Source organism: Mercenaria mercenaria, chromosome 7, assembly GCF_021730395.1.
Source record: "Mercenaria mercenaria strain notata chromosome 7, MADL_Memer_1, whole genome shotgun sequence".
Taxonomy (NCBI): Eukaryota; Metazoa; Mollusca; class Bivalvia; order Venerida; family Veneridae; genus Mercenaria; species Mercenaria mercenaria.
The window spans coordinates 1,596,310-1,657,257 of record NC_069367.1 but is presented as its reverse complement, the minus strand read 5'-3'; the positions used below and the strand labels follow the sequence as shown (position 1 = coordinate 1,657,257).

General features: G+C 35.8%; 2 protein-coding genes and 1 pseudogene across 2 annotated transcripts; all 3 read left to right on the top strand.

Annotated features, from left to right (window-relative positions):
- Positions 1-215: 215 nt before the first annotated feature.
- LOC123556141 (uncharacterized) lies at positions 216-6,231 on the top strand (annotated as a pseudogene).
- Positions 6,232-12,901: 6,670 nt separating this feature from the next.
- Positions 12,902-19,613, top strand: LOC123555182 (uncharacterized). Its single transcript, XM_053547358.1, has 3 exons — positions 12,902-13,513; positions 15,002-15,046; positions 17,278-19,613. Exons 1-3 carry the CDS (start codon positions 12,958-12,960, stop codon positions 18,909-18,911), a joined length of 2,235 nt encoding a protein of 744 aa, XP_053403333.1. The 5' UTR covers positions 12,902-12,957; the 3' UTR covers positions 18,912-19,613.
- An 11,245-nt stretch (positions 19,614-30,858) lies between these two features.
- Positions 30,859-40,857, top strand: LOC128558736 (A disintegrin and metalloproteinase with thrombospondin motifs adt-1-like). The gene is made up of 10 exons (XM_053548907.1): positions 30,859-31,245; positions 32,042-32,121; positions 32,264-32,332; positions 33,280-33,412; positions 33,685-33,813; positions 34,300-34,470; positions 38,856-39,026; positions 39,258-39,425; positions 39,604-39,777; positions 40,251-40,857. Exons 1-10 carry the CDS (start codon positions 31,173-31,175, stop codon positions 40,673-40,675), a joined length of 1,593 nt encoding a protein of 530 aa, XP_053404882.1. The 5' UTR covers positions 30,859-31,172; the 3' UTR covers positions 40,676-40,857.
- The last annotated feature ends 20,091 nt before the right edge of the window (positions 40,858-60,948 follow it).

Here is a 60,948-nt window from a genome sequence, read left to right as displayed (position 1 = left end):
CCGCGCCATGAGAAAACCAACATAGTGCGTTTGCGACCAGCATGGATCCAGACCAGCCTGTGCATCCGCGCAGTCTGGTCAGGATCCATGCTGTTCGCTAACGGTTTCTCTAACTGCAATAGGCTTTGAAAGCGAACAGCATGGATCCTGACTAGACTGCGCGGATGCGCAGACAGGTCTGGATCCATGCTGGTCGCAAATGCACTTTGTTGGTTTTCTCATAGCACGGCTCATTTGTTTTTGAGAATGCCACATCAGATTGTTTTTATAACGGATGACTTCTAGTTGATGCAGCATCGAGTTTACGTATGGTTTTGAGAATCGACAGATCAGATCGTATTTTTGTCTGGAGACTTCTAGTTCATGCAGTCACGAATTTACGTACGGTTTTTGCAAGTTGGCCAATCAACTCTTATTAGAATGAAGACTAAAAACGTAAGAGTTTTAGTTTGTTGGTTAACTGTTTGCCTAGTGCTGATTTATTTGCGGGCTCAGTCAAGAATGCTCCATAGAGAAGTCGCGTGTAAAACAGTTGACCAGCGTGTTTCTGGATGTTTATATGATTTGAGAATTATTGCTATTACATATAACAGGTCCTCTTCTCTTCCTTTAAATGATGCAGAATACATTCTCGATAAAATAAAACTTGAAGTATGGATCGATAGATCTGTAGATCTATCTACGTTACAGATTGCAAACAATTTCAGCTTTATGCACGGTCATTACAGTGTTGAAGTACACCCAAAACATGTAGGAATTCTTAGTCAGTGGATATCAACTTGGAAACCGAACAAGAAAAGCTCGGAAATAGCAGTGATTCTTGAAGACGATTTAACTGTTTCTCCATACTTCTACAAATATCTTAAACGTGTGCATAAAAAGTATGACAATAACCCAAAAATAAATGGCTACGCTTTGCAGGGATATAAACGTAAACATACTGTAGACAACCGCACGTTTCTTTAAGGACCAAAGGGCAGCTTAGTGTTTCTTTACCCAATCGTTGGATTCTGGGGATTTTCACCGAGTCGTACAAATTGGATAAACTTTGTCAAATGGTGTTCTACAGCCGTTCATAACAAAAGCATTCAACCTTATGTACCAGATATTATAGCAACAAAAAATTTCAAAGTGCTTCAGAAACACGGCAAGGGTGACAGTATGTGGTCAATTTGGCATATGTATTATGCATGGAAACACAATGAGTTTACACTGTACACTAATTTCAAAGGTATGAACTGATTCTCCTTTTTTTTCTATTACGTTAATAGACCCGCAGTGACCATCGGCATTTTCCGTGCGGCTTCGTATCCGCCGTAAGGGATTTCGGCAACTTTCGACCGTAACAAAAACAACATTTGTCATAGCAGCCACGGAAAACGCCGAAATCATATATGGGAAATACGTAAACGGACGGAATTTGCCGATCATTATGGGGCCACTACTTTAATTATATATTGCTGATCGGGTGTAATCTACGGTGTCCCATTAGGGCCATCGCCTCACATAAAAAGATCGAAACATAGTACGATGTTAAAAGCCATCGTAATTTCGACTTTTCAGCACCTTTGTTTCATTTTTTCTCCACTTTTTTATCAACTTATTGAAATATGACCACGTTACCATAACGCAGGCAGGCGTTGGCCCTTTCTTCGAGCCTGCTAGAACTATAACAATTGAAAAAAATCATTTTTGCGTCTTCAAATGGTGAGGGTGTTATCAGAATGTTAAATCCACCAGCACAGAACTGCACTCGAATGCCAAAACAAAAACAAAAACAGAATGGAATGTCAATATATATTTTTAAATAGTTGGTAATTTTTATCCAAAAAAAAAAAAAAAAAAGATTTACCGTCGATAAAGACAATGTCAAAGATCTGTGTGCATACAGAAAATTCACGACCAGCATTTTAAACTGTAAAAGAAGTCTATTACTCTTTGAAAACAATTGAAGTTTTATCAATGTTAGTGTCGTGAAGTCAAGTTGTGGTGCGTTACAGGTTTGTCAGACCGTATGTTGTTACAACCTTACTGCCAGTATAAATATAAGAAACAAGTGAATGAAGTCTTGTTATACATTTTTATATGCTTTTCTCTGTTAAAGCACTCTTACGTTAGAATAACGTCACGTTAACGTGCGATGACGTCAATGTTTTTATTGCGACCAAGAAAGAGCGCTTCTATATTTTATCTACTGTTTTAGGTTAAGGGCGTATTAGAATCGAAATAATTTATAACAAAAACGTATTTCAACAATATTTATACACTTGGGCGGTCACTCGGGCTACGCCTTCATGAAATTATTACGCCTGACGTATAACTGCCCATCGTGCATAAATAAATGTTAAATCACTCTTTTGCTATAAATTATTTCTTAAATACAGTGTCCCCAACAGGAAGGTGACTGACTATCTCAACTGCAGAATAACCTAATGATTTGACATCTGTAAATGGTTTATTAGTCCCCTACTGGTTGAAAAACAGTTTCGGGGACTATAGGAATGCGCTTTTCCGTCCGTCTGTCATTTCGTCCGTCCGTCCGCCCGTCCGTCCTTTCGCCCGTCCGCAATTTCATGTCCGGTCCATAACTCTGTCATCCATGAAGGGATTTTAACATTACTTGGCTCAAATGTTTCCCATGATGAGACGACGTGTCATGGCCAAAACCCGGCCCCCTAGCTTAAAGGTCAAGGTCACAATTTGAGGTCAAAGGTCAACAGGGCTTTTTTCCTGTCCGGTCCATAAATCTGCCATCCATGAAGCGATTTTAATATTACTTGGCACAAATGTACCTAATAAGACGAGGTGTCATGCACAACTTTCAGACCCCTAGCTCAAAGGTCAAGGTCACACTTGGCAGTTAACATGGCATGAACAGGGTGAGATGACGTGTCATGCGCAAAACCTTGACCCCTAGCTCAAAGGTCAAGGTCACAATTAGAGGTCAAAGGTCAATAAGTATTTTTTTCTTGTCCGGTCCAGAACTCTAATATTACTTGGCATAAATGTTCCTCATGATGAAATGACATGTCATGCGCAACACCCAGAACCCTAGCTTCAAGGTCAAGGTCACACTTGGAGATCAAATGTTAATGGGACATTTTTCCTGTCCGGTGTATAACTTTGTCAGGCAAAACAGGATTTGAATATTACTTGGCACAAATGTTCACCACTATGAGAGGGAGTGTCATGTAAAAGTACCTGGTCCCTAGGTCGAAGGTCAAGGTCACACGCAGATGCCAAAAGTCAGATACAAGAATGAATTTGTCTGGAAGAATTCTTGTTCATGCATGGAGGGATTTTGATGTAACTTGGCATAAATGTTCACTATCATAAGACAGATTGTTATGCGCAAGAACCAGGTCCCTAGGTCTAAGGTCAAGGTCACGCTTAGAGGTCAAATGCCAAATTCAAGAATGACTTTGTCCGTAGCATTTCTTCTTTATGCATGGAGGGATTTTGATGTAACTTGGCACAAATGTTCACCACCATGAGGCACTCTTGTTTTTTTTAGAATTATTTTCCTTTGTTTTACTATAAATAGCTTATAATGTAACTTACTTATTACAGGCCGTAGGGAAAAATCGAGACCAGTTTTCTGTGGTACAACATGCATGTTACATCCAATTTTTAGGTGTATTTTGACCTATCTCTACCTGGTAAAGAGTTTTGTGTGGACTTATATGGATTTTTTTTTTTACTATAAATAACGTTACCTTTTTGATAATCGGCCAAAAATGCTATATGAAAACAATTACAGGGTTTTATACATACAAATTTTAATCCAAGTCTTTTGTTTATAACATATTGTATATATAGTACAATATTTTTTATACATCATTGACAGATATCAATTCATTATGCTATACTGCAGTAGAGAAAACTAGGTGCCATCCAGTAGCCTAAGGGGAGTTTGTATTGCATGGCAATACTTCATTCACTTGTTAACATTATTATACGTGAGGAGAAGGCGTATTTTAAGTAACCACAGCCCTAGACCGAAGCAGATGACTGGCATCTGTTTTCTATAGAAATTTGTTGATCGATATGTTTAGTTAGTATTTATATTTCGAACTATTTAGGTAAGATATATGCCGCTGTTGTTTTGATTTCACGCAACCTTTGAAGAAGACTTTTCAAAAAGCCGAAAGCGCCCGATTTTTTTTTTTTTTTTTTTTTTTTTACTATTAACCTTTTGAAAACGTTATACGTAGACTGGACAAGAGAAATGACAAAAAAGTCTTTGACTGGGAAATTGTTGTGCCAAGTAATATTTAATTCCTTGATGGATGATTGAGTTACAGACCAGAAAGGAAAATGACCTTTGACTTCCTTGTGTGACCCTAACCTCTGAGTTAGTCGCATGACACGTATTAAGCATGTCAGTTCGTTTTATTATGGAGATTATTTTTGCCAACTTATATAATTGTTCCTTGACGCATGGCAGCATTATGGACCGCTCGAACGGAATGGGGCATAGAAAAGCACATTGCTATATTCACCGAAACTGGTTTTTAACCATTAACCATTTTACGTGTAAGAGCAAAATGTCTTTCACTCGTACATTTCTGATGTGGATAGATCAATAAATGTAGCGTTCATTCAGTGAAAGTTTTTTCGATTTTGCATGAAAAACAAATGTCCTCTGTTTCTATGTCTTGCAAAATCATGACAATTTTACATGAAACTAAAGACAGTAAATGTTCCTATTCACCAGGCTATAACAGAGTATGAATCTAAACGTATTCACCATATACATTGAACACTTCGTGAATTGAACAAAAAGATATCAAAAATGATAATTTCTGGCTAATGACGATTTTGCAAGATCAGGATTTCCACAGAAAACCGAATAATCCGAGGTCCTGTTATAATTTAACGAATTATACATAGAGAGCTTTTAGTCAAAATTCTAGCATAAAACTGCTGTTCTTGTTATTTTCGGGGATGTTTTACAAGGGAGAAAACGTGTGTTAACATAGAGATTATCGCGCTCACGTGCTGTTATAACACCTTTTTCTGTATGCGCGTTCCGTGGCAAAGCGTAAACGTATTACGGCCCCAAAACGGATAATTCAAATGGAAATGACGTCAACGTGAAAAAAAAAAAAAAAAAAGAAAAAAAAAACTCAGATATTCCTGCGCATGTCATGTAAATTTAATTGCCATGTTGGGTTTTTTCATGCTTTATGCTAGAATAGCGGTAGCGCATGTTCATTTCATGTTATTACATCTTCAGAATCCCTTGGGATACGTTGGTTCCCTCGCCATACGGGCTCGGGATTCTGCAGAGTCTGACGTTATAACACGGAAAAACATGCGTTATCATGAATTATGTACACAAAGTCTATTGCAATTAGTGAAACCATTAGCGAACAGCATGGATCCCGACCAGACTGCGTGGATGCTGGTCGCAAAGCCACTATGTTGGTTTTCTCATGGCGCGGCTCATATATATAGAATACTTTTTTGTGGGTAAAGACGGCTATATACCAAATATGGACTTCTTGCAAACCATCCAATAATACGTTGGTGACTGCCATTTCATCATTGTAAACATTTCGAAATAAAACTTTGATTTTTGCATTAAATTCTAAACAATATATCTATCTAATTTTATGTTCAGTAAGTTATCACTCAAGTTTGTTTCAAGACATTCTCTGGCTAACAATATATTGGGCGTTTCTGTAATCGCTCGGGCACTTTCGGATCGGACCGTAGATCTTTAATGAAGCCTTATTTTTCGAGAGTTCACTCTCGCCTTGGTACACACATTTAATAATGTGGTTTTCATTTAATACTGTATTTTCTAGGTATACACACATTATAAAACTAGCTCGGTATGTAAAACAATTTAATCGTAACATTTTCATACTTTTTTTCAGATCAAATGGGCTTAACTGTAAACTGGCAAGAAAAAGGACTTCATTTTAGTAAAACTCTTGGTGCAACAAATAAATTACTGACAGAGTGGAAACCTGAATACGACCGTGAACTTCCACGCAGTCCTGCATATCTTGATATCAAAGGCAGAATCATTCAAAATGAGCATTAAGTGTTCAGTATACTTGAAGAAAGACTTTAATTTGTGACGCATTTAAAATTGACAAAGTATTTACTTACATAGTCGTATTTACACATCTAGATGATACATACGAACGTTATTAGATAAAGAGACTCTCCAACAAGATAAAAAAAAATATTTCATATCTTTATCATTTGTGCATTTGATCTGGTATATCGAGGGTTCAACGCAATAAGGGCGTATCTACAAATAATAATCATATGTAGATACGCCCTTATTGCGTTGAACCCTCGATATAAATCCGGTGTAATCATTATAAGTCCGGTATGATATATATAAAGCTGGTATAATATGAAGCTGGTATGATATAAAGGTGGTGCAATATAAATCTGCTATAATATAAGTCTGGGGCTTCCGTGACCGAATAGTAAATGTCTTTGACTTCAAATCATTTTCCCCTCGCCGACATGGGTGCGAGCCTCACTTTGTGTAGGTCAAGTTCGAATCTGGGTCATGTGGGGTCAAAAACTAGGTCACCCAGTCAAATAAAAGAAAAAGCTTGTAGAATCTCTAGAGGCCACAGTTGTATCCCAGTCTTAATGAAATTTAATCAGAATGTTTGTCTTGATGACATTTAGGTCACATTAAACTCTTGGTCATGTGAGGTCAAAACATAGGTCAGTAGGCCATATCAATATGTAGGGCCATCATGGCCGTCTTGTTTTATTAACTCGTCTTTTCTTTAAACAACATCTCGTCCTAAACAACCAGGCTAATTTCGATACTTGGGCGAGGTGTTTGTTCTCCTTGATCATTTGATAGCAGAAATTGTTTCTGAAATCATCCATCCCCTACCTCTATTTCTTGTGGGGAAGTTGGCAATTACATGCGGAGAACAGGTTTGTACTGGTAGATAATTCAGGAACACTGCATGGTTAGGTTAACTGCCCGCCGTTAAATGAATGAAATACTGATGAAAAATGGCGTTAAACCCAAAGCAAACAAACAAACAAACTTTGGCCAAATAGAAGAAGTCGCCGACTTTGAATCACTTGCCCCTCATCAATGTGGGTTTGAGCATCACTCGGGGCATTGAATTCTTCATGTGAGGAAGCCATCCAGCTGCCTTACGGAAGGTTGGTGGTTCCACCAAGGTGCCCGACTATGATGAAATAATGCACGAAGGGGCACCTGGGTTCTTTCTCCACCATCAAAGCTGGAACGTTCCCATATGATCAATGATTGCGTCAATGCGATGTTAATTCCAACACAGAACAAACAAAAAACAAAAACAGTAACATTTGTGAATAAACAGTGTTTAAGAAATATTATCCATCTTGCTAGATGAATGATTTATTTGTTGATTGATTGTCATTTTCATTGATATCGAACAAAATTAATATTGAAAAGCAGGCTTTCAAGTAGTCCTACTTTTTCCTACTTTTCCCGCTTTTTAGGTCTGTTCCTACTTTTTTCCTACTTTTTTTGAAAAAACTACTATTCATACTTTTTTTTATCTAAGAAGAAAAAATATGTTAACAAATGTTGTTAGTCTATTTGTATAATGGATTTTGTTACATGATGTAAGGACTGATGGTGTACTGGTGAGGCTCTAGAGATATTTTTGATATGCTGCTGATGACCTCTCCATTATATGAGTTGAATATTGACCTTGATATTGGAGCACAAGAGGTTCATGTGAGGAAGCCATCCAGCTGGCTTACGGAAGGTCGGTGGTTCTACCCAGGTGACCGCTTGTGATGAAAAAATGCACGAAGGGGCACCTGTGGTCTTCCTCCACCATTAAAAAGCTGGAAAGTCGCCATATGACCTATCATGTGTCGGTGCGACGTTAAATCCAAAACAAACAATAAACAAACAAGAAAGAAAATAAAAAGACCTGATATATTATGTTGCTGGGTAATTGTGAGTAAATGTACAAATTCAGGCTCAGATCCAGAGTTTGCTGAGAAGTGACTTATACTCATCAAAGTTGCACCCAAACATTTTGGCAAAGGATTAATATTTTCTCAAAATTTGAACTCAAAAGAGCACTAGAGGCTTCCATTCTATTCCTATATTTCAGTATTTTCCAGGGGGAGAACCCACTGGCCTTCTGAAAAATAGGAAAATGTCTGGGATACCTCTTCACATACCTAGAAATTAAGGCCTAAAATACACCCAGAGCCCACCATTTCATGCCTGAATTTCAAAATTTTTCAGGGGGAGAGCCTCCTGACCCCTTAAAAGTATTGGGATACCTCTTCTCTTATCTCAAAATTAAGACCAAAAAATGCACCAGAGGCCTCAATTTCATACCTATATTTCAATATTTTCCAGGGGAGAACACACTGGCCCCCTGAAAAATAGGAAAGTACCCCTCTCTGTATCTCAAAAAATGCACCAGAATCCAACATTTCATACTTTTATTTCAAATTTTTTTCAAGGGAAGTGCACCCTGACACTCATTAAAATGACTGGCATACCTCCTTCTATACTTCAAAATTTAGACCAAATGAATGCACCAGAACCCACCATTTTGTACCTGTATTTCAAAATTTCCAAGGGTAGAGCCCTCTGACAATTCTAAAATGACTGGGATACCTCCTCTCATATCTCAGATTTAGACCCAAAAATGCACCCAGAACCCATGATTTCATACCTGTGTTTCAAAATTTTCCAGGAGGACAGCCCCCTGACCCCATGAAATGTCTGGGATACCTCTTCCCACACCTAGAAATTAAGACCTGAAAATGCACCAGAGCTCAACATTTCATACCTATATTTCAAAATTTTCTAGGGGGAGAGCCCCCTGACCCCCTAAAATGACTGGTATACCTCTTCCCATCCCACAAATTTCAGACCAAAAATGCACCCAGAGTCCACCATTTTATACATGTGTTTCAAAATTTTCCAGTGGGAGAGCCCTGACCTCCCCCAACTAAAATGACTGGGACACGTTTTTTCCAAACTAAAACATTTAGACAAAATAATCCAGTACTTCAGAAATTAGACATTATATCAAAAACATTTAAGGGGAAACCCCCTACATCACTCCCCAGCTTGGACAGAGGCCCTCCCTCCCATACCTAAGCCCTCTTGGTGCTATGCACTTTGCGGGTGAGGCGCGCCGGTGATGCTTTTCTAAATATGGCAAGTTTGTTCTCATAAGTTCTTACTATTTATCATCAGATTCCTACTTTTTCCTTCTTTTCTCCTACTTTTTTATATCGGAGGCTCCTACTTTTCTCCTACTTTTTCATCAAATGTCACTTGAAAGCCTGGAAAAGACATTCTCATCTACATTGCAGTCAATGGAAAATTATGAACTAAATTACTTAAATGTAAAATGCATTGTGTGTGTGCTGCGACTGACATTAATTTTGAATTAAAACGACTCCCTCTCATGAACTGTTTTATCATTACAGGCTTCTTTACATGGGTCTGGAATTCCAAAGTTTTTTCAAGTAAGTCAACTTGACAGCACATAGGGTCAGCCAACCATCTGACTGCATTTTGGGTCAACCACCAATTTGACTGCGCTTAGGTTCAGCAATGCATTTGACTGCACTTAGGGTGAGGCAACCACTTGACTGCACTTAAGGTCAGATACCGACTTTACTATACTTAGGATCAACCATCAATTTAAATGCACAAAGGTCAGCCATCCACTTGACAGCACTTAGGGTCAGCAACCCACTTGACTGCTCATAGGTCAGCCATACACCTCAATGTACTCATGGTCAGCCACATACTTGACTGCACTTAGGGTCAGCCTACCTCTTGACTGCATTTAGGGTCAGCCATCCAATTGACTGAACTTAGGGTCAGTCGTCTTCTTGACTGCACTAAGGGTCAGTCACCCATTTGACTGCACTAAGGTCAGCCATCCACTTGACTACACGAAGGGTAAGTAACACACTTGACTCCACTTTGGGTCAGCCATGCTCTTGATTGCATGTAGAGTCAGCCAACCATTTGACTCCAAGTAAGGTCAGCCATCCACTTGACTGCACTAAGGGTCAGCCATCTACTTGACTGCACTTAAGTTCAGCCACTCACTTGACAGTACTTTGGGTCAGTCATGCATATAACTGCATTCTGAGTAAGCAATCCACTTGACTGCACTTAGGATCAGCCACCAACATGACCGCACTAAGGGTCATCCATTCTCTTGACTGCATGTAGGGTCAGCCACTTACTTGACTGCACTTAATGTCAGCCACTCACTGGACTGCACTTTTGGGTCAGTCATGCATTTAACTGCACTCTGAGTCAACCATCCACTTGACTTTACTCAGGGTTCAGCCACCCACTTGACTACACTAAGGTTAGCCATCAACTTGACAGCACTAAGGGTCAGCTACTAAAATGACTGCACTTAGGGTCAGCCATCCACTTGACTGCACTTAGGGTCAGCCATCCACTGGACTGCACTAAGGGTCAGCCACCCACTTGACTGCACTTAGGATCAGCCACTCACTTGACTGCACTTAGGGTCAGACATGCACTTGATTGCACTGAGGGTCAGCCTATCACTTGACTGCAATTAGGGTCAGCCATCCACTTGACTGCACTTAGGGTCAGCCATCCACTTGACTGCTCTTATGGTCAACCATCCACTTGCTACACTTATGGTGAGCCAACCACTTGACTGCATAAAGGTCAGCCATCCACTTGACTGCACATAAGGTCAGTCATCTACTTGACTGCACAAAGGGTCAGACATCTACTTGACTGCACTAAGGGTCAGCCATGCACTTGACTGTACTTAGAAAAACTCAAATAAAATGATTGAATTTTGGGTCAGCCTGTCACTTGACTGCACTAGAGGTCAGTAATCCACTTGACCGCACTAAGGGTCTGACATCCACTTGACTACACTTAGGGTAAGCCATCCACTTGGACTGCATAGAAGTCAGCCATCCACTTGACTGCTATTATGGTCAGCCATCAACTTGTCTGCACTTAGGGTCAGCCACCGACTTGACTGCATTTAGGGTCAGCCTATCACTTCACTGCACTTAAGGTCGGCCGTCCACTTGACTGCTCTTAAGCTCATACATCCACCTGACTGCACTTTGGGTCAGCCACCCACTTGACTACACTAAAGTCAGTCATCCACTTGACAGCACTAAGGGTCAGCCACCCACTTGACAGCATATATGTCAGCCATCGACTCGAATGTACTTACGGTCAGCCAGCAACTTGACTGCATTAAGGGTCAGCCTATCATTTTACTACATTTAAGGTCAGACGTTCACTTGACTTCACTTAGAGCCAGACATCCACTTTACCGCACTTAGGGTCAGCCATCCACGTGACTGCACTTAGGGTGAGACATCCACTTGGCTGCATTTAACGTCAGCCACGCACTTGCCTGCACTTTACTTTAGCCATCCACTTGACTGCACTTTGGAAAACTCAAATAAAATGACTGAATTTTGGGTCACCCTGTAACTTGACTGCACTAGAGGTCAATAATCCACTTGACTGCACTAAGGGTCTGGCATCCACTTGACTACACTTAGGGTCAGACATACTCTTTACTTCACTAAGGGTCAGCCACCGACTTGGCTACACTAACGTCAGCCATCAACTTGACAGAACTTAGGGTCAGCCACCGACTTGACTGCGTTTAGGGTCAGCCTATCACTTGACTGCACTTAAGGTCAGCCATCCACTTTACTGCACTTAGGGTCAGCCATCCACTTGACTGCAGTAAAGGTAAGCCAGCCATTTAACTGCTTTAATGGGTCAGCCACCCACTTGACTGCACTCTTATAGGGTCAGCCAACCATTTGACGGTACTTTGGGTCAACCAACCATTAGACTGCACTAGTGATTAGCCACCCATTTGAACATGCACTTAGGATCTGCCATTACAGTCAGCCACCCGCTGCACGTAGGATCAGCGAACCATTTGACTGCAATAGGGTCAGCCATCAATTTAACTGCACATAGAGTCAGCAGACTGCACCTAAGGACAGCTTAAGCGTTAGCTATCGATTTACTGCACTTAGGATAGGCCTACCACTTGACTGCCTTTAGAGTTAACCAATAACTTGACTGCACTTAGGGTCAGCCAGCCATTTGACTGCACTTTGGGTCAGCCTACCCTTAAACTTCACTAAGGTTCAGTCACCCATTGGAATATACCTTTCGGGTCAGCCTCCCGTTTGACTAGACTTACGGTCAGCTAACCCTTTTACTGCACTTAAGGTTAGCCACTCACTTGACTGCTTAGAATCAGCCATCCATTTGACTGCACTTAGGGTCAGCCAGCCAATAGATTATACTTTTGCTCAGCCAAGCATTTGACTGACTGTGTGTAGTGTCAGTAACCCGCTTAGGGTCTGCCAGATTTAACGCTTGCAATATTTTAGGCAATTTCTTCAAATCAGCTGCTTGATGGATTTTTACTAAACTGACCAGAAACATCGTTGTATCACCCTTTTTCAAGCTTATTCAAACTGATCGACTTGTGTTCACTTTATATCAGAAATAAAAACAAGTTTCAAATTTCAAAGAATTGCTCATAAACTGCTGGATGTTGGTTCAGAATGGTTCTGTTTGATTGCATTAATTAAGGGACAGTCACAGCTACATATTCTCTTTTACTTGGACAAAGGTGAGGTCAGAAGGTCATGTCTTGACGCAAGATTCACGAGCGTATTAGAATAGTCCCTTATGTCCTTTTGTTTAAGTTTGTCCTGATCCAAACACATCACTTTGCTAAGGCCAGATAGTATATATATATATATATGTTTCTTCATCTATATAAATGAGGAGTATGAGGAGATATCACACCGTAGACATATGACATGAAACCCAACTGTTGAAGATTAACATTAATAAATTTATCATTTCAGAAGATGAATGTGCAAACGGAATATTACATACGGCTTCTGCTGACCCTCGTTCAAGGAGGCATGCTGGTTTGTAAAGGTATCATTGATAGAGAACTTACAGGTATTACACTTGATGTCATCCTGAAAGCTCACGAACCAAAACTGAAGAAGAAGCTTATAAAGTCCCAGTATCTCGTACTGTTTCCTAAGAATGGAACCCCGGATGTTGAAGACCTTGACCTTTCTGTGCTGACAGTTGTTCTACAAGATGTGATAAATCTTTCTACCACTGACAAGCAGCACATTAAAATTATAAAGGAAACAAGAAATAGATTAGCGCATAATTCCACGGCTTCGGTTGAACTCGCTGATTACAACACCTTGAAAACAGATCTGGAAGACGCATTGACCAAATTGTGCCTAGGCCTTGATGTGACTCTACAGACTAAATGCTCAAAATTAATACAGAAGTTTGCAAGCGAACCTCTTGATGCGGCAACTGCTTTAAAATACGTAAAAGAGCTGAGAAATGAAGACGAGCTGTTACAAGATTTTGAAGGAATGTTGGAGAAACAATCGGAAGATATTGTGCAAGAAGTCAAAGCATCAGAAAACCGCATGCAAGAATTCCTATCAGGTACAAATTATTTATTTTGTTTAGTTTAACGTCGCACCGGCACAAATATATGTCATATGGCAACTTTCCAGCTTTGATAGCGGAGGAAATCCCCGGGTGCCCTTCCGTGCATTATTTCATCACGAGCGGGCACTTTAGTAGAACCACCGACCTTCCGTAAGCCAGCTGGCTTCCTTACATTAAGAATGCAACGCCCCGAGTGAGGCTCGAACCCACATCGATGAGGGGCAAGTGATTTAAGTAAACGGCCATAACCTTTCGGCCAGGGATGCCCCCACCCCCATGAGGTACAAAGATGGTTTGTTATATACATTCGAAATAGTGAACGTAATATTAAAAGGTTGCAGATTTGCTGTTGTATGTGCTTTATTAAAAAGAAGAGATATTTCTTTGGTATAATATTACTAAAGCTAACTAGACTTAGATTTCATGCAAAAAATGTAAAACACTTACTTTTTGTAAGATAAAGAGAATTTACATCAGGTTTTAAAATGGCATAAGTTGTGAATCTTTTTAGCATTATTACACATTTTATGACGCATAATTGTTTAATATTAAAACATCAGCAGAGTCCCTCATGTCACATATCCTACCAGACTCGGGGCACCAGCCAATTCATCGGGATTCTGCACGAATAATATGCGTTATCCTTACATTCAAACATGATTCTGCTATTCCTATACGATTTTCATGCCCCAGACATAAGAGCGATTAACTGTTCGCCTGTCCGTACAAACCAGTTCGCCTACAGCCCGCATTAATGAGCCGATTTAGTTCATATTCACACTCAATCATGTTTGTGATAAGACATACACATTGACTTGCACATAGGTGACCTTGAACCTCATATGACCTTCATCTTCAAAACTTAAAAGCACAACATTTTATAGTCCTACAGCCAGCGTAAATGACCCAATTTAGTCAATATTCAGACTCATTAAACCTTGTGGCAAGACCCATACAATAGCCTATACATAGGTGATCTTGACCGCACCTCAAATATAAAACCTCAAAAAACAACAGATTAGTTTACCAGACTTTACCCTTTCGCCTTTAGCCCACATTGATTATCCGATTTAGTTCGTAGTCACACTCAGCAATCCTACAAACTGAACTTTTAAATGACCTTGACCCTCATTTGACCTTCAGCTTTAAACTTTTAACCTAAATATGCAAAATTTCAGGACCTACTACCCACGTAAATGATAAAATTTAGTTCATACTCACACTCAACAAACCTTGTGGTAATATCCACAAACTGACCTATAAATAGATGACCTTGGCCATCATATGGTAACAATCTTTGGTAATACACTCCTGACATGATTTTGCGTTTTGAAAATGCAGCTCCTTGTTGTTGTTTTTTTACATTATAAAAGTGGATGAACAAAGAATCATTTCTTGCACCTGTACTGCGCCAAAAACATGTCGACGTAACATCAATATTGCCGTGTTTTAATCACAATAAACAGAATATTTCTTTTACAGATGTTGAGCAGAGATTAATGGGGGAATTACAGAAACTGCAAGCTGGTAAAAATATTTTTTCAAAGAAAAAGTTATTTAAAGTGGCATTATGCGCATCTTACTGCACAAAGTGTTTTTGGTGAATGTTTTATAAAAGCAATTTTCGGTTGCTGTGCACTTAAATGTGTTAATTTTACGATAATGCCACATACGTATTTGAAGTTTATGCTTTAGAAATAAAGAAACTGGACTAATAAAATAATAGTTCTTTTCTTCAATCTTATACGCAGTGACCTCTCTTAGGTAGAGATTTCTAAAGTTGAAGGGAAGCATCTCCTGCGTATAGTTTGACTTTTCTGAAAAAGACTGCCCCAGTCTAAATAAAAAAGACATGTTTGGAAAGTTAATAGTTCGTACTGGTTACAGGAATAGTTTGGTATATTGGGTTAAAAGCTTTAATTTCCTCCACCTTTTTTACACAAACTCTATTTTAGCTGGATGTTTACTTGAAAATGCGCATAATTCCGCTTTATTGAATGAAATGTCTCTACTGATTGATGTTTAATATAGTATATTGTATATATTATTTTCATGATATTTTTAAAATAATCTGGCGATGGTTTTATAGCTCACATGTCACTTTTGCGATCGTCTTTCGTCCGTCTGTCCGCAATACACGATAGAGACAGCATTTTGCAATCAATTTTAATCAAACTTCGAAACAACTTTTGTTGGTGTAATATCTCGGTTCTTTTCGAAAACTGGCCAGATCCCATCATGGATTCCAGAGCGATGGACCCTTGAAGGGCCAAAATTTGCTATTTTTCAGTGGTCATATTTAACAATAGTTTTTACTAGCTGAAATTAGCAAGTGCCCTTTTTTGTCACTAGCTAAAATGAAAAGCTACCGGCTAACGTTAATAATATTTACTCTATTATTATTTTACTGGCCAAAACTTACTGATTGATCTCTGTTACTATTAAACTTTGATAATGTGGCAGTTGAGTCCAATAAGTCCAGGGGTGTTCAAAGATAATCCGTCATAGATCTATTGTAAAGCAAATATTGGATTTACCTATATTGGAAAATAAACAGTGTCAATTGGATTTAGGTCAACTGCCACATTATCAAAGTTTATTAGTAGTAGCCAGTCACAAACAAAACCATTTTCTATTAGCATAAAATAGCTTGGGCCATTTTTTTGTTGAACAATAAAATATCATAAACATAAATGATAATATTTCTTTCATGAAGAAAATATGTGCATTCAAAACAATTAAACTTTATTAAAGCTCTGAAGACATTTGCTTGTTATATTATTGACTAGCTGAAATTAGCTAGTACATTTCAAACCCACTAGCTATTTTAAAATTTCACTAGCATTTAGCTAGTATGCTTGTCTAAATTTGAACCCTGTTTTGGCTTGTGAACACGATAGAGACCACATTTTGTAATTGATTGCAAGCAACTTTTATTGGCATAATATCTGGATTCCTTTTAAAAAATGGCCAGATCCCATCATCCTCTTAAAGAGCCAAAATTTGCCATTTTTCCATGATGAGTCCGGCAGATCAAATCATAGGTTTCGGAGTTACAGCCCCTGATTGACTCCCGAAAAAAGCCAAAATTTGTTAGTTTTTACCATGTTAACACGATAGAAGTGACATTTCACATTCGATTTTAAACACACTTATATACAAATTAAGTCTCAATAATATCTCGGTTTCTTTCGAACTCCCGCTTTATTCCATCATGGGTTCTAGAGTTACTGCTCCTAAAAGAGGCAAAATTTTCTATTTTGGACCTTTCAGCCATATAGAGGTTTCATTTATGCTTTGATATGATTCCTATACCAAGTTAAAATCTGGGTCATATGGGGTCAAAAAATTAGGTCTCCTGGTGAAATGAAAGGAAAAGTTTGTTGACACTCTTGAGGCCACATGTATGAACTTATCTTCATGAGTTCTTCATGAGTTCTTCTTGATGATTCCTATGCCAAGTTCGAAACTGGGTCATGTGGGGTCAAAATCTATGTCAGTACCCAAATCAAAGAAAAACTTGTTAACACTGTAGAGGCCACATTTATGACCCTAACTTCATGAAGCTTGGTCAAAATGTTTATCTTGATGATTCCAAGGCCAAGTTTTAACAGGTGAGCGATACAGAGTCATCATGACCCGCTTGTTTATTGCAGTGTTTGCTTAATCAATCATTACAGATAAAATATATATCTTAATTTTCTAAACATGTTTTTAAAATGAAAGAAACTAAAACACATAGGTTTGTTTCCTCTTAGGATACACAGATGATTTCACACATTCTACATTTCCCGATACATTGCCTGATTGTGAGGTTTGTTCCCACGTCAGCAACACTACAACAGCAACAATTTATTGTGAAGTCTGTTGTCAGTTTATGTGCACTGAATGCAGCCAACGCATCCACACTGTTGAGAAGACGCACAATCGGCAAAGAATAGAAAAAGGTATGCCATTTAAGCTAGACATGAAGGGTTATGATAAGTGTGATGATCATAAAAAAAGCATAACACATATCTGCAAATCTGACAATAAACTTTGCTGTGAGATGTGCGTAAAGGAGAAACATGAACACTGCAGTACAATTGATTCCATTTCTGAAGAAACATGCGAGTCTAAACACAATCCAACAATGGAAATACCTCGACTACAATACGAAGCACACCTGCTTCTTACATGGTTGTCTTCCATTGAAAGAGATGTAAACAGGAATGTAGAAAGTATTCCTGCAAGGTTAGATGAATATAGAAATGAGTTATTGAAGCTATTTGATTCTGAAGCACAAAAAATAAAAGAAAAAGCTAATGAAATGAAAAGTAATACATTGAAAGAAATAAAGAAAAATCGAAAATACTGCGAGCATGTCATTGAGAAATCTGAACAAGCCAAACTTCCACTGATTAATATGACTAAATGTGGCACAACCCCACAAAAAGTTATTTCTCAATATCGGATAGAGGCATTTAGAAACAAATTGCAGTCTCTGACAGATATCAATATTGTGTCTTTACATCTTGAACATTTAAACTTACCAGAACAAATTGCAATACTATCGGTACATGTGGAGACTCCAGACACCAGGCCAGTACAGTTGTTCATGGATAATGTACTGGAACTGAAGCAGATTAAAAACGGGAAACGACCGTTTCTAACAGGTATGGATTTTTTGCCGGATGGTAGACTGGTTGCAGTTGATAATTATAACGAGAAGTGCTTGATTTACAATGAGAAGCTTGAGGAAGTAGGATCATATCAGTTATCGTATATACCACTGCGTGTTGTTGCTATATCTGAGGAGGAAGTAGTGATAACAAGTAGCGGTGGATACAAGATAGACTTTCTGCGTGTCAGTAAATCTAACAAAATAACTTCAAATAGGATATGTAAAGTAACGTCGCACTATGAATCTATATGTATGAAAGATGAGGGGCACTTTGTTGTTGGAACTGTCGATGATCATAGGCCAGTTCGTATTGTATCTCTGTCAGGAGATGAGAAATATTTCAGTATCGACTTTCAGGACAAAAACTACTCTATTGGTACCAGTTCATGTACATATATAAGAAACAGTGACAAAGTTGCTCTCACTGATAGAGATAATCACACTGTCTTTATATACGATACCACAAACAACACCAGAATCGATGTTAAGGATGATCAAATCAGAGAACCAAAACGTGTAGCAGTAGGACCGTTTGATTGTGTCTTTGTTTGTAGTAAAGGAACACACAGCATTGTACAGATTTCCCCGTTAGGAAAAATTGTAGCATCTCATAAGATAGATATGTTATTTCCTTACAACATTTGTTTCTCAAAGGACAAGACAAGACTTGCCATTTGTAATAGTTCTAGTGAAGGTGCAAAACTGCAATTATTCAAACTAGTGATTTGATTTTAGGTAAATATATAAGCATCTCCAACAGAAAAAAAATGTAAGAAGAGTGTTAGAAACAGTAATATCACAAATAAACATTTTACAAATTACTAAAGTGTTAAGGTTAAAAGAATAAATTTATTATATTCTGTGTTTTATCTATGTTTAATGGTTAGTATATAATAAACTATACAAAAAAAAAACATTGTAAGCATATTACGAAACTAAGTAAAAATTTAAGTAACAGCAGACTGTGGTTGAGTCAATCTGATCGTGAAGGGTAATAAAATGTACAACACAAGCAGATCTCTTATACAGATACATTGAATGAACAACATGATCTCAAAGCACCAGAAAATGTGACCACTTTGTAGGATGTTTGATGCTATTATAGCATAAAACTGCTTTTTTGTCATCGTTCAGAGTGTTTTAACAGGAGAGTAAATGTTAACAGAGAGTTTCTCACGCCAACGTGCTGTTAAAACATCTTTTTTACATATATGCACATTTCTCGGCAGTTCGTAAACATGTTATGACACCAATACACATAATTCAAAAAGAAATGATGTCAGCATGATAACGCATATTTTCCCACCAATTTCATGGAAATATAATAATTTATATGGACAGTATATTCATTTATTGTTTACGTTTAATGCTAGATCAGCATTAGCGCATGTACCATCCTTAAAACCCCTCTGAATATGCTGTTACTCGCGGTAATCTGCAGATGTTATAACACGAAAGATCATGCGTTATCTCTACAGTAGTATTGATTGCGGCACTAATATGCATCAGTGAAGGTCAAGAAATTGCTTAAAACTTTTATTTCCATAGTAAAATAGAGAATTCTTCACATGGACAATAAATTTACATGCAAATAAATTTGAAATGGTCATCTATAATTATAATAACAGATGTAACTTTCAAGCTATCCTTTACAATTAATGATTCCGAACTTTGTCCAAATGTATCTTAAAATGAATTGAAATACATGAAATGTCAGGTTTAATAAGTGAAAATAGAAGCGAATCTGTGTTGCCATTTTGTGAAAACTATTTCAAATATCTGTTACTTTCAAATTCCGAATCAAAATGTGGTCCCATCAGTTTATGCCACAATTTATATCATATCATATTTGCATAAATCACTTAGAGTGTTTCGTTTAAGTTTGATTTAGGAAATTGTTTAAATTATTGAATATAATATTCCTATTTTTGTATATAGTTTTAAGTGTAGAATATCCAGTGCTTTTGTAGAGTAAATTGTTTGAATTCCACTGAAGAGAAAATAAATTACCTCTGTTTTTGTATATAGTGTTTATCTATACCGTAATGTATACTTGTGGACTTTTTCAACTAGACATTTTATATGAAAATATTCTAAGAAATGTATCCAGTCATAAAAGCATTTTGAAATTTGATCACCATCTGCTAAGTAGAAATGCTTTACACACCCATGTTATCGAAAAATTACTGAGCCATGGATTGCACGTGCAAAATAATCCATATCGGATACCCTTAAACACAGCAGTTCGAAGTATCACACAAATGGGATACTTATCTAAACTATGAATTGATTTGAAATTATCAAGCGTTAAGATGATAAAGAAATGCTTGGAATTAAACTGTAGTCCATTCCTATTGATAAAGGTAATAAAGATACGTTCTTGTTCATGTGACTTCATGTTATCACATCACCGTATCAATTTATTCTGCAGTATTTAGACCTTGCCCTTTGAAGTCACCAACATCGACCAAAGAGTAATCAGGAATTAATTAAATGTAACTGGGCAAAAGATATTTTCATTTATTTAGAATTGATTGCAGTAATAGTTCCTACTCAGGGTAAGATGAATAAAATACATTCTTGAACGGGAGTTTCTTGTGAAGGACAGTTATATTTTATCACTGTTAAATTTGTTAAAATTAGATTTTCTACATGTTAAGAAGTCTCTGTCTCATATATTTTGACACATTTATGAAGAGGATAAGGGCCTTGTTGCAAAAGTCCACACATTTGTTTTCCATTTTTGTATATATTGCATACATATATAATGTCTCGTTAAATAAAAACTAATCAGATTACTGAATTATTTAAATGTTTTCCATTCAATGTATCAGACATTTTCCCCATTAATTCGGAAACAAATATTTTCAAAAATAAGCGACTGGTCACCGACTGCAGAATATGACTGCACAGGTTTCTATTTCCAATGCCCGCATAATGTGACCTAGAATCTGCAAACGTCATAGGATGGCGGGGCTTATGGAGTAGACGACCCCTATAGCTTTTGGGGTCACTCCGTCAAGGTCACATGGACCTGTACATGGAAAACAATTTACGATCAATAACTTAAGAACCCATTGACCCAGAATGTTGAAACTTCATACGATGATTAGCCTGGCAAAGTAGATGACACCTATTGATTTTGGGGTCACTGTGGTAAAGGTCAAGGTCACTGGGGCCTTAACAAGGAAAACCATTTCCATTCTGTAACTTGAGAACCACTTGACCCAGAATGTTGAAACTTTCTAGGATAATTGGTCATGCAGAGCAGATGACACCTATTGATTTTGGGGTACTTTGTTAAAGGTCAAAGTCAAAGTGGCCTGGAAATGGAACGTCATTTCCGGTCAGTAAGTTGAGAACTGCTTGACCCAGAATGTTGAAACTTCATAGGATGATTTGTCATGCAGAGTAGATGTACCCTTTCGGTTTTGGGGTCACTTTGTTAAAGGTCAAGGTCACAGGAGCCTGAACATGAAAAACCATTTCCGATCAATAACTTATGAACCACTTGACCCAGAATGTTGGAACTTCATAGGATGATTGGACATGCAGAGTAGATGATCCTATTTATTTTGGGTTCACTCCGTTAAAGGTCAAGATCACAGGAGCCTGAACATGGAAGACCGTTTCATGTTAGTAATTTGAGAACCACCCGACCAAGAATGTTGAAACTTCATAGGATGATTGGTCATGCAGAGATGACCCCTATCGATTTAAGCGTCACTCCATTAAAGGTCAATGTCACAGGGGCCTGAGCATGGAAAACAATTTCCGGTCATTAACTTGAGAACCACTTGACACAGAATGTTGAAGCGTCATAAGATGATTGTACATGCAAAGTAGATGACGCCTGTTGATTTTAGGATCACTTGATCAAAGGTCAAGATCACAGGGGCCTGAACATGGAAAACAATTTCTGGTCAATAACTTGAGAACCACTTGACCCAGATTGTTGAAACTTAATAGGGTGATTGGTCATGCAGAGCAGATGACACCTTTTGATTTTGGGGTTACTCTATTAAAGGTCAAGGTTACAGGGGCCTGAACATAGAACGTCATTTCCGATCAGTAACTTGAGAACTACTTGACCCAGAATGTTGAAACTTCAAAGGATGATTCGTCATGCAGAGTAGATGAACCCTTTTGCTTTCGGGGTCACTTTGTTAAAGGTCAATGTCACAGGGACCTGAACATGAAAAACGATTTCCGATAAATAACTTAAGAACCACTTGACCCAGAAGGCTGAAACTTCATAGGCTGATTGGACATGCAGAGGAGATGATCCTATTGATTTTGGATTCACTCCATCAAAGGTCAAGGTCACAGGGGGCTAAACATAGAAAACTCTTTCCATTCAATAACTTGAGAACCACTTGACCCAGAATGTTCAAACTTTATAGGATGGTTGTACATGCAGAGTAGATGACCCCTAATGATTTTGGGGTCACTCTGTTAAAGGTCAATGTCGCAGGAGCCTGAAAATGGACAACCGTATCCAATTTATAACTTGGGAACCACTAGGCCCAGAATGTTGAAACTAAGTGGGGTGATTGGACAGGCCAAGTAGGTGATCCATATTGCAGCCAACCATCAGTGTCTCTTTGAAGGTCAAACTTGCCCATAGTATTTCGCGCCCGGAGCATAACTTAGTAACTATTGAAGATATTGACTTAGAAGTTAGCATATATGTAGGTGACAATAACACGACAGAGCCCATGAACCAGGTCGATAGGTTAGAAGTCGTGGTCACAAATGGAGCTCAAAAGTCAAATTTGTCAATTGATATCTTGTGTCCAGAGCATAACTCAACAACTGTTTAAGGTATTGTCTTTAATCTTGTTATACAGGTAGGCGGCAATGACAAGATGTGCAGGGTGACTAAACCAAGTCTGTTTGTGACAGCATGGTCAGATTTGTGTCCAGACTATAACTTAATAATCTTCCAGGTATTGAATGTAAACTTGGAATATTTTATCCGAAGTGGGTAAGAATGAGACGGTTTGAGGAGTGCAACAGTTCACAACCTACACCCCCTTCCCCCCCCCCCCACCCCCACCCCCAAACACACACACATTATTCTCCCCGCCAAAACCACCCATTACCCATCTTGATTCCGTCGCCCCCACAACACACACCAAACAAGATTTTAGCAGATGTTGTGGAACTACATACATAATATTGCCTTTCGTACCTTACACTCACATTGGAACTGAAGCCATGTCGGCTGTCCTTCCAGCAAAAAAAAACTGTTACAGCCGTTTGTTAAGAGAATACAAAGGTCCGCTGGTACACTTCTAAAGTTTGATAAGGTATTGTCAAGCAATTCTACCGGTGTTGTTTCAAATCTATCAACCTTTTTCGGGTATTAAATGGAATCATTTATAAAGCTCATATGGCGCATACTAGCTGGAAATAAAGGGAACATCTATATTCCAAAAGCAATTCTTATTTAATTCAGTAACGAAAAATGAAAATGGACTGCACTTAAGCATATTACTTAAAAATTCAGTAAACCGGAACACAATTACGAGAATAATATTTTTACATATGAGTTATTTTGAGTACGAACTTGTATACCTGCTTCAAAGATTTTTATATAAAGTTTGTGAGATATCAAATAAAAACCGTTTGATACTTTCCAAAATCGATCACATGATTCCTATAAATAAACAATCGCACAAGTTACATGCGATTCAAGCAACAAACTTTTCCCTATACACGATTTTACATGCCCCGATCCAGTGTAAAAAGTAGTTTTAGCTCAACTTTTCGAAGAAAAAGTAGAGCTATTGCACATGCTCCGGCTTCGGCGTCCCCATTGCCGTTGCCGTTGGTTAAAGTTTTTGATAAAGTCAAATACCTCTATTAATATCAAAACTATTGACTTGACAGAATTTTGACAGAGTTTTGCACCTTTTTAACTTAGAATGCTTTTGTTTAAAGTTTTTGATAAAGTCAAATATTTCTGTTACTATCAAAGCTTTTGACTTAAAACTTATTATAGTTATTTACTATCAAAGTCTACATTAGGAGAAACAATCCCCATAACTCTGATTTGAATTTTGACGGAGTAATACCTCTATAATTTGGAATTTCTTTGTTAAAGGTTTTGATAAAGTGAAATACCTATGTTACTATCAAAGCTATTGACTTGCAACTTATTATAGTTAATTACTGTCAAAGTCCACATCAATAGAAACAATTCCCATAACTCTGGTTATGTATTTGATTGAGTTAAACCCCTTTTTCTGGCAAACCTCTAATTTAGAGTAAAGCATTGGGAAAAGTCGAGCTTGCTGTCTTACGGACAGCTCTTGTTATACAAGAATATGCATAAATTGCTAAATCTGATATCACAGTGTATCTCATACAGTCACCGGCGATGAAGCAGTTAGTAATAAAGCTATGTATCAACCTTGTGCAATACATACTCCATGTTGTGAATTACAACAGTAACAATCATAGCTGTAGCTGTTTTTTTAATTGTTGATCTGCTATAATTTCCAACGGTAATACATGGAAGTTATATAGCGATAATAGTAATACTGCTCTTTCTATTATAACTTTCCAACGTATAACTTTCAAGCGAAAATAGCGTGTTCGGATTGAGCGTCTTCATGAATAACTTTTCAGTATTCTACTTGTAGCCAATGCCCACCTTCATAGTGCTACCTCGATCACTTGAATACAGATAAATGAGCTTAACATTACTATAGATATTTTCATCGCTGACATGAAGGCTGGTAAATGACTTCTGTGGATTTAATATTGATGTTATAGGCGTAGGAGCAAGAGTTGTGGTGGCAGGGAAGACTACCCCCACACTTTAAACTCATTTTTCCTAGAAATAACAGGAGTTAAAAGGATAAGGCAAATTTGAGAAAGCAATTAAATGTACTGATAAGGTTTTTATGTGATGTCTATTTTAAACAAGGGGGAGAACATTCAGGGACGTATTCAAACATTTACATGAAAAATACGTTTAGCTGGTCGGCTACCCTGTGAGATAAAATAAAAAAGTCGCTCAGTTAAGACATTAGTTGCACACAAGAGGTATTAAAAACATATGAGTATGTTAAGAAAGAAAATTGATAAGCAGTGACAAAAACTGTATCCTGTGCAGATTTATTTCTCACTGGCTTGAATGCAACATGGTACAATGTTTTTTCTTTTTCTCTTTTGAGTAAAAAAGTATCTTAAAATCTTACCTGTACTTCCTTAAAAAGGTTTCACGCATATAATGTACGTATTGTGATATTATTTGAACTGTCAAAACATGTTTCTAGCTTTCATATTAATCTTATAGAGGTGTGAACAGAATATAATGAAAGCTGGGAACAAGCTGTGACAGGTCAAATAAATAGTACAATATGAATGATACAAAAACTGATTTGGTATAGCTAAAATAGTAAAAGTATCAGTAAACCATGTTTCCCAATATAGTTGATTTATTGGAAATTAAAGAATATATATACACAAGACTACTACAACATATAGATTCTACTGATTTTACTTCATCTTCATAATCAAGAAATGAATCAAAACTAAACAAAGAAGTCTTGACTACTTTTATGAAATTCTTAGATTAGAAATGTCTTGATAGTGAAATGACGAAGAGTTTAATTGATTATACAAATGCATTCATCTGATGCATTCTATCTTTTACGTTATGTAATCTAATAGAATGCAAAATGTTTCATCTATATTAAAATGTGTTTTTCTCAAGCAACACCTGACAGATAAAAAAAAATGAGAATGCGAGATAAATTATTTGAAACATTTTGAATGAAATATATTGATATACAGACTAATTGCAATGTTTACAGAAAACTATATTTGTTACTTACGTTACGTTATAACGCGTGAACACAACTGCAGGTATTATTAAAAATCTTTAAAATGACAACATACTCGATATGTGTGATATTATAGAAGAAATATATATGAAGAAGATTTCTAACACTCTCCGCAGCAGTTGCTATATAAACATATAGCAAAGTCGCTTATACATGAATCTACGATAAAATATGATTGGTTGCTACATTTCACCCCCTATGATTGTGACATAAGAGATTCTACTCAGTTCCAATACAGGGTCAAACGGTTGAAAACAGCATTTCAAAAACATAAACATGATAAAAAGTCATACTGACTTATGTGTAGGACCGTAAAACGCGTTTTGATCTCTATGAGCGAATTCAGTTAGCTCAATTATGATTCAGCGGTGACGTCATAAATGTATGACATAAAGTATGACGTCATAATGATGTGACGTCATATAAAAGTTAAGCTGGTAACTTGATGATTCTGTTCATAATTAGTTTGCGAGCTGTTAGATTACTAATTTATAAATACTTCTCAAAATTCTGATAAAAAAGAAACAAATATCTATACGTTCCATTGGCTATGCAACGCTATGCTAACCATAGGGGGTAAATTGTAACAGCATACGACCCGAATGACGTATTTTGCTGAAAATGTAGTACTGTAAAATGCGAATTATTTGCGTTGTTAGAATCGAAATAATGAATATGTTCTAATAATTTTATCAATTATTACGCACTCGTGATTTAATTATTACGCATCCAAACTCCTGCCCATATTTTGTTAACTGATAAAATATAGGAACAGATTTATTATTTCTTAAATGAAACTTTTATATGTATAGCGAGACAAACGTTTGTTACTGAGGTACATCTGTTTTTCTATTGAAACAAATTAAGTAACATAAAACGTTCTTGTTTGTTTTTAGTATTTCCTTATTTTCAAGATGAAGTTTTAACTGCCTCATCTGTATGATATCGTATCGTCTTTATTTATTTTCCTATTTGCAATAAAATCAGCTGTTTTAAAACGTCTGTATTTATTTTCCTATTTTCGATAGAATCAGCTGTTTGAGATCTTTAAGAAGATCCTTTAGAAGCATAAAATGCAACCAAGCAAAATAATTGCAGACCAAGCAAAATAATAGCAGACTCGGTTTTATTGCGTCTGTTCATGAGAGGTAATGGAAAGTGCAACACCTCTCACGCCCCCTAGCATCGGCTTCAGCGGAACTCTATTACATGTGTATTGAATGGACTCCATGATCCCAAAGGACCAGAAAATATAACAATACTGAATCCAAGTAAGCACAGACATTTTACAACTGCCACACGGCTATTTAAAGATTACTGTTGTGATTGTTAATAAAATCTGTATGAAGATACTTTAGAAGCATAGAATGCAATCAAACAAAATAATAGCAGACTCGGTTTTATTAAGTTTGTTCATGAGAGGTAATGGAAAGTGCAACACCGCTCACGCCTCTAGCATCGGCTTAAGCGGAACTCTATTACACATGCATTGAATGGACACCATGATCTTAAAGGACCAGAAAATATAACAACACGTAAACCTGAAGACGGTGTTAGTCTTACGTCATCTTGTTCTTGTTTGCCTCTTTCCATTAACGTTTATTTTGTTTTTGTTACAGGTAAAGGATGTATCTGAAACCATTTTATAAAATGACATCCTTGACATATTGGTAAAATCTATCACGTAAAGGAAATGGTAACAATTTTACCTTAGTGCATTCAACTGTGCATAGGATACATCAATTGGCGTGTACATATCCTGATAGACAATAAAAGTTTCGTTCTTACATATAGTTTGCGGTTACCTCTTGGATCGAACAAAACCCTCAGTTTTAGCTCGACTACTCGAAGACTATGGAGAGCTTTACTACTCACTCCGGCGTCGGCGTTGGTTGAAGTGTTTTTATGATGTCAAATATCTTAAACACTATCAAAGATATTAAATTGAGAGTTGGAATGCTTGCATATAATGACAGTGTGCACATGTATGACAAGGGAAATTACTCTGTCAGCAATATTTTCAGAGTTAATCCCCTCTTTAACTTAAAAATTGTGGTTAAAGTTTTGATAAAGCCAAAGATATTCAAATGAGACTTGGAATACTTGCATATAAGGACAGTGTGCATATATAAGACAAGGGACATTACTCTGTCATCAATATTTTCAGCGTTATGCCCCTTTTTAACTTACAAATTCTGGTTAAAGGTTTTGATAAATTCAAATATCTCAAACAATATCAAGGGTATTCAACTAAAACTTTGAACACATGTGTGTAGTGACAGTGTGAACATGTACGACAAGGGGCATTGCTCTGTCACAATAGTTTGGCATTGCTCTGTCAGCAATAGTTTAAGAGTTATGCCACTTTTTAACTTAGAAATTTGATTAAAATTATTCTGTCTATTAACTATCTGTGCAGTGCATTGATACATTGGATCCAAACTTTCAAATATGTCTTTAGGGTCAGTAAATATAGTCACAGGTCGAGATCATAGAAATGTAACTTGTTTTTTTAACAAAATTAGACGCCGTTTTATATTCAGAAGATTCATGTGTTAATACAGGTACAATTTTCTGCCTTTGTAAGTACTTGGGGGCTATTATATTGTAATTTCACACATGTCTTGGGGTCATTTCATACAGTCACTGGGCGAAGTCCAATAAGTCTCGATTGCATTTTAACAGAATTATACTCATTTGTCTACTTAGTTCATATCGAGGTTTTGCATGCAACTTAAAATCTTTCTAAGTACTAGGACTATTGGATTGAGACTACAAAGCTATGTTAAGGGTCAGTATAAAAGGTCGCATATCTTGGACTTGTATTTAAACAGAACTATGCACCCTTTGCAGTGAATAGTGCATACAAATTTCTGCCATTGTAAGTGCATGTCAATTACAGCAAGTCAGGGCCGTCGCCGGCTTCGAAAAGTGGTCCGGCCATGGGACGCCAAAGGGGGAGGGCACGAGCTAGGGGGATTTCCCGCTTCTATAAAGGGGGTTTCGGTGGATCACATCCAAAAAAAAATTTAAGATTTTGGATGCCAGAAAGTACAGTTTTCTTGCATCTTGAACGCATTTTCGGTTAAGATTTTCAGTCAAATTCATAATATTTTACGAGGATAACTATTCAACATTGAACCAATTTCAGCAGATTGCTATTAATGTTGATATGTTTTGTATATTTGAGACGTATGTCGGAATTTTGTTTGATTTAAAGCAATTATTTAAGATTAGTCCAAATGATCGAAGAAATTAGCTTTCGGTTAGTTTTTATGACGCAGCGAAAATACACAATTGTTTCCAACCTGAGGTTTTATAATTTTGACCCTTAGCCTACTGCGACACAGTTGTAACAGAACTGTTATAAAATCTATTTTATTGACAAGCCTTTCAAAGGTCGAGCGCGCTGTCATCAGACAGCTCTTATTAGAAATCATCTGACGAGTTATTACTTTTTCTCAACGGTTTGCAAATTGAGAACCGGAAATCAAATAATTGCAATTTATCCATATTTTTCTCAGTTGGGTCAAAGAGAGAAATGTTCCGCCACATGTCGTCGTTTTCGAAATAAATTTATAAATTTTCGTTATGCACATGGCATCAGGACGACAGAACACATTTGTCATTCATTTTGATAAAGGACTGTAATCAGACATAAAAGTTGTCTCTATAGCTTGATCAAAATCTCGAGTTCATGAATATAAATTACCAAAGAATGTTATCGTTATGTAAGACCAAAAGGTTTCACGCAAACTAGTGGAACAATTGATAACTTTTTGCAAGCGAACGTACTTGAAAATCGTGAGTTATGCAAACATTTAAAACGATTTTGAACCATTTTTGGCATTTTGTGGAAGAGGTCACTCGTTATCTTTCTTACGTGAGCTAGTTTCCACCAGGCCCGGTTTTCTGCTATTGTAGTGCTGTCGTGGGGAGAGGAAGGCTGTGTCGTCAAATGCGCGGTGCGGCAAATATGAAAATATCGAAAGATAAGTTATATTGTTTATTACGACAACTATGTAATTATATACTTTTATTTAAATTCGTTCATTTTTCTTTTATTCCTGTCATGTATACTATGGTTTGCCTTCATTGGCTTTATTCTCTTGAAAAGCAGCTATTTGCTTGTAGACAAAACAAAAACGAAACGTAGGTCTTCATCTGCACAATTATTGCATAATTTAGTTGAAACAATTCTTACACTAATCAAATCTAGATGCTTAATTGTATTTTCATTAAAGAAACATTACTCTGTACAGTTATTTTAAGATGGTGTGGGTGTATAGTAGATACGTAAGACTTAAACGATATTAATACTAGTCTTGTATTATATAGGTAAAGTATGTAAGTCAGAAGCGTTTTTACTCTTACTTTAATGGTAGGTATGCAAGACATTAACGATGTTTTGCTAGTATGAGTGTAGGTAAGTAAGACATAAAAGTGGGGTTTATTTGTATCATAGTAGGCATATAAGTCATAAACGATGTTATTACGTGTATAATAGTATGAATGTAAGGCATGAACGATGTTATTTCTTATATGATAGTAGGTATATAAGTCATGAACGATGTTATTACGTGTATAATAGTATGAATGTAAGGCATGAACGATGTTATTTCTTATATGATAGTAGGTATATAAGTCATGAACGATGTTATTACGTGTATAATAGTATGAATGTAAGGCATGAACGATGTTATTTCTTATATCATAGTAGGTATATAAGTCATGAACGATGTTATTACGTGTATAATAGTATGAATGTAAGGCATGAACGATGTTATTTCTTATATGACAGTAGGTATGCGAGACATTAACGATGTTTTGCTAGTGTGAGTGTAGGTATGTAAGACATAAAAGTGGGTTTTATTTGTATCATAGTAGGCATATAAGTCATAAACGATGTTATTACGTGTATAATGGTATGAATGTAAGGCATGAACGATGTTATTTCTTATATGATAGTAGGTATATAAGTCATGAACGATGTTATTACGTGTATAATAGTATGAATGTAAGGCATGAACGGTGTTATTTCTTTTATGATAGTAGGTATGCAGGTCATAAATGATGTAAAGTCGCCATATGACCTAAATAGTGTCGTTGGGACTTTTGTTTTATTACTTGCATGATTGTTATAGGATCTTTATCTATTTTAGGGTGTCTTGTGTTTGTCATTTTTATAAGCATCGGTAGAACAGGTGAGTGTTAAATAAACAAATTAAATAACTAAATCATCTTAAACTTTGATCTTTAATGACAATCAGGAATAGTTATGTCCTCGAAGGACGGCAGAGTAACTAGACCATCCGTTTGTCAGTCTGTCCGCCTGTCCGATCAATAACTCAAGAACACCAGCTCAAGAGCCTCAAACTTCCTAGGCATGATGGTTGTAAACGGTAGATAATTTCTTTTCTGAGGTCGGTAGGTCAAAGGTCAAGGTCATGCTGATCAACAGATCTGTGTCTTGTTGATAACTGTGATTAACTGAAGAGTGCGTCCGTTCAGAAACTTCAAAACTTGGTAGGCAAGTCGGACCAGGTGACATCATACATCAATTTATACCTGACAGTCAATACAAATCTCAACTTTTAACAGTTTGGACTAATATAGTCAGACCATTTTACTGCTCTTATTCGATCAAGCTTTTGTTTTGGCATATATTGCTTACAGTGACAGTTTCGTTATATCTTTGAAACATTCCAACACATCAGTTTGTGGTATTTGATTAAATTATCTGTAGAAACATCGTTAAAGAAATATCAGAAGCATATTACTGGCAAAAGAAATCTTTTTGCATCAATAAGATGCATTTAAGGAGTGTATAAAATGACTATTACGAGAAGTGTTAATAATGAGAAACTTATTCTTAAACCAGCTCAGCTGGATTCACCTTTGGGGTAAAATATGACTTAACAAAACCAGATGTGTACTCCAGACTATTGTTTAAGAAACGGTGTTTCGTTTTTACAATGGATTATCGTACAATTATTTCAGATGGGCTTGACTGTTACACTTGTACCAATGCTACCCACATCTCCGAATGCAAGTCTACAACAACATGCAATGCGGGCGAGGTATTAATAAATACAGTATTTCGTTAACTAGAATGTAAATATTTTAAGAATTTCAATCGAAATTAATTGAGTTTTCAATAGTGGTTTTGCTTTCCTTATTTGTCAGATGCATTTTGTTATTTCAGATTTTGTGTTATTTCAGATTTGCTTCTCTGATCATATTCAAACACCAAATGGAATTCTATATTCGTTCGGATGTCGGCTGGATACGGTAACTTCGAATGTTTCTTTTAAAATTACAGCTAGTATTATGGATTAAATGACCAAGTCTCACTCATTAAATAACATCAGGTTTAAATGTACATATGATCATAATAATTCCATATTTTTACAGATAAGAAGTTTGTACTTAAGTGACCCTAAAATGTAATTAGGACATAGTAATGATATGGTTATGATCTCTATATGAGCTGTGCCATGGGAAAACCGACATAGTGGGTTTGCGACCAGCATGGATCCAGACCAGCCTGCGCATCCGCGCAGTCTGGTCAGGATCCATGCTGTTCGCTTTTAAAGCCTACTGCAATTAGAGAAACTGTTAGCGAACAGCATGGATCCTGACCAGACTGCGCGGATGCGCAGGCTGGTCTGGATCCATGCTGGTCGCAAACCCACTATGTTGATTTTCTCATGGCACGGCTCATATATATATTTGACATTGTTCGGTAACTTCATTCGGCTTGCTTCTTCTATTACCGGTATTCAGTTTAATTACTGAATAATTTAGGGTCATGCTTATAATTCTTTTTAAAATGATTGTGTCAAAATTCATTTGTAGATGTTGCTGTTGTAAGTGAATAAATAACTGAATATGGCAAAACAAAAACAAAACAAAAAAGATATTTCGTCAAATAAGCATATCATGACATTTAAATTTATAAAACAACTGTTCTGTGTGAAAGCGTTTCCCGTAGCTAAGTAGTTACGGTCACTTACTGCCTGACCACATTGCGTATGAGCCAAGCTCGGTAACTCAAATTTTGATATAATTATGTAAGACATCTAGCAATTTCACTAGCGGACGATCGATGATTCAACCAAGGTTCATTCTCATGCAAGAAAAAAAAATGCCGGAGGTGGCACCCTATGTATTCCTACACCATAAAAATGTTAATTAGTCTTTCATGACAAATAACCCACAAACTACATGTCTTGCAGTACTGTAAAACTATTGTTGCGAAGGGTAACAACGTTGGGACTGGGTCTGTAGTTGGTAGGTCAACAATGACGGGAACTTGTTTTGAATGTTGTAAGGAACAACATTGTAACAGACAACTTTGTATGCATTCATGTAAGTTGATCGGTTCACATATTTCAAAAGATTGTTTTAACTTAAGATAAATTACTACTCGACTAATCAAATTTTAAATGTTAAGTGAAAATAAAGACGTTTGGGAACATCACTTTGTACGAGCCTTTCATGTTAGAAATCATCAATATTATCATCATGTTGCAAAAGTAACAAGTAACAGCTGAACGTCAGTTTCTACAAGCAAGTTTATGTATTTCGTATTCGATTGTTATTTTCCAATATGTTCGTAAACATTGGACTTTTTTCACCAGTCTCAGAGAAAGAATGTGCGGACAGTACGGAAATTCACTGCTCCACTGTTGGAGCAATGGTAGACATGTGTTCTGATACAGAAAAGGCTAACACAGTGTGTAGAAGATTTTGCGGTTTGTGTAATTATGGTAAGTTGATCTTTCAGTGAATTCTCCTTCATTTCAAGTATCTAATGCAACCAACATCCCAGGTTCGAAATTCCACAAAAGGTCTGTAAACCTGACATTGTGGAAAAATATGCAGCAAAATAGTACCTTAACATACGTGAGTTACATCCTAAACTCAGAGATAAAACGCACTTCGTTTGAATCGTGTTCTCATGACATTTAATAATATGTACATTAACAGATAAATAGTCGCACTTGATGAACAGGGATATCATATAGGGGTCAATCGACTTGGGATTTCGCCAAACAGATCAGGTTATTCTAAAATCCAAAGGTAAAAGTTTGTGGAAACCTAAATTTATTGAAGGAAAAATGTTAATTAAAGATATCTGTACAATCTATTTTGATCAAAGTTTATTTTTTCTTTTGAATTTGCGTGCCTTACATAAATTGAATTATAGCATTTTATCGACATCATCTAGAAACATGTAATCACTTTTTACATAGTGAATGGTCAGTGGTCAAGTTGGGTTTCATGGTCAAATTGTCACGTGACATGCGGGACAGGAACACAAACACGCGCTCGCAATTGTTCGGAGCCAGCGCCTTCTGGCGGAGGTCATTTCTGTGAGGGACAATCACTCGAAACACAGGACTGTACAGAGGGACCTTGTCCGGGTAATTCAGTTTGTAAAACAACTTTAATGAGAGAGATAAAGGTTTGCAATATCTATCTTTGGTCGCAATACCTACAGTATTTGTTTTTATATTGCACATTCTTGAAAAACAATATGTTCATTGTAAATTGCCGACATTTCAACGGCATGCTCTCATGAAATCATATCTTTATTCTGTTTCCACACACTTTTCTAAGAAATGAAATATTTGAACTTTTGGCAAAAGAACATACACTTTAAGAGAAAGTTGTGAAATGTCATTTTACTTCCTTATTACCAGTTACCTTTATATTTACTTTATATTTGCTATTTATTTTGTTCTTTTCTCGTTTTTGAATTAAAGACAATGCGCGTTATTGTGACGTTGACAACTTATTGGGTGAGGTAGTGAATATATTGTAAGATATTTAATCATTTTGTATGTTCCAAACTGATCTGATTAAAACGGTTTCATTCCCACAGACGTTAATATCTCAATTTAAATTAATATCACATTTGGGAAACCAAGAATGCAACGCCATCAAAAACCAACGCAAATAAGCTGACCTCACACAAATTTACTCCGATTCAGGTAAGAAAGGTCTTGTAGCAGCTTTCGTCTCTAGATAGAGAGCACTGTACCCGGCCTGGAGTATACTATTCTACAGTAGTCTTCCATGTTGTACGTATAGCTTGTTTCTTTTTTCCCGAAAACGCGAACAGTTGTCAAAGAGGGCATGAGCTGTACCGCACTTTTGTCTAAGAAAGTAAGTTTTGACCGTATTTTCGTGAAATGAGGGCAGATTAAACGCTCATTTAATATCAGTGACTAGCATAATACTCAACCACTGTTTTATTTTTAATATAATACTTATATTTAATATATATTTATTTTGCCTCTTTCAAGGGTAAACAACGACATTTTATTCAAAACTAATAACATTATTAAAATGAGAACATCCACTGACGACTTTGTTGGAGAACATCCACACTTTTAATTATCATGCACTATTTAAAAATCTAAGACAAAAAGTTTTTGTTTTAAAATTTGACATGTATACAGTAAAAGTTTTGCTGCATTCAATCTATGCGCCATTTGTTATTTTGTTTCGGATGACAGTATTTGTTTATTTTCACGACATACATTTGATAATATCAATTTGAAAATATTGTTGCATTCGTAGGGCGTTTGATCAATATAAATATTTAGTAGAGTAGAATATACATTCATAAATAGGATCGTGTTACCTTTTCGAAAATGATCACATCTTCCCGCTGTATTTTCTGCTTTATATAATTTACAAATACTTGTCATTTGATGGACTTTGCATTTTTCAGAAAAAAACATCTTATTGTATTTTAACTCTTTTATTTGTTTGTTTTGGCTTTAACGCCGTTTTTCAACAGTATTTCAGTCATGTTTAGACGGGCAGTTCACCTAACCAGTGTTCCTGGATTCTGTACCAGTACAAACCTGTTCTCCGCAAATAACTGCCTAAATCCCCACTTGAATCACAGATGGAGTACTAATGTTTTCAGACACAATGTAGTTTATCAAATAGTCACGGAGAACATACGCCCCGCCCAAGGATCGAACTCACGACCCCGCGATCCATAGACCGCCGCTCTACCTACTGAGCTAAGAGGGTGGGCATTGGAACTCTTCTAAAGCCCCATAGTCCGACACCAGTGACGGGCTGACAGACTAAGCGGACACTAATTACATTTGTACTTGTCTAATTATCCCATCCTCTTTATATGTGAATATCTATAAAAGTAAATCAAAACTGGTAATAAGCGGACACTAATTACATTTGTACTTGTCTAATTATCCCATCCTCTTTATATGTGAATATCTATAAAAGTGAATCAAAACTGGTAACACTAATACTTGCAAATGAAACTTAATACATGTAGGTATATTGCCATAAAATATAAATAAAATCAAAAAATATTTTGCGCGGACACCTAACTGGGACGAACACCCACCCCACTTTGTAAACAAAAATAATTTCAAACACGAAACAGGTTAGCCAATTATTAGAAAATAAAACTTCTCATCCCACATAAATTATTTTGGCACCAATTACATATGCGAGTTAACAAAGTATATGTAAATTTCTTTTGACAAACCACAAACCTATACTGAACATTAACTTACCTAGATCCACAGCAAACCATTTAAATGATCATAAGTTCTACCTCCTGAATGACGTCACGCTTAGGGACAAAATATAAGTAAAACGAGAACGTAATTGCGGCAAATGCAATTTAACGGTAACATGATATTTTGTATTACAAATAATCTACAAACAAATTCTCCTATTAAGATTTAATATAATATATTAAAATAATTAATTAAAAAATTAATTTAGAAATATAAACAAGTTAATATAACTAAATGTTTCTGTTTTAAGATGCTTAACCACACGCGCATAATCAATTTTTATGTGGCTTCTATTAAAATGTGCTTCAACTACGGCTCGTGTCTCAAAGATTAATTATCATCATCATTATTATCAATAGTTGTAGTAGTAGCTGCAGTAGTAGTAGTACTTTTATTATTATTTTTATTATTGTTAAACCACATTTATATAGCACTCTTTTCATACATATGTACACGTTCAAAAGTGCTTTACAGAATGAATTGCGAAAAATACAAACAAATACGCATACAAAAATAATGCATTCCACATTAACAAATATATTGTACGTAAAAAGTATAGATTAAACAAGATAAACATACATTCATACTTAAAAGTACCTGAGTGATCCAGGGATAAAATACTGTTCTACGCTGTTTATAAAGAAGAAAAAAAACATCAATGTATCGGTCAGTTAACAAAATATTGAAAAAAGAAGTGAGTTTTTATCAGGCTTTTGAAAGCAGCTAACGCTAGCTGATTTTGACGGAAAGGGAGTTCCAAAGCTTTGGCGCAGTGTACGATAAACTGCATTTGCCATACATCATGGTTTTAGTTTTTGGCATAACCGGTGACAGCGTGTCTTGTGATCTTAGGTTTCTGACTGGTATATACACTTCTACTATATCCCTAATATAGGCAGGGGACTGATTGTGTAAAGCCTTAAAGGTGTGGGTCAGAACATGTACTGCACCCTGTATTTCCGTAGCAAGCAATGGAGCTCCTTCTGAACCGGTGTTACATGATTGCAACGGGGCGTCTAAGTGATGACGCGAGCTGCCGTCTTCTGGACATGTTGCAACTTGTTAAGTGTGCTGTTTGGAATACCACTTAAAAGGGCATTACTGTAGTCTAACTGTGAAGTAACCAGCCTCTTGATTTTTATGGGTCTTTGTGGCATATATATTGAAAATATTAAAGCTAGTTCTCTTCTTAAGTGAAATTCACTATCACTGGTTAAATGGTGATATCACAAATTGAATTTTAGATGGTCCCAACATAACGAAATTCCCACGTTTGTGCGTGTGCCACAAGACATCCCCTACCAATGCCAACATAAACGCCTTAGAAAGCACGAGAGGAAGATTTGATTGAAGTGTGATATTAGTGGCGTAGCTTTAGCCGGAAACCCTATAATATTTGAATAACTATTCCAATCCACTATTTGCTTCTTAACTTTGTGTGTAGGACATTTATTCGAATTTATCTTGTTATCCTAAAATAATGTCTTTCCTAAGAAAGTAGTCAACCTGAGCGTCGTATGTCCTTACGAAACACCATACACAGTGATTAATGTTAGCCTAACCTGTACTCGGCTATTGCTATATGATTTGGCAGATCTATTTCAACTGGTCAACAGAGTCGCGGTAAAAGGTTGTAACTGCTGATTGTATGTATAGACGATACATGTTGTTGAACAACATAGTGACTGCCTAAGAAACATCTTTTACGAAGTATACCTGCATAAATGATTATTGAGAGTGTGGATGTTCTCCAACAAAGTAGTCAGTGCGGATGTTCTCATTTTAATAATGTTGTTTGTTTTGAATAAAATATCATCGATTACCCTTGAAAACAGCAAAATAAAATAACGATCGAGTATTATGCTAGTATACACTGATATTAAATGAGCGTATAATTTGTCCTCATTTCACGAAAATACGGTCAAAACTTACTTTCTGAGACAAAAGTGTGGTACAGCTCATGCCCTCTTTGCCAACTGTTCGCGTGTTCGGGAAAAAAGCTATACGTACAACATGGAAGACTACCGCAGAATAGTATACTCCAGGCCGGGTACGGTGCTCTTTATCTCGAGACGAAAGCTGCAGTAAAAAAAGTTACAAGACTTTCTCTACCTGAATCGGCATAAATTTGTGTAGTCAGCTCATTTGCGTTGGTTTTTGATGTCGTTGCATTCTTAGTTTCCCCACCGTGAATATGTCAATTTAAATGGTTTTAATCAATTTGCAAACTAATCTTTTAGTACATGGATCGTGGGCCGGCTGGACACCCTGGGGAAGTTGTAGTGCTACATGTGGTATAGGTTTACAGAGAAGGGATAGATCGTGCTCGAACCCGTATCCGGCAAGGTTTGGAGACCATTGCTACGGCGACTCAAGAGATGACCAAATTTGTCTTACCAGTGCATGTTCAGGTACATAGTAATATCTATGCATTTTTCGCTGAGTTATCAATGTATGTCATACATATTTTAGTACGAACAAGAGAAACAATCTACCTAAGAAAACAGGTTATAAGAAATCGATTATTTTAAAGTTATTCCGATCATATGTTTTGTACACCACAAGTACTCAAGAGAACCCCTTTTTATCCATATCCCTCGTAAAGAATAATGCCATTTACTTTATATGCTGATATATTTCAGACGGCGGTTGGGCAGACTGGACAGTCTGGGGCACCTGCAGCAGAACCTGCGGCGATGGTATCAAAACACGCTCAAGGACATGTGACAATCCACTGCCGTCAATTCAAGGAAAATATTGCCAAGGCGATCCGTATCAAGTTGTAACTTGCAGTTTGAAAGGCTGTCCAGGTACCTAACTTGTTTCGCTGTACAGTTCATATCGTTGCTAGAAATTAAGATGTCAATGACCGGCAAACATGGGTGTACTGAAATTGTATAAGTGTACGAAGCAGCTTTTAAACGTGGTTATTACATGTTTTTTAAGGAAATAAAGTTATCCCTGTATGTTTTGTTTACATGTATGCAGAGACAAACGGAGGATGGAGTACTTGGACTGAGTGGACACACTGTAGCGCCACCTGTAACACGGGTATGAGATCACGTTTGCGGGACTGTGATAGTCCAGTACCATCTGCCGGTGGGAAGTTTTGTCCTGGTAGCTCATATGACGTACAACAGTGTATCATTAAATCCTGTCCAAGTAAGTTTGACATTAGTCCTTTTACTTCAAACAGTAACTGTCAGTTAATCCTTTTCAAGAATAATAGTATCGAAAGAATCGTGTTAGATCAAAACAGTTCAATTTTTTTAAATACTTCTAAAGGGATCTCTTTAATAAGGTAAACACGAGTGTACCAAAAGAGTGAACCAAAATTGTGTATTTCATTTTGGCAAATAAACATAAAAATTCTAAACTTTGAATATTCATATATGATATCTAATACATTACACATTTATATTAATTTACAAAGAAGGAAATTTTATGTCTAATCATATAGCGTTCGCATCTAAACCTATGTATGTAAAAAGTATGATGTGAATAGTCCTTATAATTAGCGTCAGTATTTCTAAAAATATGTTAGTGATTTTATTCAAAGATATACAACATATATGGTGTCTTTTAGTTCATTAAGTTAAAGATTATTTCCTTTGTTTATTTTTAAACATTTTCAGGAAAACTTTCCGCTTTTACTGCAAAGCAGCCGAGTAATGGATATTGCAGTCACCCTACTTTCTGGGCATCCATACGTCTTTGTTATATATCATTCAAAAACGTTGTGTTGAATGAGGGAAATCACTATAATGATGGTGATTTCACTTGCTTGTATCCAGGTCTGTACTATTTTGAAGCATATCTTACTGCACGCAATAACGGGAGGAACACTATCGAATGCGAGATTCAAAAAAATTCTCTGTCTGTAATTGATCTTAATCAAGTAAATCCCGGAAACTCTAGCAACGGAACTCTCTCTACAACAGGATCTACCACCTTGCATCTTGTAAAGGGAGACGTAGTTCACGTATATTGTACACACGATAGTTCTTATTTGCACTCTACATCTGCGTTCAGCGGATTTCTTGTTAGTCCAGATCCGTAGATGTGTTTCCGTCATAAATTATTGATAGAAGTTATGCTGGCAATGATGTCTCTCCCTGTTGGCAGATACATTTTGCTTCTAAAATTGTGTATGCTTTAGTTGTTTCTTTTTTTAATTTGGTCTCATGTTATTTTCTAAATAATTGTTAAGGCCCATTAGCAAAATAAACTAACAGAAACGTTTAGAGCATCTTATTTATAAATCCTTTTGCAGAGTTACATTTTATTTCCTTTGAAAGTGGAGTTTACGTTTGTTTCAAACATATTCTACGAGACAGAGTTTCCATAGACGCCCTATGCAGATCGACTGAAATGATTGCTTGACTGTGGTAAAAACTTAATTTCCCATGTACAGCCTCGTATAGAGATACTCAATTACATTTTATTTTCCCTCCCATTCTATCATTTTCATTGGTCAAAAGACGGTCACTTTGTGACCCCCTATATTTCTGCGAAGGTTAGTAGATTTTGTCGATGTAGGCTAATATATAAGTGATCTATAAAACAAATCAATTATAGGGTTTGTTAATGACCCTCCACGGAAGGTTTTAACGCATCGCCCCCACCTCCAAATACAGTTATCCCCCTATTTATCATACTGACCCCACATATGTCCGTGGAGGGTCACTGTCAACCTAATGATTAATAATAGAAGCAATAGCTAAAAGAAAATAATACGACTAAGTGCACGACAAAGTAGGGCAAAGGAAATTTTAACCGGTCCGTCCCTTGAGGGGGTTTTGTCATAGAATCCCTCACCTGTCCCGTCATCGCACAATCAAAGATGAAAGGAAAGTGACCAATTGCAACTGTAAAATTTCTGGACACATGAGGATTAAAACGTTTGAAAATTGAAAGAAGTAGTGTTATGACTTCAGGTTCTATTTTAAGCTGTGAAATTTAATATACAAATATTGCACGTGATATATCATTATTAAGATAAATGAAGCTGATACTATCAAAGTTATAACCATTTCTCTTATATATTTTGTAAATGTAGTTCATTCATTAATTATTACGGAAAGCCGCTGTGCAATGTTAATTGCCAGATGCTAAATACCAGATGATTGCCAGATGATAAAGCCGCTGTGCAATGTTAATTGCCAAATACTTAAGAAATGAAATGATTTTTCTCGGTGTTCATGCGAAATGAACGACAGAACAGGATCGGTAGCGATTCATGTTTAATTTGCCGATCCTATTCTGTCGTTTATTTCGCATGAACACCGAAAAATAGTTTTATTTCATATACCTACATTATATTTCCTTTGCATTTGTAAACTATATAATATTATCAATATCATCCCGGCCATTCTGTTCACCAGACGGAACAACTGCGACGTCATCTAAGGAACGTTCTCCCTGACTATACGCGGACGTCGTCAAAACAGCGGTCGGTTATCACTAAGCAGCGATGACGTAACTTTCGCGCCTTTCCTTTTGCTGTTCATACGAAATGAACGTCAAAAGTTTCAATGGAAAAGAATAGGGCGAATGTAAATATGTAATAACAACTGCCTGCTGCTAAATGCAAGATACTTTATACAATACTGAAAAGTGAAAACTGTCTAGAGTGACCAATCTTCGGAGAGTTTTAAAAAAGGTCACTAGGGACAGGGAGTCACTATATACAATCTAGCTGTGAAAGGTCTTAATGTCGGACATGCTCTGGTGGAGAAGTCTAATGGCACATTATTATTTCTGATTTCACTTACATTTACACTGATCCATAGTCTCAAAGGGAGGTTGGGCTATGCATACCCGGGAGAGAAGTACTGGACACTGTGATGATTCGAGTATTGGTGAAAGTAGCATAGAACCAAAACAATCCAAACATTTGTGGGTTACTAACAAATATTTTGATTGGATCATAATACTTCTATATATCCATTTTCTACAGTTGAAAATACAGCTTAAAATTGTAATTATGCGAAAATTAATAACACCTGCTGGTCGATACTCCCAATGCTGTTTGACACCTTCATGTGTAATTATGACATTAATTGCAAATTCTAAAAGGTTGGTTTGCACAAAGACAATATTGTTTGCAACTGAAATGATGACAGTCTGCACAGCAACGGCCACAAAATACAACAAAAGACCAAGTATGGTTGCTGGTTGTCCTTCGGTATAAAGTCATTACACATGTTCAAAATATCGTTTTGGGGGAGAAAATCATGGTCACTGTACACAACAGACAAAGAGTCGCTACAAACAAGCCAATCTTAATGCGAAATTCTTTGGGAGGAAATTAAAACGGTCACTGTAGACAGATGGTCGCTGAAAACAGGGGGTCACTAAGACAGTCTTTATTTTATTAAATCCTTATTCTCATATGTTATGGATCTATATTTATCAAACTAATTTAATGTAACTTTTGATCATTGTTCTACTAGTCTAATTAGAAGCGATGATATGTTCCGTCGGTCCTAACGAACCAGAAACTGAAATCATGGTATACTAAGAAATTATTAGAAAAAAATGCTTATAGAAGAGACAAAGTTATGTAAGGACGGCCCATAGCTTTTTAAAGTACACCTTCATCAACTAGAATATTTAGACCCTAGGTTATAGGTCAAACTAGAACTAAAAAAATTCCCCGAGGATAGTAAAAAAAGTGCTCAAATTCATTCGTTTCAATATCACTCGAATAAATTATTCCACGTAACAAATAAATGTGTCCTGCGCAAGATAAATCCTTTGGAAACACTTATTATATCAACCTTAGTCGTAATATGGACCAAGCAAAAATAGTTTGGTAAATTTTCATCAACATTACTTTCTTTGATATGATGGAGTATCTTATTATATTTTTCTCTCAATATTTCCCCAAGTTATCAAAAATAAAATATATTCAGATTGTTAGTATGTAACAGCAACTTCGGACGCATCCGCGCTGTCTAGTCAGGATCCATGCTAACGGTTTCTCTAATTGAAATAGGCTTTGAAAGCAAACAGCATGGATCCAGACCTGTCTCCGCGAATGCTCTATGCAAATCGACTGAAGGTGTATTGTGTTGGACTGTCAAAAAAACTTAATTTCCCATGTACAGCCTCGTAATAGAGATACTCAATGACATTTTGATTTCCCTCCCATTCTACCATTTTCATTGGTTAAAAGGTGGTCGCATGGTGACCCCCTATATTTCTGCGACGGGCCAGTTGATTTTTGTCGATGTAGGCTAATATAATTTTAAGTAGTCTAAAAAACAAATCAATTTTTGGGTTCGTTAGTGACCCTCCGCGGAAGGTTCTAACGCCTCGCCCCCCCCCCCTCCCTCCACTTCCCAAAACATTTATCCCCCTATTTATTATAATGGCCCCTCATATGTCCGTGGAGGGTCACTGTCAAACCTAATAATTAATGATAGAAGAAGGAGCACAAAGAGATGTATACGACTAAGTGCACGACAAAGTAGGGTAAGGGAAATTTTAACCGCCTTGTCCCTTATGGGGCGTTGTCACGGGATCGCTCACTTGTCCCGTCATCGCACAATCAAAGATGAAAGGAGAGTGACCAACTGTAAAATGTCTGGACACGTGAAGAGTGCGGGCAATACATCTTGAAAACTTTTGATAATTGAAAGAAATAAGTAATAATAACTACAGGTTCTTTTTCCAGCTGTGAAATTTCATATACAACCACCATGGAAAATATTGCACGTGATACATCACCATTAAGGTAAAGGAAGCTAACAATATCAAAGTTATAATCATCTCTCTTATATATTTTGTGAATATAGTTCATGCATTAATTATGGAAGGCCGCTGTGCAATGTTAATTGCCAAATGCTAAATACTTAATGTTAAGTGCCTAATACTTAATGATTAAGGCCTGATGCCAAATGCTAGATACTTTATAAGTCCTTATTTGCATTTGTTACGGATCTGTATTTATTAAACTAATTGAATGTAACTTTTGATAATTATTTTTACCTGTCTAATTTGAAGCAATAACATGTTCTGCCGGTCCTACGAACCACAAACTGAAATTGTATACTCAGAAATTATTAGAAAAAAAATGTTTATAGAAGAGTTATGTGAAGAAGGACAATAACATTTAAATTTTATCTTTTTCAACTAATATATTCAGAACCCTAGGTTATAGCTCTGTCATCCAACGAGGCATGATAGTAAAATTAAGTGTCAAGCGCAAAACGCAGACCCCTAACTCAAAGGTCAATGTCACAAGTTATTTGAATATCCATCTACGCATATAAATGTTCTAGACCAGACAAGGAAAACCACTGACCTGGAAGTGTTATCTTGACCTTTGATATTTAGGTATCTAAGACCTACACGTGACACATTGTATTATTATGGTGAACGTTTGTGCTAAGTTATTTGAATATCTGTCGTATTTGTATGGAAATACAAACGTTATAGGCCGAACAAGTAAAAAATAAGCAAAACCATTGACCTTTGTGATATCAGCTAGTGGTCTAGACGTCATCTAGTAATGGTGGATGTTTGTGCCAAGTTGCATGAATATTATTCTATCTATTCAAAAGTATTTAACCAGGAACGATTTTTATTGGCATTATGACACTTCGTTTTGTTATGGTGAATGTTTTACCATGATATTATCCATGCATGCATTAAAATATTTATAGCAACCAAGAAAAAATGACCCTAAATGTTTGACCTCTAAGTGTGACCTTGACCTTTAAACTAGGGGTCTGGATGTTGCACACGACACATTGATTTGTTATGGTGGTTATTTGTGTCAACAATATTTCAAAATCTAACGATGTACAGCAAAGTTATAGAGCGGACAAATTATGTGCATACACGGACTCACGGACGCAGACACAGACGGAGGTAAATTTTATACACTCAACCTACATTCTAATAGCGTGGGCATAAAATAGCAGTTCTTTACAGGCTGCAAATTAAGCTGTTAGGTTTTATTCTACCGCCAAGCAATGATGATTTAAACCAATATTGCGGAGCAAAACATCAAGGGGGATGTCACGTGAATACCTTCATATCCATGAGATGATGTTCCTAAAAAGTGCGTTCTACTAAATTTACTCACAGGTTTCGAATAATTCATAAAATGATTTTCATTTCCGTACGCCGAATCCAGGCTTTATTCTACGTTTTCCGGATAAATGGCGTTACGCCATCACTTTCTGTTTATCAAACGTCAAGAATTACCTTATATCGGATGACTGTTCGAGTTTCCGGCAAGGAGGATATCTCAAACTTCATGTCTGAGCTTCATTTCAAAGTTCTCCTTCCAGATACAGGTGGAAAACTTTTTTCAAAAATCATTTAAGTCTAAACCGGAAACGTGACATTTCCCAAACATCACCGAGAGCAATTGCTTGAAATCTAAAACATGATGTGGGCGTGAGAGGTTTTGCAATTTTTCATTGCCTCTCATGACTAAGTCAAACCGGGTCTACTATTATTCTACTTGGTTGCATTCTTTGCTTCCAGAGAACTCCTTAACAGATTTTATTATGTCTACCTGATAATTCGGCAGCATCGCCATTGATTGATTCATAAGGAGGCAAGGGACAGTAGATTTGAAAATTCCACATATCTGCGCTGGTACCAGTGCGAAAAAAATCATAAAAATCCAATTTTGACAAATTCAAGGCAAGTGTTGAGCAGATGTATTGCATATACTTAGCACTTCATTATGTGATATTTTCAGCCTGCCGATTCTGTTGCTTCTGTGATAAAAATGAGTAAAACGCCGGTTTCAGGACACTAAATGTTGAGGCAAAAATGGCTCAAAATGCACACCTTGTGCGACATGTACCGTATTATCTGCAAATGACTGACCCAAACCACATGTATATTTTTAAAGCATGTGACCAGACGACAATAATGGCGGGAAGAAAAGTGTCTCTTAACCGTTTACTTTTTCCGCAAATTTGAGCTGAATCTGGATGGATGGATGACCGTTTCCATTTCGTCTGACTTCCGTTACCTCAGGTAAGATTTTAGACCCGGTCGTCTACACGGAACTAGGAAAATCGATTCAAGCACATATTTATTTTACACAAAAATTACTCGTACGCAGGAATGATATAAACATCATAAATAACCAGTTGAATATATATGGCTGTAAAGTATCTATTTTATTTTTTAAAAAAACGTACCCGGGCCAAATGCGCAACTGGCCCCTGCCACTTAAGGTTATTATAAAATTTTCGTCATGTTATCTTTTGGCGTGACAGGTATCGAACCAAATCTGTTTGATTAGTCAAACAATTGCATTTATACTGCATTTTTCACTAACTTAAATATTTTAAAATGATTTATTTCGCCAATTTCTTTGTTAAAAATTTACGTCGTCGTCGCCATTGATGTCGTTTCTTTTATTATGATTATTTTGTACCCTTAAGAAGGCAAATGGACTTAGATTTTTTGTTGTTTTGGCTAATTTTGATATCTATATATCAGTGAAACCTGAAATTATGGCCCCAATTTCAAGAAAATCTGAAGTAATTGCTTAGCTAAGTCTGTTATTTCAATATACACATTCAAATTATGAACATACCAATTAACTTACCGCTTTTTAATAAGAATTAGAATATAGAATTATGTGTACTATATTCTATATCATTTATGAATAAAAATATCTCTGACATGGAACTACATAAAAGCTGAAAGTTGCAGGTAATATATATTATATTACAAACAGCTCCAATATTTGGGTTAATCAGGTCCGCTATTTATGTACATTAACTATGATCTTCTAAAAAAACAGATTTTAACCTATTAGGAATCAAATGTGTTTTTATACAACGCAGATGAATAAAATCTCTGTTCCACATGAAACTAGCTAAAAGCTGAAAGTTGCAAATCAAGTGAGTAAGTTGAGAGAGTACACGAATGTATTTATGCTTAGTAACATGAATACATGTACTGATGTTGAGTTATAGTTTAATCATATTTCATTGCTTATATATACATGTATATATAGAAACAAAAACCTTTACGAAACACTGAAAAGCAAAAGGGTTAGGCCCAAGTTCTTAATAACATTAATGATCGGCCCTCCTCTGCATGAATGCACGAATATTGAGTTACTCACCGAGAGAGTACATGAATACATGTACGGACGGTGAGTGAGTACATGAATGCACGAAAGTTAAGTCACTGACCGAGTGAGTACATGAATTTTCAGATATTGAGTTAGGGACCGAGTGAATACATGAGTGTACGGATGTTGAGTAAGTGACCAAGTAAGTACATAATATATGTACGGATCTTCAGTAAGTGACCGAATAAGTACATAATACATGTACGGATGTTGAGTAAGTGACCGAGTAAGTACATAATACATGTACGGATGTTTAGTGAGTACATGAATGCACGAATGTTGAGTAACTGACCGAGTGAGTATATAAATACATGAACGGATGTTGAGTGGGTACACGAATGCACGAATGTTGGGTAACTGACAGAGTAAGTGAATGAAAACGATGGGTGCACCTGGAACGCAAATGTCTCCGTTTCTTAGCACATGTGTCCATTTAGCTTGAACAAGTAATCATTAAAACACTTCGTATCTAAAGGGCTACCTCTTACAACAAAGCATGTGTATTTTCATAGATTTATTCGTTTTTTTGTTGTTGTTTTTTTTTCCAGATATATCGGCCGAAAACCTAACGCAACACAGTTTCGTGTGGGTCGCTATGCAACGCAATCAAGTCATCAAACCACGTAAGGTGACAGAATTGGAGGACACATTTGTCCTATAGACACACATCTGATATCAATATCTTATGATTTTTCACTCATAAACGCAAAATCATTACTAAAAAGTTTTAATATTTTGTAACGTAGCACAACACAAACACGCGTCTGAACGTTTTCGATGTTTATTTACACAGTAGAATATTTCGTACATAACTTTCATAATTCATTTTGTAACTTCTTAAGTCTTAACAAATGTCATATCTAAAGCCTAACTTAATCTTAATATCTACGAGACCCATTTCCTAGGTCTCAGTCCAGCCGGACCCCTAAGCTCTTCTGACCACTTCTGCCATCTAAATATCTGTAGCTCTATTATATAGCTATATCATAACATCAGTTATATTTATTGTCTGACAATTTGACGTACAAAACGTGAGGATGTGATATAATAAACAATTACAAATATGCACTAACAATATATCAATTTGACAGGTGTGTAGCTGGTTTACAAACAATAAAATAATCTTTCATTATTTTACACTCGTTACCCACCGAAAGAAAAAATTTGAATTGCAAATTTAAATTTTTCAGACTTGAAGTACTATCTATCGCCTTACAATATGACATGTAGAATGATATTTAATATGATCAAGAACATTAGAATACAATCTGAAGGAATGATATTAAAAACAGTGTTAAAGAAAAAATCTTAAGTCATTTATGCAATTAATGTAAACAAGAACAAAGGAGAATAGAATTTTAAACTAAACAATTTTCACAATTCATAGAAAGTCTTTTTTTTATATTTTATATCGGCCTTTGTAGTGGCACTTCTCCTTTCTTCCTCCAAGACTTTTTCTTTAACCCGTGTTACATTCATATTTCACAAAACCAACATCTGTAAAATAAAGCATAACACAGGTGAGTATCTTTTTAGAATATACGCTATATAAGAGTTAGGAAAAAGATAACAATTTCGTTTAATAACATTGCTAAATTGCCTGTAATTATTGTCGCGTGTAAAAATATTTATCATGATATTTAAATTTCACTTATTTATACAAAGATTTTATTCAGCATATTAATCTTACTTCCGAAATATTTTGATATTTGACAACAGATCTTAAATAAATAGTAAAATCGATATGTAATGACCAAAGTGTATGAATTATGTATTGATAAGTAGAAAGAGAGAGAAGATAATTAGTTTTTTTAGTGTTCTGTAATTTCCCAACTGGACCATTTTCTTCCCCAAAAACTCACAGGCTCACAGCTTGCAGTCCACTTTCGCCATTGTCGCTTGGTTTCGCCATCTTTCTACACATTTGTCCTTTGGTTCCGACATTCTTATACAGCGTAACGCATCACCATCAGTCTCAGTAGCTAAAAATCTCCCGTCATAGGCCGTAACGTTGTACCGCACTATCCAAGTTTATGATGTTCATCCATCTAATTTCATTTGCTAACTTCTGAAATTATCTAGAGTTCTCCAAGTTATAATATTACTGTTTCATTAACGTAATGTCCAATATTTCAGATGACCACCAAAAATACACTTCATGTAATAATGTCGTAAAGTAGATAAATATGTTGTCTCCCATTTGTCATAAATGACAGATAACATCAAAACTGCATGTTTACAAATTGCCATAATACACAAATGCAAATGTCTTCATTTCGTTTTGACAGGTACTTCCCAATATGTAACCGTTACGTGTAATGAGTCTCCCTTTGGCTATTATATAATGACAGTCCACAATATGACAAGACTTATAATGTTGACTTGGAATACACTTTTTCCCAGGTTAATTTGACAGTTTAATGGTATTTTGTTTCAGACAGTTTGTATTTCATTTCAGACAGTTCGTACTTTCTTTTCATAAGTGGTATCTGTACTTCGAATAAACCGTTATGTTACCGAAAACCTTACTTCTTTGTACTTTTTAGCAAGCTATGTCCTACGTTTTACATTATTCAAAAAATAAAGATATCAGCCAAAATATGTTCGTAACAAAAAGCAAAATATGTTCTTACATAAACAATCTAATTATATAATATTTAAGAATGCATACGAAAGCTACAAAATAAACTACAAAATAAAGCGCCCAGTCATATCTAAATACGAATAGACATAACACAAACAACCAACACCCATATATAACAGAATAACTGCATGATCATGATTTCTTTCATGATTATATTTACACAATGTAACCTTTCGACATGATTCAACAGAAATATTATGTCGTCCGCGAGAAAATATAAATTTTCCGACAGAATACCCTGCTTAAAAACCATGAAAGGTAACCTAAAAGTAACAGCACGTTCGACTGTTTTTGCAACTCTTTGACAAAAATACTACATCAGGTCTCATAAAACAAAAAGCTATTGCGCTTAAAATATCCGGTACACACATGTACCTCATAATGCATCGATTTCACGCTATGATAGTAAGACTCCGATTAAATATTTCGGAAGACAGTATCTGTGTCTGTATAATAGTATACATCTTACAAAACAACTGGGATCACAACTTCCAGTCTCACAAACACAATATCAAGTAACTCTAAGTATCTCACAATATATATAAATTCAACCTTACTGGAATCCACATGTTCCAGCGACAATATCAAGTCATTTTTACGTAATAAACATATTCTTCTTTGCCATATCAGGCTTCAAAATATTTCCAGCACAACAGACCAACCTTATAATTTACTGAGACCTGAAGTAACCATATGGTTAGAAAGATAACCATGTACAAATTTATTCAGCAATGACAATTTAACCCAGCAACGCATTCTTATGCATAAAACATCTTAAACACGAATCCCACGTATTTAACTAGTTTTCAGCCGTTCCTTGTATTTTCACATATATTAGTGATGTAATATTACCCATAACCTCAACAGAATCTATTTACAACTCATTTTGCGCATATCTATAAATACAACACAAGTTTCATAGGACAATCCATCTTCCTTCATTTAAACAATTTGTCAATGCAGGAATGCTCAAAACTGTTTAAATGTGGCCATAAGGGAAACAAATATCATATGGAACAAGTAAAATAAACATAATATGACAAGTAAAATTTTCGAAAAACAAATATTTTCACATTTGCATTTCTTAATTCAGTCTCTTGAGTATTTTCCTCCATGCATTGTTTCTTATTGTTTTACGTTTTTTTTCTATTTATTTTACTCTTTTTTTTAAGAATTTTGTATATTATGAGTTAGGCTTTATCATTTTATAAATTTGAATTTCTTTTCATGTCTAACAATTGATCAAAATAAATTTACCTTGAAATTTTGTTCAAAAATAGAAACAAAAATTTAATAAAAGAAAAGACTAGCTTGCAAAATTATACAAGAAGATAGGTAAGATGGTAACTTACAGTTTCTCTTCTTTCGTCTTGGCAGCGTGTCGTCGTTGGCAGTAGTACTTCGCTTGGCAATGTCGCAACAACCCATCTTGATATTCGTCATCCTGTCTGCGGCTCCAAAAATTGTAGAAAGTTGTGTAACGTAGCACAACACAAACACGCGTCTGAACGTTTTCGATGTTTATTTACACAGTAGAATATTTCGTACATAACTTTCATAATTCATTTTGTAACTTCTTAAGTCTTAACAAATGTCATATCTAAAGCCTAACTTAATCTTAATATCTACGAGACCCATTTCCTAGGTCTCAGTCCAGCCGGACCCCTAAGCTCTTCTGACCACTTCTGCCATCTAAATATCTGTAGCTCTATTATATAGCTATATCATAACATCAGTTATATTTATTGTCTGACAATTTGACGTACAAAACGTGAGGATGTGATATAATAAACAATTACAAATATGCACTAACAATATATCAATTTGACAGGTGTGTAGCTGGTTTACAAACAATAAAATAATCTTTCATTATTTTACAATTTCTATCTGTGAATTAATGCATTAATACAGTCACAAACACAATATAACAGATTTTCAGACCAAATGGATATTGACCACTTGCTCAGTTAGTAATTGTTAGGACATTTGAGTCCTCTGATATGTATTTTCTTTAGTTTAATAAATAGTTTCTCTTTTCACAACCCTGAAAGAGTAAATATTCATTACGTACGTAACAAATACGGCAGCTTATATTTCGCCATAAAATACAAAAAAAAAATCGTGTACAGAGTGCATGTTTGCTCCTGATCTGACAGAGCACACAAAAACTCCACTTAGTCTCTTATAGATCAATAAACCGTGAAGATTTTGTTCGATGTTCATTGATCAAAAACAAATTAACAAACAGAAACATTGATGTATATAATGAAAGGGCCATTAGAACAGTAGCCACATCTGGGATGTTGTATTCGTCTGATGAATCTGATGATCTGACAAAAGATAATCGGTAAGGGTAGATTTTTCGGAAGCACAGATCACTAAAACACACATGTTCAGTGGTGTTAGAAACTAATTGATGCTCTAAAGGCATAACCCCCTTATTTATATTTATTTTTGACACAAAAATAATTTCCGAAACCTCCAACTTAATAAAATAAATAAAAAAAAATTACCGACCTACCTACCCTAATGTTTTATCATGTAACCGGAAACAAACAATTTTTTGTTAGGCCTCAGTATGACGTTATCAATAGATAAAAGATTAAATATTTTGAGTTGGGTTAAACAAATACATGTAAAATATTACAGATAAGGGTATAATTTAATAAAATTTAGCAATCAGGTAGTGGAAAGTGCGTTATACGGAGTGAAATATATTTCGGATATTGGAAAAGCTATTAAAAATGTAAGTAAAATTTCTTTTTCGGCGTGCCGTATTAAGCACGATTTTATGACCGCGTATGACCTTATGCCGCCTGAATAATGTACCAATCGGATTTTGTAAGAGTGGCGCTGATTGGAGGAAAGGCTGAAAATGCTTCACTCTGAGTCATGTGTGACACTGAGTGAAATGACAACGCGTTCGTCATCTATAACCTCTATAAGTACAGCACCATCGGGTTGTGTGCGTACCACTTGAACAGGTGTGCGTAACGAAATATTCATCTGCTCATCCGGACATATTTCTGTTTTGTTAAGTTTTCTTGTTAAGTTATTTCTGTTTTGTTAAGTTTCCTTTCCTTAAGTTTTGTTTTAACAAAATGGTTATTTGTTTTATACAGTCATTAACTCTTACCCTGCATTACAGCAATAATTTCTAACCAGTGCAAATCATTACTAACCTGCAACAACATGTATGTCCGATACTGTTAAATTTTAGACTCTAAATTTTAAATTAATCTTTCCGGTGAAAACAGTACTGTACATATTCTGAATGATAGACAAATTTGATAATAAGCTGAAGTAGGGTTATGTGTCTAGCACCTGTGCTTCCAACAATTCCAGAAATAAAGTATAGAACGTATTTCAATATTGTTTTCTTACTGTTACCATCTTTTAAGCACCAAAGGCTCAAAGTGAGCTTTTGTGATTGTTTGGTGTCCGTCGTGTGTCCCTCCACAATTTCTAAACACAGTCTTCTTCAGAACTACTGTCCTCATTTATACAAAACTTCACAGAGGCCCCTTTCAACATTGCCAAAAGATTTAAAATACAGGTTTCTGCCCATATATAACTTGTGCTTCAGTTACATCACGCCGACCATCTTTTTTTTTTAAAGATATTTCTTGTTATGAGTACGTGTGTATGAAATTCTATATTATGAAGATAGTGAACAAATTCAATACTCGTATTAAGTATCTTTTGCTTGGTCTACCTATATTTATGAATTATTAAACCAGTGTTCGGTGTTGCATTGAATCTATAAGTACGGGGAAACTTTTTACAGCCACACTAGGGCATGAAAAGAGTGGCGTTGTGATAGTAAATTAATATTCTAGAATTATTGTTTGGAAGCATATAACGTATCATGTAACATAACAGTATGCCTGGACTTAATTCGATTGAGCCTTTTCATGCGAGGTAACGAAATGCGCAATACTCAGTAGAAAGGTACATTGTAAAGCTAAAAGCCCTTTAAACCCGCAGCATACAGTAATGTTTGTAAGTACACGATGAATACAAAATCAGTATAAACATTTAACACTTTTCAGTGTATTTGAGTTTCACTGATATCCGTAGAAGTCAGCATAATTAATATTTTTACTAGTATGCGCGTTAGCTTTCTAATATAAGCTTAAAATATATATGTCGCGGGGCTCGTGTTTCCATGGTAACGCATTTTTTCTCATTTTTAAACAACAACGTATAAAAACGGGGTTTTTCGACGGCTTCAGTGCCATTCTGGTATGACCGACATGGAATATTTTGGTAATATTATTAGCAAAATACCAAGCATTTTACATGGTACCCTATTTTTCTTAAAGTTTAAAGTAACCATGGCAACAGAGATGTTTAAAATAGCTTATATCTTGCATTTTGTCGTAATTTCTTATAAAACAATATTGAATAAAATGATCTTTCTTGTTACTGTAGCATTAAAACATATTATTTCTAACGTAAGTTATATTTTCGTGTTATTTGCATTTATTTAAACAAATTTTACATCCTAAGATACTTACAGCAGTACCCCTCGTCTGGCATTTTTAATGGAAAAACCGTTCAGCATGCTGCTATTATTCTCATAGATATTGTTGAAATGAAAATAGAAAGCCGAAGCTGTGTTCCTTGTGTGCGCACATACAAATATTAAGGTAACCTACCTCCTTAAGACGATCAACCTTAAAAGACTCAACATTAGTTGATTCAACTTTAGTAGACGGCCTAACTTTAGACGATCAACCTTAGAAGACTCAACAATAGACGATTCAACTTTAGTGGGCGACCTAACTTTAGACGATCAACCTTAGAAGACTCAACATTAGACGATTCAACTTTAGTGGACGGCCTAACATTAGACGATCAACCTTAAAAGACTCAACATTAGACGATTCAACTTTAGTAGACGGCCTAACTTTAGACAATCAACCTTAAAGACTCAACATTAGACGATTCAACTTTAGTGGACGGCCTAACGTTAGACGATCAACCTTAAAAGACTCAACATTAGATGATTCAACTTTAGTAGACGGCCTAACTTTAGACGACCAACCTTAGAAGACTCAACATTAGACGATTAAACTTTAGTAGACGGCTTAACGTTAGACGATCAACCTTAAAAGACTCAACATTAGACGATTCAACTTTAGTAGACGGCCTAACTTTAGACGATCAACCGTAGAAGACTCAACATTAGACAATTCAACCTTAGTGTACGACCTAACGTTAGACGATCAACCTTAGAAGACTCAACATTAGACGATTCAACTTTAGTGTACGGCCTAACGTTAGACGATCAACCTTAAAAGACTCAACATTAGACGATTCAACTTTAGTGTACGACCTAACTTTAGACGATCAACCTTAAAAGACTCAACATTAGACGATTCAACTTTAGTGTACGGCCTAACGTTAGACGATCAACCTTAAAAGACTCAACATTAGACGATTCAACTTTAGTAGACGGCCTAACTTTAGACAATCAACCTTAGAAGACTCAACATTAGACGATTCAACTTTAGTAGACGGCCTAACGTTGGACGATCAACCTTAAAAGACTCAACATTAGACGATTCAACTTTAGTAGACGGCCTAACTTTAGACAATCAACCTTAGAAGACTCAGCATTAGACGATTCAACTTTAGTGGACGGCCTAACGTTAGACGATCAACCTTAAAAGACTCAACATTAGACGATTCAACTTTAGTAGACGGCCTAACTTTAGACGATCAACCTTAGAAGACTCAACATTAGACGATTCAACTTTAGTGGGCGACCTAACTTTAGACGATCGACCGTAGAAGATTCAACATTAGACGATTCAACCTTAGTGTACGACCTAACTTTAGACGATAAAACTTAGACGATTCAACATTAGACGATTCAATCTTAGTATACGACCTAACTTTAGACGATCAACCATAGAAGATTCAACATTAGAAGATTCAACTTCAGTACCATACTCATCTTATAGAAATAAAACTAAGCGAATGCTAGCCAATATGGCGCTAACCGAAGGCGAGGGTTAATAAAAAATAAACGCATGCAATTTGTATTCATTTACGTACTTCAAAACGGACCCTGTGATCCAGTGTTTACACTGTCTAACTGATAAACCGGGGGTCGTGAGTCCGAGTCTCCCTTCTCCTACTAAAACCTACTAGCATTGGGATAAGAGTCCCGTGTATGGGTGCTTTGCACATGTAACGCTAAAGAACCAGGGAAGCTTCTTGAATTTGAGGGGTTTTTTGTATCTTGCTCTATCCAGTCCTACTAAGATTACCAACAGTCTTTTGGAGGAGTCGCCCATATGGGTAAACGGTGGCGACTATAAATAAGCTTACATGTATACATACAGCGTACTGCAGTGTTGCGTCAATGCTGTTTACGTTAACCAGTATTAATAACATTCTTAAGGTATTGGACCCGTAATAGAGTACCTCCTTTTTGAAGAGTATTCAATTCCTACCATAAACCTACTTTGACTGCTATTTTCAGGGGGGCGTAGGTTCAAGCCCCACGGGGACCAAAATTTTTTTTCTCCATATTTTTTTTTTTTTTCTAGTAAGTTTTTACTTCTTTCAAGACTTATTATGGATGTATGGTACAAAAGTGGGAAAAAAATCATTTTATAAGCAATTTCTTGCTGTTCAAAGTGAATTTACCTCTGAATCAGGAGGGGTAGAGTTAGACATCTTTAAAAATACTGAGTTACATGCGGCAAAAGTTCTCTATTTTGCCTTCATTCTTTAGACTACATAATGTGGAAGAAATGCAGGTAGGTTTTACTTCTGCCCCAAGGTTATTTTGAATGAAGTGAGCAAATTTCAAAACAGACCCACAGGATTCAACCTTAATTTTTCAATGTTGGAGTTAGAATTCTGTCTCATGAAATCTGTTTACTTGAGGCACCCTAGAGAAAAATGATATTTTAATACAGTTTTATTTTGTGTTTTATAATTGTTTAACAATAGCTTGATGTTTCTTTTATCAAAATTAATGCTGTAATGAATTCTCTGCAAACGTTTTAGATAGTGATTGAAATTGAAATTTGTCTCTACTTTACCTTGAGGAAATACCATAAATTATACAAAATTTACAAAAAAACGGCACGGTAAAAGTTGTTTAAAATTTGTAACACAGTGCGAAACATGGTCAACATTAAGAATATACCAAGCAAATGCCATTTTATAAACAATACTATTAGGGGTCCAATACCTTAAATTGGTTACAACCATTCTCATTTCTGAACAAAATCTTTGTAGGTTCTTATTTTTTTAGTAAGAGATAATTTCCTATCCAGATATCATGGATTCGATTCAAGATTTGATAAAATGTTGTTTTCGAGAGGTTTGATGCTGAAAGCAAAATAATTGAGAGAATGAACAAGAGGGCCAAGATGGCCCTAGGTCGCTCACCTGAGAAACACACCATAACAAAACAGTGTAAACATGTTTGACCTAGTGATTTCATGGAAACAAATATTCTGGCTAATTTTCATTAAGATTGGACCAAAAATGTGGTCTCTTGAGTTTAAACAAGTATTTTCTTAGATATGACCTAGTGACCTAGCTTTTGACCCCAGATGACCCATATTCGAACTTGTCCTACATTTTAACAAGGCAATCATTCTGACCAAATTTCACAAAGATCAATTGAAAAATACAGTCTCTATCGCATACACAAGGTTTTTCTTTGATTTGAACTAGTGACCTAGTTTTTGACCGCAGTTTACCGATATTCAAACTTGACCTAGATTTCATCAAGGCAATCATCCTGACATAATTTTATAAAGATTAATTGGAAAATACAGCCTCTATTGCAAACACAAATTTTTTTCTTTGATTTGACCTAGTTACCTAGTTTTAATCCCAGATGACCCATATTCGAACTTGACCTAGATTTTATCAAGTCAATCATTCTGACTAAATTTCATTCTTAGATATGACCTAGTGACCTAGCTTTTGACCCCAGATGACCCATATTCGAACTTTACCTAGATTTTAACAAGGCAATCATTCTGACCAAATTTCACAAAGATCAATTGAAAAATACAGCCTCTATCGCATACAAAAGGTTTTTCTTTGATTTAACCTAGTGATCTACTTTTTGACCCCAGATGACCCCTATTCAAACTCGACCTAGATTTCATCAAGGCAATCATTCTGATCAAATTTCATGAAAATCAATTGAAAAATACAGCCTAATTCACATACACAATGTTTTCTTTGATTTGACCTAGTGACCTACTTTTTACCCCAGATGACCTAGATTCAAACTCGACCTAGACTTCATCAAGGCAATCATTCTGACCAAAGGGCTTGGTACGCTTTACTATACAAAATGGCCTAAAATATAATGAAAAATTAAAAGTTTTTTATTTTATGAAAAAAATGTATCAGATTATAGCCAATTATACAAGGAACGTAAACGCGAACATTACGTCACCTACGCAACAACTGATGACGTCATAAGTGACGTCATACGGACGTCGTAAATCGTAAAAGTAACGAAAACGTGTGTTTTTTTCAACAAACGCTCAAAATAAATGATATCCGCAAGTAATAAACTTTAGATTTTTTACATGGTTAATAAGAACAGGATGTAACCTTTCACATGACAGAGGAGTTTTGAAGTTTATCGTTTGCGGATGGTGAGTATTTTGCAGAAATTGTTCGAAGGTGTACATGATTATTCTGTTCTGGACCAGTATACAACTTTATAAGCAAGAAGTAGATGTCGTTTAGGAAACGATTATAATCGTACCGGGCAAGTATTACAATCTAGATAAGTTTTAGCTTATTTTTCATTACAGCTTTCCAAGAATGTCAATTCTTTATTTGATTTGATATGATTTTATTTAATCTTAATTGTTTACAAAATGATGGACAAAAGAATGAACATGCGCACTGGATACATTGTAGTTAAGCGACGATAAATATAATTATAATATCAATTATAATTGTCTTTAATGAAAAGCGAATTGACATCATGCAACTGTGCGGACAAATCGTCTGCAAATTTAAAAGCAGGAAACTTGTCACTTATGTTATGAATTTTCATGGTTAATTAATCGAAAATCAACATTATCATATGTTCATATCATTATAAAAATGAATCACGTAATTAACTGTGTATGTTAGTTAGATCTACTTTAATTTATAAGTACTTATAGCGTAAAATATTAACCACAATTGCAAACAAATATTTTCCGCACTATCCAACCGTTTATAAGCTAAATACACACCTAGAGTGTGAGATTACCTTCGTACTTGTGTCAACAATACCAAATAGACATACGCATAGCTACATGGATATGTCTGATCTCTCTCTCTGTTTGAGAGAGACGTACAAGCGTTTTTCATAACGAAAAACGAAGATTTTACTACATTAAACGGAAATATAACTGTATATATTCAAGACGTTCAACACAAACCGAATGGTTTTACGTTATTTCAAAGTTCTTCCAGATTTTCTCATTTTATTTAGTTTTGTAAAAGTAAACAGGTTTTGATTAGGTTATTATTTTTTTACAATAGTATATAATAAAAACATATTAGAATTATAAAAGAAATTACCTCCCTTTATTAAATACAACTCTTTTTTTTTTTTTTCCGACACTTAAATGTTAATAAAAAAAATGTGCGATTTCGTATGTGTCCGCGCATGTGTAGTTAATCTATATACATGAAGAAACGTCTGCAAAAGAAGTCAGATATATAGTAACCCTTTAGTCGATAAATCTACAAGTTTTTAGGTTTTATACACAGATCTAATGTGTTCATGTACGTCAAGTTTATATAAAAATTGTGATGTTTTTATTTTTTAAGAGCCTTAACACTTTTAAACATGAAGAATATCTCTACACGTACGCGTACCTGCATGTGTTTAATACTGTTTAGTCGGAACCTCTGTATCAACTCCCTTATAGCCGCAATGTGACAAGATTTGAATCATATTTTTTACAACCCATACTCTCCATCAGATTGGATGTAATTCTTATAGGTATTTTGATGTACTTTCATCACGTAATGTGGTTCGGATATGAAAAGTAATGAGCTAAAATAACAAAGGCATAAGTATCGGACCTAGAATAAAACAAAAATATGACCAGACAGATAAGAAAAAAAACAAAAACGTTTTCATCCGAAATCCATCCAAACTGAAAATTATGTAGAGAAATATTTGCCCCTTTCAAATACCATAGTGAATTTATATTTCACCATTTTTTTTCAGTTAAAAATATTTGATGTTGAAAACCTTTTTTTTTTTTACTTGTCTGGTCATATTTTTTACCCGTGCTATAAACCTAGAATGATAAAGGAATCTTATATCTTTTTTCTAGCGCGACTGAAACAATGGATTACTATAGACGATGTTTACTTTGCAATAAGAGGTGCAAACCCAAGGACCGTATTCCTATAATGGAGAATCAAATACAGATTTCAGAAAGTTCTTGGGAAAAACATTCCTTATTTATCTCCAATCTGACACAACAGATGTTACATGCAGAAAATGCAGACAGAAATTCTACTTCAAACGCCGCAACAATGTTAAGCAGACCCCAAG

What these genes read in the sequence shown, in the direction of transcription:
- LOC123555182 (XM_053547358.1), top strand. Translation starts at nt 12,958, where the DNA reads ATGCTGGTTTGTAAAGGTATCATTGATAGAGAACTTACAGGTATTACA. An exon ending in CATGCAAGAATTCCTATCAG is followed by an intron (nt 13,514 to 15,001) that starts GTACAAATTATT and finishes TTTCTTTTACAG; the next exon opens with ATGTTGAGCAGAGATTAATG. An exon ending in ATTACAGAAACTGCAAGCTG is followed by an intron (nt 15,047 to 17,277) that starts GTAAAAATATTT and finishes GTTTCCTCTTAG; the next exon opens with GATACACAGATGATTTCACA.
- LOC128558736 (XM_053548907.1), top strand. Translation starts at nt 31,173, where the DNA reads ATGATTGTTATAGGATCTTTATCTATTTTAGGGTGTCTTGTGTTTGTC. An exon ending in ACAACTTTGTATGCATTCAT is followed by an intron (nt 33,413 to 33,684) that starts GTAAGTTGATCG and finishes TTTTTTCACCAG; the next exon opens with TCTCAGAGAAAGAATGTGCG. An exon ending in TTGCGGTTTGTGTAATTATG is followed by an intron (nt 33,814 to 34,299) that starts GTAAGTTGATCT and finishes CTTTTTACATAG; the next exon opens with TGAATGGTCAGTGGTCAAGT.